The following is a 72,089-nucleotide window of genomic DNA, read 5'->3' on the forward strand; positions in this document are numbered from 1 at the left end:
AGGTGCAGAAGGCTTCCTATTGGAGGATAAGGAGCTCTCAAGAATTTCTAACAAGGAGTCAGCTAGAACCAATGGCTCAGCCTCATCATTAGTTATTGGAGAGGTAGAGGGTATGTCGAAGAGACTAGCTAGTCTTGCTTTGAAGACATCTACTTCGTCCATGGACATGAGGGGTGCAGAAAGAGTAGTGGTAGAAGACACAGAGGACTGCATAGGGATAGGAGAAATGGATGGAACATCTTCGACAGTCTCTATGGTCCTAGCCACCAATATGCCAAGGGAAGAAGGGCTGGAAGTAGATAAAGGTAATAAACCATGGGTTTGAGAGCCACCAGCACCCTCTTTTGGGGAATCAGCTATCATCTGAGATAGAGTAACAGTTGGAATTTCCTTAGGAGGAGGGGAAAGAGCAAGGCTCGGAAAAGAATCGAATAGAGGTAGATCCAAAGATAAGAAAGGGAGATATGGATTCAATCCAAAGGGAAAAGATGCAGGAAAGTTTGGCCTCAAAGGGGGTACATGAAATATAGGCCTAGGAAGTGAGAGTATTATCTGAATGGTCTTCATATTTTGCATCTGATCAACCTCAATTGAAACTGAGGGAGTTCTCATTGGGAGAATAAGCTCAGGAGTTGTTGCTGCAAAAGAAGAGAAGGACAAAGTGATGTCAAGGCTCAATACCCAAAAGATTAACAAGGAAAAATAGTAGAGGCTTTAAAGAAGTTACTTGTTTCAGAAGTAACAGTAGCAGTAGGAGAGATTCGAAGAGAGTAGTGCTCAGCAATATGTTGTCTTCTTGCAGCATCCCTTTGAAGTGCATCAGCAGCAGCAACAACTTCATCTCTTAAGAATTGCTGCTGCCGTCTCTTCTCATCTCTCTCAAAGACGATTATGGCCTTAGAGTGCTCTTGTTCCACTACCTTAGCAGCTGCCTCATATATAAGGTCTTCAACAAAATCAGAAGGAGAGAGAGTCATTTTCCTTCTCTTTTTTCTTTGTACAGGCATTGAATGTTCTTCCTCAATTTCTTTCTCTGCAATTTGGGATTCAGATTCTTCAGAAGTGAGTTCTTCCACTCTGACAATTGTCTCATGTGTAGGATCTTGAGCCAAGTCAGAAGAAGGGATGGTCACTCTTTTCCTTCTTTTTAGGGGAGACTCTTGCTCTTGAGTAAACTCTTCTTCTTCTTCTTCTTCTTCTTCTGCTTGCACCTCAAAAATTTCCTTTTCCGGCTCAAGTAAAAGTCTCATTTTCTTTTGTTGTCGTTTGCTTTTGAGGAGATTTAGAGCTTGAATCTTCTAAGGAGAGTCTTCCTATGAGGCACCTACACCACCTTCACAAAAAGAAAAACTAAAGATAAAACTGAAAGCATTATAAAAAAGGTAAAAAGAGAAGAGATGAGGGTATATACCTTTCTTCGAGGTGGCCCGAGTAACTCTAGGAGGAGTTGAAGCAGCATAAGCAGATTGTGTGGAAGTAGGCATAGGAACTAGGGTGGTCAGAACAGTGGAAGAAGTAGCAACTCCAACTCCTTTGGGCTTGGGCACATCCAACACCGTCAGTAGGTCTTGAGGGGAAATGGCCAGGTGCACTTCCATATTGGTCACCCACCAATTTTGGTATCTCTTCAAAAAGTTACCTTGGGGAAGGAAGAGGATATACTCAAAATCGATCAAGTCCTGTATAAATTTGGAAGTTGCCTCTTCCAGTCTAGACCTTCGAACTTTCACATCCCTAGTGGTAAGACTTAGATTGGTGTTACTAACGAGAGGCATTGGGACCCCCTAAGTAAAGCCAAATTGTCTAGCAAATTGTGCAGGACAATAGAGCTCATCAATGCATTTGTAAGCTCTGGGGTTCATAGTCCCAATGAATAATTCTATGGGGATTAAAATGGAGGCCCATATATCTTTGTGAGTAGGTGAAGCATAGAGCCTATCACTTAGGAAATTCTTCAACCAAAGTGGGCCAATAGTAGTGGGTTCGAAGGGACAAAAGTAGTAAAAAAGAGGAGAAGCTGAAAATTGGTGGAAAAAAGAGAAGTAAAAAGCAAAAGTAGAAAGATAAAGAGAAGCATTGGCTAGCCTCATGCCATGAGTAGGAGGGTCTGGTTCAAAAAATTTAAGGCATTTGGATTATAACTCAGGGAAATAAGAAAAAAGCCAAAGCTGAAGAATCCAAATCGGCCCCCCTTGATTGACATCTAAGGGTTTCTCACAGAAAAGAGAGCATACTCTATATACGTGACCTAGAACGTATGGAGCTAAAGCCACCCTCTTCTGTAAAACAAGGACTTTGGCAAGAGGGGAAAATTCAGGCATAATTCTTTGAGAGGAGGTGCAGAAAAGGAACTTGCAAAGCCAATATAATAAGAAAGAGAAGAATTCCCTATCGGTCACAAGACCTTCCCTTCTATTCTCAGCCTTGACAAAATCACTATAGGATGAGTTAAGAGAGGGGAGAGAAAAAGGGACTGCTAGGTCAGGATAATCTGGTCCAAAGGGAGTTCCAATGGGAGATAATCCTAAAAGATGGCAAGTGTCAAGAACAGTAGGGGCCATCATCCCATATCTGAATTGGAAGAAATTAAAAACAGAATTCCAAAAGCATAGAGCAGCAGGAACTAAAAAGGGGTCCTCTGAAATGGTTAACCTAGATAATCAGAGGGCGTCGAGGAGGCAGAGTTCTTGAAGGTCCAGGGTCCTACTAGGGACAACTCGATCATACCATTCTTGCCACTCCGCTCTCACCATGGGCCAGCATTTGTGGGGGCGGTTCGTCTTCCAATTCCTCTAGTCAAGGCCACCTTCGTAAAGGAGACAATGGTCTTCCAGACGAGGGTATAGAGCTGGAAGCTCAATAGGAATCTCCTTGAATATGGGCCAAGCACATAGTCTTGTTGCACATGACGACGAGGAATGAAGATGCGTCCGTCAATGGCACTTTTCTCCCCAGCTTTGTACTTTTCACATTCTGCATCAATGAGCCTTTTCAGGGCTACAGATGGGCTCACACGCTCTTCAACTAGCACTTTCAATGAGGAGGAAGCCATTGATAGAACGCTTTCTCAAAGGATGAAGTTGGGAAAGGGAGTAGAAAGAAGTGGGAGACGAATAGAGGTAAAGGGTTTGTATGTTGAGCGAGCAAGTGATTTCAGAATGTAGAATAAAAGGGTTTCAAAAGCCTTTGTATCTGAAAGGCACATCGCGTAAATTCGTTAAGTACTAAAAGTACGAATACGAAGAATTTCCTTCAATATTGATACTCTTGGAGGGAAAAACACATCCCAGATGTTGATACCAGCTTCGAAGTAGAATGTTTGGCTTCGAAGCCAGATTTTCGCGCCAAAAGTCAAATAACAACGGCTTCGAAACTAAGAAGCCAGCTTCGAAGCACATTCCATGCTTAAAGATGTAAGAATACTCAAGTATTCATTTACTTCGAAGAGGATTAAAGACCTGTTTTAGGTTTCTCAATGAAAGTGATGTTCTTCGAAGTAAAACTAGGAATCCCTTAGGAATGGAAATTGGCATTCGAAACATCGAAACCAACAGTTGGTTTATATATAGTCAGAAAAGTTGTTTTTTTGAACAAAAACAGTGCAGCCCTCAAAAGGAGCTTCCATATTTTTGAAAGTATGGACTGTTGTTCAAGACAAAAAGATCAATTTAAAACTGATTGATCATACTAAATCATTGACCATATGTTGGTTGTGTTGAAACAAGTTTTGAAGAGTAAGATTGTTAGATTCGAAGCATGGATCCCAAATAGAAAAACAACAAAAAACTATCTACTACATTCCATAAATTGGAAAAGTTCATGGTCGTTTTGTTAATATTCATTTAAAACGATTGAATCTAGGTTCGAAGGAAAAGATTGTTCAGTTCGAAGCTCTGAAATTGTTTTTAAAGACAAATGGAGACAAGATCAAACCATATCAAACAAAGAGAAGTCTTAGTAGTATTAAAGCAAAAGTAGTTACATCGAATGGCCCTACTTGGGTATAAACTCAAGCTCATAAAAATAGGGAATGAAATAAATAACAAGATCATGAAATTTAGTCCAATTATGATCAATGAATTTCTGTTCTTTCTTTATTCTGTCCTCTATTTCTTCTAACATTGGTTGCATGAGTTGATGTGCTCTCACTTTATAAAAGAGCTCTTCAGCCTTTATTTCGAAAGCTGTTTCTCTCAATCCTTGTTCCAATTCGTCCATATCTAAGTCATCCCAGTATGCAGAATCTTTATTCTTGAAATCATCGAATTCTTTAATAAAGTTTTCTGCTTCGTATTGGGCATGAATTCGAAGGGATGAAAGTTGGTCTAAAGATTGTGTGGTGGTCATAGAGGTCCGATGCCAGTGGAGAAGCAATGGAAGTTGGTCCAAAAACATGTGAAGCTTTGTTTGGGTGAGGGGGTTGAGAACGTGACCCCGAGTCAGAATATCACAAGCCTATCGAAGGTTCTTAAGAGGGACTTTGTCCTCAAGAACATTGAAGGGCAAGTGGGAGAAAGTCGCGAGCAAAAGTTGAACTTGCTTTCGCTCAGCCGGAATAGGAGAAGGTAGAGGTTTGTAAGGTGGAAAGACCTTATTTGAGGAGAGGGCAAGCCTCAGTTTCTCTGTCCAGCAAGGACTTGGCGGAAGAGAAGGTGTGGATGTTTCTATCTCAGGAGGTGAAGCAATGGCAGAAAGAACAAAGGCGTTGATATAATCGAGCCAGTCAGAAGAACAAATCTTCGCCTTCTGGGCTAAGAATGATGGATTGTACCCTTGTGCCTCTTCTAGGCATCGGGCGACATGCACTGTCTTTGTAGGCATGGAAGATGTATGCCATGCCACAAGCAAATTCTCCTCCAAACTGCGTCGGTGGTCAATGGGCACGTAAGGATAGACCACCAAGCTTCGCGCATAGAAAGGAAATTCTAAAGGGTCAGTAAACTTAACAAAGAGATGGCTGATTCGCTTCCTTAAATCACAGGCCTCGGGTTTTGACCAGTTTGTCCAGTCAGAAGCCCCAGAAGAGGAAGAAGTTGCAGCCTTATCCCATGCAGAGGGCTGTGAAGGAAAACTTCCCATGTCCATATTTGCAACTTTCTGAATCAAAGGATTGAGAGCAGTTTGTTCGTAGTCTGAGGATGAGTCAGAAAAGGACCTTCCCATGTCCATATTTGTAAGTTTCTGAATCGAAGGATTAAGGGCAATATGTTCGAAGTCTAAGGGTTGGTAATCTGCAAAGGCATCCATGACTTGAATATAGAAGGGTGGGTAAAGGTGGCCAATTAATGCATAAAGGTTCTTTCGAGGAGGAACAACATCATCATATGACTCTTTATGTGCTCGATCAATGAAGGAGGTAATTGATTCGGCCATAAAAAGTGTACCAGTCTGTTCGAATACTAAGGTGGTGGAGGTGTTCAAAAGATTGAAGGGGAGTTTAATACAGATGATAAATGACAGTTGCATTTCTGGAAACCATGCACGTTCTAAGACGTAGGAAAAGACTTTGATCTACTAATATCACCAAGTATTGGGTATATTAGTACGGGGGGTAATGTTGGCTGCATATTTTGTACAAGTCAATTGCAATTCGACGCGTGGCGAAATAAGGGTAATATAGGAAGACTATTCAGGTCCTCGATCTTGATCGTACACGTGGTAGTTAGTATTGGTTATTAAGAGATCTGAGTAGCAGCGGATCAACAAAGAGATACAAAGTGACGTGGCCTCAACGGTTACTTGCATTTCAAATTCAAATTTATGAGGGAAGCTTAATTGCAAGTAATGGCGTAATGGAGCTAATATTAGGGCAAAATGATCGATGATCATGGAGGAGCAGTTCGATTGTTGGAAATGCAATTCGATGGTCATCCTGAAGCAATATAAATAGTAGAGAAGGCCCAAGAAAAAGCCCCCGGACTCAGATCAAAAAAATCAGTTCTTTATACTTATTTTCCTTTCTAGCTTTACATTTACAGGTTTTTTTTTTTTTTTTTTTTTTTTTTTTTTTTTTTTTTTTTTACATTTATAGTTCTTTACATTACTGTACTTTAAAATTCCTACACTACACTTCGTTTCATAGGAGTAGTTCCAAGTAGAATTGCTGTAAACCTTTACGAGGCTGAGTTTGGATCATTATAAGTCTTTTCATCTTAATGAAATACTTCGACTGTTTTTTAATTCATTGTTATCTGTTTAATTCTCCAAAATCAAGCCACCAGTAAAAGTCCTCTTCATTGAGACTGAAAGAACTAAAACACAATCGTCTGATAATTGATTGGTAATTAATTTTCTGTAAGGACTAATTGATCTTTTCTGACATACTCACAATTACAACAATAATCTTCGGAAGCCAAAAAGCCAACAAGCTCTCAACAATCTTAAGATAATTTTTTTTATTAGACCCAGAAATTAGTTCATCTAGATCTGATGTTTATTTAATGATGTCATTCAAATTATGGTTTGTTAATTTTACGTGTTTAGTTTGCTTGTACTCTGATGATGAAACAAACATACGGCAGAGTCAAGAGCCTCTCCTTGCAAGCCCGTGCTTGCGTCCGTCCTTGCAGGCCTTCGGGTCTACTTTTAGGCCCAATTTTGATAATCCGAACCGTTTATATTTTATGATTTATTCAGTATATCATACCTGTAAAAAATCAAGTTGATCGGATATCAGAAAGTATGTGTTTGAAAAATTGAACTAAACACTATTTTTTAAAAAATTTAATAAACAGTTTTCCGAACATATGCTTTCTGATATCCGATCAACTTGATTTTTTACAGGTATGATATACTGAATAAATCATAAAATATGAACGGTTCGGATTATCAAAATTGGGCCTAAAAGTAGACCCGAAGGCCTGCAAGGACGGGCGCAAGCACGGGAGCTACAAGGAGAGGATCCTCACTCACATACGGCAAGGAAGTTATCCGCTGCTTAACAAATTGAGATCATATGAGAACTCAAATAATACGTGGCGAAAGAAGATTGGCCGTCCGTAAAGTCCCACAGTTTACTGTCTAGCCGTCAAGAATTAGGTATTATTTGATATCCCTGCAAAAGTGTATTTTTTAAATTTTTTTTAAATCACGTCATCTCTTTTTTTTATTTCTCATATTTTTCATAAAAAAATAATAATTTAAACACCTTAATCCCCAGAAAATATAATAATACTATGGCTTCGTTTGGGATGTAGGTTAATTTTTTAACTTTTTAGCTATTTTATCCTGGATTAAAAAGTCTCATTTGAGACGGATTTTTTTTTTCTTTTGTGACAGAAAAAATGTAATGATTATAGGTTGAATGTGATGTTATGTCTTATTAGGTTGAAAACCCTATTTGTTTTTTGTGGCTAAAATAACCAAAAAAGCCCATACTTTTTCTTCCCAAACAAGCTCTATATAGTTATGTTTGATTCACAAGACTAATAATGAAGATATTAATAATCTCGTTAAATTAATGTGGTATTCATTAACTAATTGGATTAGTAGAATAAATTATCCTCTCATCCATTATTTGATTTTTATTGAATAAGAAAACATATGAATGTAAGATTATAACTATATTTATCTTCTTTTCCAATCTTATCATCCATCAATGTTTTTTTACAATCTTTACTTTATCAAAATTTCTTCAAAAACATGGTTTTAAAAAAATTATAAATAAATAAATAAAAGCAAAATAAAAATACAAAATACAATGTCATGTTTGGTTTGTTTTTTATTTTTTATTTTTAAATATAAACTAATTTGATAAAATAAATATCAAAAAATATTTTTTTAATTTTAAAAATTATTTTTAGCCTTCTAAAATATAAAATTATATAAAAATAATAAGTATTTTAATTTTTAATCAAGGTAAAAGAGTATTTTTATTTTATTTTTTAACTCAGGATATATATTCTTACTCTTACTCCATTATTAATAATCTTACAAATTTATTAGATTAATTATCTATTAAATTAATAATTCAAAACAAAATTTTAAAATAAACACAAGATTATAAGGTTTATAGATTAATAATTTTAATCTTATTTTTTAATCCAATCAATTAAATATGCCCTAAAAATATAATATTAATAATGGGAATGACTCTGGTTTGTAAGTGTCGGACTAAACGGTGATTGACTTTCGCCGTCACCGTCACTTTTGTTGTTAGTAATACTTTAGAAATAGTTTTTATTATTATTATTATTATTTTTATTAAAAATTAATGTGATAATGGTAATGACATATTGGTATTTTGAAACACGTGAGTAGAGTATTTTCAGTAGGGGTGAGCATGGTCCGGATTGGATCGGATTGGGATAAAATCAGGACCAATTCGTTATCTACGGTTCCTGAAAAATTAGAACCAATCCAATCCATTTAAATCATGGAACCAATCCGAACCAATCCATTTAAATACGGATTGGATCGGTTTAGGACCACGGTTAAATAACAAATATATATATATATATATATATAACACTTTAATTTTATAAAAATATAGACATAGCGCTATATCAGTTCCATAATAGCAACATGTTTTTCTATAATAGTGACATACTATTCTTGAATTTAAACAACCATAAAAAAATACAAACAAAAGTAATAAAATAAGATATTATACGGTTTTAGGTTTGAGTTTAGATTTTATATAGAATAAGAGAAGATACTATGGGGGAGGATGTATAATAAAAATATAGACTATTTGTATACGGTTCGGATCGGTTCCAATCCGAAACCGTGAGGTTCAATCCAGAACCAATCCGTGGACTACGGATTTTTAATTCTTCAATCCGGAACCGAACCGCGGATTCAAAAAACCAATGCAAACATATCGGATTGGACTGGACTAGATCGGATTACGGATTTCACGGATTCCTTGCTCAGCCCTAATTTTCAGCACCAAATTCGATCACGAGTATTTTGATCTGAATGAGTTTTGAAGACGGTACCAGCCTGTCGGTCCCACTCATCACCCAATCAATTTGTCAGACTACCAACAAAAATGTTTCGTACCAAAAATTTAATAGTACTAAACAGATTAATCACGTGATGAGATATGTATCTTATATTAATGTGGTAATTTTTTTTATTTTTTTTTTAAATTGGGCTCACGAGAAGACACTTGATGTTTATTGATGTGTTGTGATATTTTGATTTTGATTTTAATTTTTTATTTTTTCTTGCACAATTACGTAATTAACATTATTCTTAATAATAATGTGGTAGGGGTGTGAATCGAAACTCGACTACCAAACCCATCATAACACGGAAAACTTACGGGATGAGCTTTCCCTCTATTCCATCATTTTTATTTTTTATTTTTTTTTATCTAAACTATTTGGATGAATTATAAATACATTTTAAAAATTTACTTAAAATACAAATTATTTTCTATAATTCAAAAAATAATAAATATTTTTTTTATCAAAATTTTTTATTTAATAGAATTAGTTAAAAAAAATAAAATTTATAATTATTTTCCTATATAATAATAAAATTACTTAAATTATTAATTAAAACATATTTCTAACATCATTAAAAATTGTTAATTGATTTGATAATTTATTAATAAAATAAGCGATTTGTCATGAAATAAGAAACCTCAAGAGTAGAATGTAATTTTCAAAATTACATGAGACGATTCATATTTTAATCAAACTTCAAAAGGTGTATTTGTAATTTACCTAAACTATTTAATTGTTAGGTCTCATAATAAAAAAAATTATAAAAGATTTATTAGAAAATTATGTTTTAAGTACTTGTATTCAATTAATTCATGAAATATTCTTATATTTTGATAAATCATATTATTTGAATATTTAGTTCACTAAATTTTAATTCTTCTATTTAATATATTTTATGAATAATTTTACTCTTATAAATGTATATATTTTTTAAATCTTTCAACTTAGTGTGCACTTATTTAGACTATTTTGTACTTTTTATAAACTTTAAATATTTATAATTTTTATTTTACATATTTTTTATATGAAATATATATTTTTAACGAAATCTATCAAATAAAATTACACTGAATATGTATTTTTATAAAATAAAAATAAATAATTTTGATAGTGTAAATATTTCATGATGTGAACATTCACATTAAATAAATTTGGCAGTGTGAATATTCATATCATAGAACATTCATATTGTCAATGTGAACATTGATGCACATTTTACCCAACTATTATTAAGGTTATTTTAGTAACTATGTCACTTGTAAAATTTATTAGAATATAAGAAAATAATTTGAATTAAGTGGAACATAAGTAGGTGAAGAGATATTTATAAATAAATATCCCAATTATTATTTATGTAAACAATTAAATTTATCAGGTGTTTATAACATATGAACAAATTATATTTTATTTTATAAAATGAACAGTAAATATAATTGTAAACTTAAACTATACAAAAGTTTCGTTTGGCTATCCTAGTTGAAATAAGTCAATAAGACCAAATATCACATTCAAACTACAATCATTTTTTTCTTCTCACAAAAAAAAAAAAATGTCAAATGAACTTTTTAGTCTAAAACTAAAAAAGTCTTAATTTAAAAAAGTCAATTAAAAAAGTTTTTGCCAAACAATGATAAAATACGATTTATTCTTATATTTATAACTATTAGATAAAATTATTTTTTTAAATGGATAATACTTTTTTTACAAGAACCATAAAATAAATAATTTAGATTATTAATACGAATCTCAATATAAAAGGATAAGACATGGAGGAGTGCTCATCTCAAAAATACCCTCCCCATCACTATTACTATTAGAACAAAGTTATATACACCAATTAATATATTAATTAGTGTGTCAATTGATGATGTGATATAATTTAAATGATTTTTTATAATTATAATTTATATAATTAATAAAATTAATAATAATGTCATAACTAATATTAATATACTAGTTAATAAATTAATTATTATATGTAACACCACCGTTATTATTATCCTCCCTAGTTACCAATAACCAAATAATTTTTCCGGACTTTAACTTTGAAGTGTGGAGAGTCCATCTCGTGAAATAGGTGACATAATTAGAGATGATTATTTAGCATTATCGGAATATGGATACGTGATACTTTTTAAAATTTTGATTGATAAAAAGCAATAGAGGTCTACGATTTATATTGAAAATGAGAAAACAATATAAGACTAAATAATTAGTGATTAGTTAGAGTTATAATCACATGATATTCTAAAATTATTGAATAATTTCTTCATAATTAATTAAGTTGTATTATCATAATCAAAATGCCGCCGCCGCCACTACTATTACCTCTCTGTCTATTGCTCTCATTCTTCTCGTGCGTTTCTCTCTCTCTCTCTTTCTCTCTCTCTCTCTCCTTTCACATCCCCTCGCTTCCTCCTCTTTGCCTCTCGAATAGCGTTTATATTCCAGTAAGGATCCTCTAGAGTAACTCTCTAGAGTGATCTCCTTAAGTGGATGGTCGGACGGCTATGCTTAATCCTCATCAAAACGACGTCGTTTTGGTGAGGATTTTCAAAAAAAAAAAAAAAAAAAAACACATTTTTCCGATTTCAAAATTCCCCCCAGGCTGAAGAATATCATTCGAGCGGAAAGAAGCAGACCCGTGAAAGAAGGAGAGAGGGAAGAAGAGTTAGAGAATAGGTCGCCCCGCCGTGCATCCCGTCGCCCCACCGTCGCAGTCGCCCCGTCGCTCCATAGAACAGTGCATCCCGTTGAACTCCATAGAACAGTGCATCCCGTTGAACTCCATAGAACAGAACAGGTACAAAGATCTTCTCTTTCCATAAATGTATGTATGTATATATATATATATATATATGTATATATGTCAACAGTGGTGAATGATGTAGAATGTATCTGAGCTATTTGTGTTGTTATCATCAACTGCAACCTGCAAAACCAGTACAAGATAGTAGGACCCATGTCAAGATTTGTAAAAAAATAGCTTAGATATGTATATATGTCATATATTGTTTTTTCAAATTGTATTTTATGCCCGTATCATTACTATAAGATGTTTGGTCTGCATTGTGGGACTTCAACCTTGCACCTAACAAACTTCCAGATTTGTTTATCTTCTAGATTTCATTTTAGTTTATTTTTAGTTTATCTCATTCCAAAATGTCAAGTGTTTTTTAGTTTATCTGCAGATTTGATTTGATTAATTTTTATTTTTATTTTAATTTTTTGTTTGCAATTACTGGAAGTTTCTTGATCTGTCTAAATTGAAAAGGATTACCCTTAAATTAAAGCTTTGGTGATGTATAGTTGATGAGAAGTAACCTCACAGTTGAAAATCAATTATTAATTTAGGAAGTGTCTATTGTGCTTGTTTTTCCTTTTGTCAATTTGGTTTATAATTAAATGTGAGGAAGAAGAAGAAACTTAAAATGTTTATTATTAGAGTATTTTCTATTTAAGGCCCAAGGAAATACAAATAAAACTAAGCATATGATCAGTCTTTTTAGTTTTGTTGCACTTATTTTCCTTTCAACTCTTAGTTAGCAAACATGGGATTTCAGATTATAGAAAATGACTAGTTAGAAATATGGAAAGGTAGCTGATGCTTTACTAGTGAATTTATCTGCTTCATTTCTTATTTGGCCTGATATGGTCTAGTAATTATTGATCATAAGAGAGTAAAAATTATTAATTAGTAGAATTGTTCCTTGTTTCTTTATATATATTCAGGTGGTACGTTTGTTATTCGCTAATTATCTTATTCAGTTTATATACAGTTTTTATGCTAATATTGAGCACTTCTTTATTTTTTAAGTGACTTGGCACATTGATATGGAACCTAACAATCATGAAAATGACGGAGGTAAGGGTGATTGGAAGCCTAGAGTTCGCATGACATTTGATACAGAACAAGAAGCATATGATTTCTATAATACTTATGGAGGAAGGTTAGGGTTTAGTATTAGAAGGGGTTATGTAAACAAGGGCAAAGATGGGCAAATCACTTCAAGGCAATTTGTTTGTAATAAGGAGGGATTTCGGGTTGTCGACAAGTGAGATCCATTAACAAAAAATCCTAGGCAGGAAGTAAGGACTGGTTGTCAAGCCCGACTTGTCATTAAGTGGGATAGGAATATGCAGAAATTTTTTGTTAGTGATTTTGTTGAACAACATAATAATATCTTTGTACCAACAGAATGTACGCATATGTTACCATCCCAAAGGAAGATATCTGCATCACAGGCAACCGAAATAGATTTAGCTGAAAAATCTGGAATCCGTCTTAATGCTGCATTTGAGCTCATGGGTAATGAAGTTGGTGGAAGGGAGTCACTTGGGTTCACAAAACTGGACCAAAAAAATTATTTGAGAACGAAGAGGCAAAATAGTTTAGCATATGGGGAGGCAGGTAGCATTTTGCAATATTTTCGTGACAAATCATTGGAGAATCCATCTTTTTTTTTACTCGGTCCAATTAGATGACGAGGAGCAGATTACAAACATATTTTGGGCCGATGCTCAGATGATCATGGAGTATGGGCAATTTGGTGATGTTGTGACTTTCGACACTACTTACAAGTTAAATAATGCACATAGACCATTTGCGTCTTTTGTTGGATTTAACCATCATAGGGAAACTGTGATATTCGGTGCAGCTTTGATGTATGATGAGACCGTCGATTCTTTTGTATGGCTTTTTAGAAGATTCTTGGAGGCAATGTCAAGTAAGGCTCCAAAAACAATTTTCACGGATCAGGATGCTGCAATGGCTAAGGCCATACCTATTGTCATGCCTAACACAACCCACCGCCTTTGCACTTGGCATTTGATGCAAAATGCATTAAGGCATGCAAATTCTATCTTCAAGGATAAGGCAGTGAAGGATAAGGGGATGAAGAGTGTTTTATCCACGTTTATGTACAACATTGAGGATGAGGAAGAGTTTACGTTAAAATGGAAGGAAATGCTTGACAAGTATGAAGTAAGAGATAATCATTGGTTGAAGTTAACATTTGGGGTGAAGGAAAAATGGGGTTGGCCATATGTTAGAAATGCATGGGGTGCGGGCATGAGTAGCACCCAACTTAGTGAATCCTTTAATGCTTTCTTGAAGGGTTTCATTCAGTCTGATCATAACTTAATGCAACTTTTCATGCATTTTGATCGAGTTCTGTCTGTGAAGAGGTACAAAGAGTTACAAGCCGAATATGCTCTATGCCAAAAGTTGCCAAGGGTGAATATTAAAGTGAAGATTATGGAGCAAGCTGCAGATGTTTACACAAATAAAATTTTTGAAGAATTTCAGAATGAGTATGTCAAGTCCCTTGAAGTAAACATTGAAGAAATTGAAAATGATGGTGAGAGTACCGTTTATACGGTTCTTGATAGTGATGGTATAAAGGTGAGGAAGGTGAGGCAAGAGTGTGATGATTCAGTAACTTGCAGCTGTAGGAAATTTGAAATGAAGGGCATTTTGTGTAGTCATTGTTTGAAGATCCTTAAAGAAAGACTCAAATTCAAAGAGATTCCTTCACAATATATTCTGAAAAGATGAACTAAAAAAGCAAGATCTGAAAATGTGAAAGATAGGTGTGGGCATGATATTCAGGTTGATGTAAGATTGCATCAAACTTTACGTTATAGAGCTTCTGAAAGTGAGGAAACATATAATTTGACGGTTGAGAAAGCGGATGAATTAATTGCAGACATTGAAACCATGTTAAGCGCAAAATTCAATATGCCTTGTTCAGATACTATTCAAGAAGAAAGCCACCCGAAAGCTTTGAAGTGGATGGTGTAGGGGATAAAAATGTAGTTCAAGCAAAAGGACTCAAGAGAAGAGAGTGCACTAGCAAGGGACGAAGGCGGATAAAAGGTGATTTGGAGCTTGCGTTGGCAAAGAAAAATAAAACAAGTTCACATAATGCTTCTCAAACTTCCATGTCTGTTACTCCTCAAATTCCTCCCTTATTTTCGGCAAGTACTCCTAAAGCACCTCCCTTATTTCCTCAGTCGGCTCCTTTATTTTCAAGTGCTCCTCAACTTCCTCCATTGTCGCCGAGTGTTCCTGAAGTTAGAGCTTCTTCGTCCCAATTTATACACCCCGCCTATGATGTAAGTTAGTTTAATAAGAAGTTTTAGTAGAGATTTGTAGGTGACTATTATCATTTTAAATTGATATGTGTTTGTTATTGTTGCCGCCAAGTTTTCTTCATCACAATATGCATTTTTCCATGCCATCGATGTATTCCGTCCATGGAACCTATCAAGCATTGCTTAACAATGCAAGTAATTATCACTCGCAAGCCTCAAATAGTCCCGCATGTAGTGAAGTAATTTATTTTTCACCTTTCCTCTTTTATTTTGTCATTCATTCATTTAAAGTTCCAATTTATTTTATCATTCCTTTGATGTAATATTATTTTATTTTCTTTGTAGGTACTATATGGTCGTGGTCGTGGGCGTGGGCGTGGGCATATGGATCACACATCAACATCTTAGCGTTATTTTGTTTTGGGAATTTTTCTGAATTTTTTGTTGGATATGTAATATTGAAAACCTTTCATGAAACTGTTGCTGAAATAGAGTTGATGAAATGTTATTGAAATTGTTGCTGAAAATTTGCTGAAATGGAGTTAAAATGTTGCTGAATTTGTTGCTGAAAATTTACTGACATAGAGTTCAAATGTTGCTGAACTAGAGTTAAACTGTTGCAGATTTTTTGCTTGAATAATGCTCAAATGTTGTTGAAATAGAGTTGATGAAATGTTGCTGAAATTGTTGCTGAAAATTTGCTGAAATGGAGTTAAAATGTTGCTGAATTTGTTGCTGAAAATTTGCTGAAATAGAGTTCAAATGTTGCTGAAATAGAGTTAAACTGTTGCAGATTTTTTGCTTCAATAATGCTCAAATGTTGCTGAAATGTTGCTGAAAATTTGCTGAAATGGAGTTAAAATGTTGCTGAATTTGTTGCTCAAAATTTGCTGAAATAGAGTTGAAATGTTGCTGACATAGAGTTAAACTGTTGCAGATTTTTTGCTTGAATAATGCTCAAATGTTGCTTAAATAATGTTTAACATTTCAACATTTCAACATTCAACATTTCAACATTCAATATTATTCAACATTTCAGAAACCTGTTATACAACGTTCAACATTTTCAACATTTCAACATTTCAACATTCAACATTATTCAACATTTCAGAAGCCTGGTATACAACATTCAACATTATTCAACATTTCAAAAACCTGGTATACAACATTTAACATTTTCAAACCATCACATATAATACACATTGTTAAGCAACCAACATAATTCAATAGATTTCACAAACTGTTCATTCAACATTTCATCTCAAACAAAGCTGTTACACACTTGTTTTTGCAAACCTTCAGATTTTTAAGCACCAAAAAAAAATTACAAAACAAATACAAAAGTAGATTACATTCATAGCATGCTCCAAAACCTAAGAACTGAGTCATTTACATGATAAAGTACAAAAATACACAAAATACAATGACATAAGTCATTGCCTTCAATATCTTCTCAATCCTTTGAAGCCTTCTATGATGCTAACCAAGCCTTGTCCTTAGATCATTAATTTCTTCTGTTCTTGAATCTGTCCGACGTCCAGCATTGGCACGGCTTGATGAGGTAATGTCGTCGTCGTCGTCGTCATCAGCTGCGAACCACTTGAAGTAATTGCAGTGGTCGTTCGAAGTTTACAATGGACAAGAATCAATTAATCAATAAAGGACAAATGAAATTTGTAAAAAGTAATAGATTCATTTATATAATAGGTACTTACATATTTTCTTGGGCAAACAAAATAGACATGTCCTTCATTTCCATTCGCAGTGGTTTGTACAATACGCATGGAAGCTATTTTTCCACAATTGCAAAACCTTGGCTTTAATCTTAAGTTCGTATTATCAATAGAAGATGAAACCATTTTTTTTTCTGCATAAAAAACAAGTTATTAACAAGTGTCTTAGGAAAGTCAAGTTATCACAGTACAACAGCTCAATCCTAGTTAAATTAACATAGAAGTGTATACTTTATCATTCCCTATCACTGTCCATGTGGTGAGGAACCAACACAACAACCATAACAAGCAATACCAAAGTGGCCACAATCAACTGCCCACTAACAATGCTGCAGTGCTCATCCCTAACTGTAAACTTGATCGGTTTCAGATTGGATACCCATGCACTAGTAATCAACCTATGCTCTCCCTCTTTCCTAGTTAAATGATGTGGGATACATTAACAAAACCCCACTACTAATAACCACAAGCCTTGTTATTAGCTCCAGATATCTGAGCTGAGCTGGGTTGGGTCCTTATTATTCATTTTTTATTTATTTATTAAAATAAGTTGCATTTTCAAAGACTGGCAACAAGGGAATTATTTCACCTCATAAACTTGGATAAGCAAATGAACTAAAGCACATTTTTAGTATATTGCTTAGTCGGCGTTCAGAAATTGGCCTTAAACTGATGTGGATATGGCTTCTCAGTATACAAATTATACAGTGTGTGGCAAAACTTGTAGGCCAAAACAACAAAAAGAAAAAGAAAAGAAAGTGAGAAGAATTTAATAACAAGACAAGAAAATTTTCGTGCACAAACCACACAAAGCATGCATTACAAATACCTCTGCATGCACAGCTAGTAGAGTATGCAATAACTCTACAGCAGCATCTCCCAAACCATTTCATGAGGTTCTTCATCAAAATAAAAATGCAAAGCAGTGGATGGAATGGAAGAAACCAATAGCAAATAGTAGCAGAATGATCTTTTTGGGGTATTTTAAATTGAATAAGATTTTAAGAATTTTGTAATTTATTGAAAGTATTGGGGAAAAAATTTAACTTCGGTTTGTCAAAGCTAAATAAGAACCCAGACACAAATGGCTATATTTACCAATCTCTTGTTGATTTCTGCTTCCACAAGATGAGCTAAAAGTTTCTATGTCTCAATCTGGAAACGAACACAAAAAGGAGAACAATAACCACAAGCCTGGTAATCAACCAATTTTGAATTCCATTTACAAGATCCAAAAAAAAAAAAAAAAAAAAAGAACCTAAACAGTAGTCCATTTTCAAAAAACAATTTTTAAATCAAAATTTTGAAAATTAACTCAAAAAAATGGAACTAAACACAGTGATCCCAAAGCCTAACAGTGATCCCAAAAATGGAACTCAAAAAAAGGCAAATCCCAAAGCCTAATAGTATCACAAATTAAAGCCAAATCCCAAACCCTAACACAAATAGCAAACAAAATCCAACCCGAAACACTCCCAATCGACTAAGTTCTACCAAAATTGAAGTCGAACATAAACGTAAGCCCTAACTTCACTATGATTCAGGTTTACCTCGATTCGTTGTTGCAGGCTCCCCGTTCGTCCTCCGTCGTGGTTCGTCGTCCTCCGTCCTCCGTCGTGGTTCCGCCGCCGTTCGTCCTTCGAACCCCAAACACTCCTTTGAGCTCCTTCACACTCTCGCCCTCTCGCCGTGTGTATACATATGGGGGGAATTTTGAAATCCCTTTTGAAATTCTGGTTTTTTTTTTTTTTTTGAAAATCCACACCAAAACGACGTCGTTTTGATGAGGATTAAACACAGTCGTCCGATCATCCACTTTAGGAGATCACTCTAGAGGATCCTTATACTTTATATTCAGCTCCATTCAAAGACTTGAAAGTCCCAAAGCATAACAACACCATACACAACAGAACAGAGTTCAAACACCCCCCAAAAAATCGAAAAAACTTGCAATGTCGAGATCGGCCGTAGAGCTCGATTTCTCCCGGATGGAGAAAGAGAACTCCTCCAAGAAGTTCATTGATTGCCGAAGAAGCTTTCGAGGTTTTTTTTTATTTTATTTTAATTGTTTGTTGTTTGGTCTTGAATTTTACATGCGTCGTCCTGTGTATATGTAATGTATCTCATGATTATAGGTATATTCATTCATTTATGCAGATATTCAAAGTGTGATTTCGAAGCTGAATCCCCAGCTCCTGAAGACCGTGATTGCATCTGGCTCTGTCGATCACACCTACAATAATGTTGCCAAATCCTCCGAAAATTGAAACTTGTTCTTGTCCTCCAAGTCTTCGTTTTCGGTTCCCTCCACTCCCCAAAATGAAGACACTCTGGTCTTCTCTCCTGCTTTGCCTCTCTATTCTCCTGCCTTCGGGTACTCCCAACATTTTCAATTACTGCTTCTTCTTGCCTCTCTCTCTCTCTCTCTATATATATATATATATATATGTATATATCTGTGTATGATGATGACATTCATAATATGATCTGGTTTTGTAGGAGCAATGCCTCTGGTTGTGAACCAACTCCTGAAACGACCCCTCTGACGATTTTCTACAACGGTTCCGTTACCGTTTTCGATGTTCCGAGGCACAAGGTTCGTCAATATTCATTCCTTCCTTCCTATACATTAATTCTTTACTCTCTGTTTTCTTCTTTTATTAATTTTGAAGTCGTTTAATTGATTGAAGCGGATAATGATGATTCATTCAGGCAGAGAATATCTTCAAACTTGCTGAGAAACAAGTCTCAAACTGTTGAATCAGCAGCAGACCCCAAACTTGCACTCTCTTCAACCGATAAGACTCAGATACTGGATACCATTAACAGAGGTCAGTTTAATGTCGAATTTAGCCTCTCTTCTTCGTCTTCTTCTTTTTCTTCTTCTTCTTCTTTGTTTTCTTTCTTTTTTTGTGTTAATTTTTCTTCAATATGTAGATATGAATATTAGAAAGTGGCAAATCATGCTTTATAAGTATTAATTTTTTATTTTTTGGGGGTGCAGATCTACCAATCGCCCGTAGAAAGTCGCTGCAGAGGTTTATGGAGAAGCACAAAGAGAGGTATGGCTCCAATCTATCCTTTTGGTTCTTGAAGTTCATAATCTATCTTTTTATTTTCATTATTCCCCCGTTTGTTTTGGGTGTAATAGATGGGAAGAGATTAGCATAGAGATGGGGTTATTTAATGTTGTGTTTGTTTGTAGAGTTAGAAAAGATATTAAGATGGAGGAGGGGATTAAAATGGAGGTTGAAAGGGGGATTGGGATGGAGGAGGTGGATGTGGATGTGGTATTAAAAAAATAGTAAGGGGATTAGAAACTTTTTTATTATTTTTTTATTTTTTACATATTGGGAATTTTTTTGAAAACATTAATGTTTAATTTTTTATATTTTTTATTTGTTTTATTATTTTATATAAAAATAATTTAATAATTCTTATACTAACAACTATTATCAAATCAAACATAATTTTACTTAGTCCTATCACTATCAATCCCCCCCACTAACAATCCCCTTACTATTAATCCCTTCCATTCTACCTCTGAAAACAAACGGGATCTCAGGTTACTAGTTATTATTAGGGAAAAATACAATCAAATGCACTGTCAAAAAAAATAAAAAATTACAAAATTATTAAAAAATTTATGATTTTGATTATTAATATTAATAATTTTTTTTCACTAATCTATAATTATTTAACTTGATATGTAATTTTTCACTAATTATTAGGATCTGACTCCTTTTAAATAAGTCATGCTTTGCACTGTTAGTGTCTGTTAGATAATTTATAAAAAGGCGAGACTATTCAAATTTTTGGCATGACGGCTGTAACAGGAGAACAGGGCTAATGAAGGCACACCACATGCTAGATTAGTGGAATGACGTGTTGAGTAACTGACAAGACTTATTGAAACCGAACAAGTTTTCTAGCTCGACAGAGTCAGATGTTCTTAACTCGGCTGGAGGAAAATAATCCCAATTATGCTACGCAGATGGAATTAAGGGGCAATTGAGAGGGTAATTTGTGAACAAATTGGGCTGAGCTATGACGAGTCTTCTTTGGAAGTTAGGTCGTGCAATGGGCTAAGGAGATATTTTGTATTTCGGCTTTGGACCGAGGTAAGTACCAGAACAGTTGGATGTGTTGTTGGAATTGGGACCTATCTGAGGATAAACCTTGGTTTGACCGAGATGATAACAAGGCGATGGGCCGAATTGGGTGTAGCTCGACAGGAAGCCAATTGGTAGCAAGGTCATCACGGCTTGCCCATGTTGAGCACGGAGCCGAAGTAACTTTGGTAACCGCAGTGTCAGCCGAGGTAAAAGGTTCAGCTATCTCACTTGGCTTGCAATGATGAGGGTGTTTTAAGGATAAGCATTATCCTTGGGCTTGAGACTCCTAGGAGGACTCTGCTAAGGAGAGTAGAGTCCTACTAGAATTGTGCAAGCCTTCTCAATTGGTTGGTAGTGAGTAGAGTGTTATCAAGATAGACATTCTTCATTGGGAGTGTGATTCCCAAGAAGACTCTTATAAGGAGAGTTGGAATCCTATTAGGATTGTACCAAGCAGAATCTATAAAAACTCATGACAGGACCTATGTACATGTATTTCAATTCTTACTCTAGAATACACAAAGCTTATTGTCTATTGTCTATTATCTAGTTGCTGACTTAGGCATTGGAGGAGTTTCCGGCACACACTCGCCGGTTAGCTCACATATGTGTTTTCAAGTGGCAAAGCGAAGATGTTTGAAGGAGTGCAAACTTGATCAATAGAATTATACGAGAAGATTATTTTGTGCTCGTACAATTGGCGCCGTCTGTGGGAAGGAGGATTGGAATGAAGGAAAAAATGCGAGACTATTCAAATTTTTAGCATAACGGCTGTAACAAGAGAACGGGGCTAATGAGGTCTGTAGACACCCCATTTTTGACCGTCCTCAAGACTTGGACGTCACCACTTAAACACTCGGTGATCATCCATGTTTGTGTTCGTTTGGAGTTCCCGAAGGTCTCGGCTCGCGCGCCTTGCCTCAAGATCTCCGAACTCAACCGTTTAGTGTCTGGTTTCACACCAAACACTTGTGTTTTGCCTTGGAGGGGCAGAGAATGCCTTGTAAGGCATCCCCACACATCACCGGCAGTGGCTAGAGGTCACCGGCTGGTTTTTGCTGCCATCAGCACTATTTGTTGCCGGTCGGCACTTTTTGTTGCAGGTCGGCACTATTGATTGCCGGTCGGCACTCTTTTTTGCCAAGATGGCCTTTTTGGCCGGCCGACTACTGTGCATCTGCTTTTGCAGATATTTTAAGACAGCTGTCTTGCTTTTGGCTCCCCTCCATACACGTGTATGGAGGGATCTCCCTCTTTAGAAGCTTGTCTTGTAAGCTTTACAAGACAAAAAGCCTCTATAAAGAGAAGCCTTGTCTCTTGGCTTTAAGGGTAGAGACTTTAGACATTTAGGGAGAGAAAAAAGACAGAGGAGAGCTCTGGTTTTAGGGTTAGGGTTTGATACATATCCTATCTCTCTTTCCCTCTCTTTAGTGGTCTAGGTGTTTTAGTCCATACTATTGCACACAAACACCTAGTGTTTCACCATCCTTTGGCTCTTGAGGTTCTAAGGGGCTGATTTTGGTGTTTTGGTGTTGGATTCAAGCCAAGGAGGGCCATTGGAGCATCATTTGTGAAGGGGTCTTCAAGGGTAAGAAACTAACACCTTTATTCCCCATTTTTGCATTGTATTTTGACCTATCTTAAATTCATTTTTGAGCTTAGTGTATAACATAAAAAAGTTCTGTTTTTTAGCCCTCTTGATTGTTTATTAAGAGTGTTTTGTGGTTTGAGGGTGTTTGGCCCCTCTTAAGCATTGTAAGGCCTCATTTTGTGCTATTTTGTGCAAGTTTCGAGACTTTGGTGTTTGGGCCTCTTCACCACTGAAATCTTGATGGATTTCAGTGGTGGAGATGGTGCCTTGAAGTCTCCAAAAGGGGAGGGCCACCCCCTCTCCTTGTTATCCTTGAAAAGGACCATTTTTGGCCTCTTGAGGGAGCACTTAGCTAAGCTTCATGTTGACCATGCCTTGGCTGTTTTTTGTGCTTAATATGTCATATTATACCTCTGTTTTTTGTTGGTTTTGGTACACAATGCATGCTTAGCATATCTACCATGTAATGCCATGTTATTGCCTCAATGTGCCTTAGGTTGTTAGCCCTTGTTAGAGCATGTTTTAGGCTTAGTATTGTGAAGCTTTTGTGCATATTTTTCCATGTTTTAGGTTTGTCCATAGTTGTTTGGGTCGAATTTGGCATGCTTAGTATAGCTCCTTTGCATTCCGGCTTGTTGGCCTTAAGTGTATGAGTGTATAGCATAACATTTTTGCATTGATTTGGTGATTTGGAATCATCCACCATGTCATTTCAGACCTTATAGTATGCTTGTATGCTTGCTTTAATTACCTCTTTGATGCTTTGAAGGTTTGTGTAACATGTTCCATGTTTTGGCACTTGTGCATGCCTTTGAATTTGAGCCATTTAGATGCCATCTAAGTGGTCTTTTGGGCTTTATTTTATGTGCTAAAATTCTGTTTTTAGTTATTTAGTTCATGCCATGTTTGGTCTTGCTAAGTGTAGTTCAATACTCCATTGGTTTACTTTGAGTACTTGGACCATTTGCATGCTAATGTTTAGCTTATCTTGTTGCTTGGTTTGACATCATCCTAACATGATTTATAATGCTTACCTTGCATGCTATTTGTCCATGATTGCCTCATTCAAATGTGCTTAGAAATAGCCCTTTGATGCTTAAGCATTTGGGCCTTAACATGTGCATGCGTGTATGTGTATTTTTGGTCCCTTATTTTGGTCACTTTGGCCGCTGTTTTGGGCCTCTTTAGAGTTGCCTAAATCGTGCATAAGTCCATCTTTTCATCCATTTGCATCGCCTCATGTTTGCTCGTATGCTTGCATAAGTGCCTTGCCATGCCATGTTGCACCCTTAGCTTGCATGCCTAGGTTGCATTACATCTTGCATGCATGCCTTGTTCCTTGACTTGATGATAGGAATTGGGCCTTGATTTGTTTGTTTGGTTTGCATTTCATTGACATGAAAGTTGCACACTTGGTCACTTGGGCCATCATGCATGGAAATACGTGATTGGTGGTCCGAGAACCAAGAAGTATGTCCCTTTGAGTCATTACCATGATAAGAGACATGATTGGTGCATATATGCCTTGAAATTGTATTGCCATGCAAGTTCTGTCCTCTGCTGCTGTGAGTTGCAGGTTCTGCAGGCACTCTCTGCCGACCGGCAGTGTATATTGCCGACCGGCAATTATTCTTCTGCCGATAGCTTCATCCTGTGCCGGTGACTACATACCACTGCCGGTGGTAATTTTATTCAACCGGTGGTGATTCCCAGTATCCAGAGAGGCATCCTAGGGACTTTGGCTGTTTTCAGAGAGGCGGAGCAGGGAAAACAGAGGCAGATTATGCATGGCGGTGCACTTCCGAGCAAGACCCGAACACGCGTCGCATCTGGCCCTCTTCCCGAGGCGGTTTACTGCTTTTCCTAGTTTAATTAGTTTATTAATTAATTAGGCAATTTGTAATATTTAAATTAGCTTGCATAGCTAATTAATTTGTAATATTTATTCGGTCCCTCCGAGCGAGGGCAAATCTATAATAAGTGTGGGTGAGTGTGTGTATGTCTCTCAATCCCCACTTCTTTCTTCCTTTTTATTTACCTGCTTATGATGGTAGATTAGGGCATGTTTAATTTAGCATACCTTATGCTATGCATGCGTGCATCCATACATTTGTCTTGCATGCACCGGGCTCGGTACATCATGCTAACTGCATTTGTACTTCAATTCAAAAATTGAATACGTGCATCAATCGATCGCATTTCACATGCCATGTTTAGGGTTAGCCGAGCCTGTCTAGATTGCATTTTCGTATGCGATGCATTAGCCATTCTTAACATGAACTAGGACATGCATGTTTGCTAACTAGTTTATTGTTTTGGCACGGAGTACAATGTAAGTATTTTAGCTTTAGCATCCCGCATGCGTGTGAGTGTTGCCATGACAGTATGCTTGCCATGCGGCTAAATGCTTATGTGATAAATTGTTTGAATGCCTGTGGGTGAAGGTTGGATTGCTTGAGTTGGAAAAACTCGTTGAAATCCGTATTTTAGCCTACTTGCGAGTAGCAAATTCCAAAGTACTTTTTTTAAGACAAACGGATATGCAATGTTTGTTTCCAAATTAGGCATTCTAGTCTATACTTGTTTGCTGCGCGCATAACATAGTAATTCTAGGCTAATAAATGGAATAAGAACACATAACGTTTTCAAAATCGGATATCATGGTTAGTAGAGGCCGGTCTTTGAACCGGGCGAAAGGGGGTGCTCATAGCTGATCTTCCCCGATCGTACCCAAGCTCTCGAGCCGAGACAACTCCGGTGATGAAGGACATGTGGCCTTCGACACCAAGTCAGGGTTTCCTAAATTTCCCCATTAAAAAATATTTAGGTGGCGACTCTGCATCTGGCAAAGCAGTCCATGTTTGGCACTTCTTTTCAAAAATCTGTTTCTCAAAACGATTTGCCAGATTTGGACTCTTTGGTTCAAGATTAAGAACCGCGACACAAAATCGAGTCCGAACTGTGGCGAGGGCCCCACGCGGGCGCGTCTACAGTTTCTGGCGACTCTGCTGGGGAGTTTAGAGAGCTTGACTCGAACTCGTGATATCCCATTTTGATTTCAGTTATGTGTCTCTTTGCATTGCATGTACATTGGTGCGCCTAGGAACACAGTGTTTGCCATCTGCCATTCCTGAACAGTTTGCCGGAGGCTTGCCTTGTCAAGGCATGACCATAAGGCTGACCGGTTATGGGCTCTGACAGCATGGGAACACAAACCCCGGTTTTTACCTGGGCACCCTTTTCGACCATTCGACCTAGTGCATATTCGGATCCATAGTGACCATTCCAAATTAAGACAGGTTGCTTACCCGATGTTAGGTTGTTTGAAAACCGCTGCATGCATAGTGAAACCCTAGCTCCTGACAAAATAGGACAGGGAAACCCTACCCCAACATAGGGGTGTTTTGGCTCTCTTTACTTGCTATGTGCTTTTAGAGTATATCTCCACAGGGAAAGTACATATCAGTTTGCAAGTTTGAGTATCGGGCCCGAGGGCACCAGTATCAGTGTCAGTTATGAGAATCAGTTATCTACGGGTATCCGGTTCAGTTTTTGGGGACAGTGACTTCTGGGAACAGTGATCAGCAGTAGAGTACAGTTGTTCAGCTACACCAGTGTTTGATCTGTTTGGGCTGAAATGTTGTTTGTTTCTCCTTTCAGTTCAGAGTGTCCAGAGAATTGATACAAAATAGCTAGTGCTCTCCCTCGCCGAGGCAGGGCTTATGATGACGCAGAATTCAGAAGAGATCGTAGATATGACGGCTGCATTGGAGCAGGGGATCACCCTGCAAAGTGAGGCCAACACTGATGTGTCACATCCACCCAAGTCGCCTGTTATGCACCCGGTTTGGGCCCCCAGCTATACTAGGCTCGCGAGCCTACTACATTTGAACTAATGGGGATGATAGGTGATCTCCAGAGGTCTGTGGCGGATCTCGCCTACGGAATGTCAGCTTCACCTCCAGCCGCACCATATGCCGGGAGTTTTATACCCCAGGAGCCCCCGCTGTTGGGGCGAATTGTGATCGAACTTAGCCAACCGGAGATGGCCTCCAACTATGGTAATGACATATCAACGTCAACTCAAACCCTCGATCAGGCTGGGGCCAGAGGAAAAGACAAAATGAAGGTAGACGCCGATCCCATCGAACAACTGCTGTGGGCAGTCGAGGCTTTGAAAGCCAGGGGGATGAATAAGCAACAGATATCCGCAGCTGTGGCAAAAACTGTGGAGGATGCTCTCCCCACTCCGCCTGAGGGTAGTTCGAGTCAATCAGAAAATCGGGATAGGCCCCGTCATGCCAAGACAGTTCCTCCTATTCCCGCCCCTGCACCCGGGAAAGATCAGAAAGCCAAGGTGGCGCCTGCCGACCCTTTCGCTTGTGCGGCTAGTAAGAGCGCTCAGACTCCGAAGTACCTGCCCCGGGGGCGCAGGACCTTTCATGCTCTCTACATGCCTCTATCCAAGGCACTTCAGATCCTTGCCGAGAGGGGGCACCTTAAACCCTTGGAGCCTCGGCCTCTCCCAAAGAATCTCCCCGCAACGCATGATGCTGCTCAGCACTACGCGTACCACCAACAGACAGGCCACGCAACCGACAATTGTTTCCGCCTCCGTCATGAGGTGCAAGATTTGATTGACAACGAGGTTATCCTCCCGCCCACCTCAGCCAAGTCCGTTACCACTCAGCTATTGGATTTTGAGGACACAGATACTGCAAGCATGTAATCAGAAAGTGAACCACCTGCGGGCGGCGTCCGGTGTATTTTGAATGTGGCGTCTGGCACGCATTTTTGAGTGGCTGTGAACGCTAACTTTGTAAATCCTGGCTTGGGTATCGAGTCAGTCTTTTGTTTTGAGTCTGTCTCTTTGTCTTGAGTCAATCTTTTTGCTTAAGGGTCTATCTTGTTGTAGCGAGTCAGTCCCCTTTGTATAGAATACCAGGTGATTCTGGGATTGTTGCCTCGAACACCGTTTTGTCTTGTAATTACCTGTTTTTGTTTTTGAGTCTGTTTCTGCCGAGGGGCCAGTTGCACCAACAAATCTGAATGAAACAGCTGTTGCTATCTCAACTTCATGCTTACTTTCAGTATAAGTGCCAGAGGATTTGAATAGGCTGACAGTACATCTCGCCTGCTCTCCTGCGCGCCAAGCTCATTGCATTAACCTAAGTTTTTCAAAAACCTCTTTCGAGCACTGCGGTGATGAAAACGAAGAGGAAGGAATTCCTCGGGTTTTGCAAAATTTTGATCATTTTGAGAGAAAAGAGAGGCATGCTAAGCCCTTAATGAATGAAACCATGCTTGTCGGCGTGAATACTGAGAAGGATCCTAGCTTGATCCAGATTGGTTCCACACTATCTTCGGCGCGGGCGATTTGTCGCTTTCTTAAAAACTTTCAAAAACAAATGTTTTACGCGGCCCTGTGAAGACCTGTGTGGAATCGCTCTTGAGATTGTGCAGCCTAGGATCGCTCTCAGCCTCAAGATTCAACCCATTCGTTTTCAAACTTTGAACCCGTTCAGAACGTTCAGAAAGTTCAACGGTCAAACGTCATGCAAGGTCTGTATGGCCAGATCAGGGGCAGCCCACGAGCAAGAGGCACCAAAGCCGAATCTGCATCAAAGGAGTAGATCTCACCAGAAGGAGCTCGTGGAGCAGCCATGATAGATTCTCCTACAAATCGGTGCAACAGCCATTCTCCTAGACACAGAGAGGCTTCAACTTCAAAAAAAAAAAAAATCATTTGGCATGGACTTGTTACACTTTTACCCTTTGAGAGGCTCGCTGGGCCGAGAACCCGGAAGGGCGACCCAGGCAAAAGTTAGAGCAAGAGAAAAATACAAAAAAAAAGAAAAGTAAAAAAATGCAAAAGAAAAGAAAAGAAAAGAAAGAATGTGAAAAAGAAAGAAAAAGAAATGAACAACGGAAAATAAAAGAAGCTCGCAAGGTCGAAAACCCGCATCGGGCGCCTTGGCAAAAGTTAGAGCCTGAAAAGTGAAGGTTAAAATACCCGAGTGTACCTTAACCGAAACTACGTAAGGCTGGATTCCCATGTTTGGGATACGTAGGCAACTTCATCATGAAGTCCAGCCCCCAACGCTTTCATAGCGTCTCAGTCCATACAATGGTTCCAATTTCATCCCAAAGTCTAGTCGCCAACGCTTCCAAGGCGACTGTGTCCATATATTTGTTGTGACCATCTTCGTCATCTCTGTGTCCGAGAGTTCAACCACCACCAATGAAGACTGTTTGTGGACTGCTGCGGCATCATCCAAACAAGGGGCAACTTTCCGTTGCCACCAGTCGTCGCAAGACGCCATTCAAACCAGGGGCAACTTTCCGTTGCCATCCACCCCCTTCAAACCAGGGGCAATTTTCCATTGCCTCCGATCCGAGGTTGCGCATCTCAAAGAGTAAGTTCCATGCCCGTTGAGCATTGACTGTTTGAAAAATAGTTTTTGAAAATTTTTACTGAGGTTGACTATTTTCTCGAAAACTATTTCATTTTCCAAAACTGGACCATTGTCTTGAACCCAAAAAGGAAAATTTTCAGTGCTTACAGCCTGACTTGCATGCTTTTCAAATCAAAAATCGAACAAGTACATTAATCCAACTCTCATTTTGATCAAACTTGTTTTAGTAGAAAACCAAAACAAAAAAGAATGGTTAAAATGATGAACTAGGGGCACAGTTGAGTCAGGCATTTTGTCTTTCCCCCGTCATTGACGTACTTGCCAGAATAGCATTCTACCCGCCAGAAGAAATAGCTGTGAGCTAACGGCATTGGGCATGAACCCGCAACTTCCTATTCATTCATTAAACACCCCGGGAAGGGATAAAAATGAGAGAATGAAGAATAGAGAGGTGTGAGTTGAGAGAAAAGTGAGGAAAAGGGTTTTGAGAGAAAATCCGAGCTTGAGAGTCAAGTGATGTGAGAATCACAAATCAGAAGGGGGTGGGAAACAATACCCAGAGAAACTGGCTCCTCATGATCAGAGATCCCCCGTCTTCATTGACGCGTTTGTATGTCGTGTCTTTTGTTTTGTTTATCTCAACCTTTGTTTTAGGCCTTTTCCGAGCGTGTCTCGTTGTGTTTAGGTCGTGTACCTTTTTGTTCGAGTCCTCCCTGCTGTGTTTAGTTGTAGGCTCGATACCCCAGTTTGAAAAACCCTCATTTAATTTCAGAATTGTTTATACCCAGAATGCTGTGCCATTCTCTACATTGGAGCATGCTTCAACTCCAACCGGTTCCGTCATTGAGCTCCGTCTTGTCAGATTGGGCTATTTTGTTTAAAGTTTGCTGTGTGCAGAATGAACCGAATGCTGTGTTATAGGCTGTATGCAGATTAATCCCCAACAGAGTAAGGGTTGTGTGTCCAGAATCAGGCAGTGGGCTGCTTGGGTTATTTTGCTGTTGGCTGTTTAGTTATCTGATTATTATAGTGCAAGTGTTCAATTTTCAGACAACCAATCAACTTCATTTACATTGAGGTGTAACATGATGGAATGCGATGCAATACATGAGATATGTAAATGTAACACTTTTTAAGCAAAAATCTGTTCATTTCATAATCTTTTTCAAGTACAAAGTTTTAAGGAAAACAAAATCTGCCTGCGGCAGTACAAAGTATCCTGACTATCAAAAAAGAAAAGTACAAGAAAGAAAGAAAAACAACAAAAATCAATGACAAGCGACTCCAAGGGCCATCAGTCTGTCCTAGTCCTCTTCCTGGACGAGGGTCCAGGAGCATCATCAGCATCGTCGTCAGAGCCCGAGCTAGAACCGCCTCCGGTCTCCTCCTCCAATAACTCGGACTCCGCCTCTGCCTCCGCCTCTGACTCCTCGTCATCATCATCATCCGGGACTGGATCTCGTGAGCTACTCCCGACATAAGTGCGCCCCGCCTTGGAGCGGGGGAATACTCTGCCCTCCTCATCTCTCCCTTGGGCAGGGACGGAAGGTCCAGCTGGAGCACCTCCTGCCATAGGAATCTGAAAAGGAGGCTGAAAAAATACATAAAAAGGGAAATGCATCAGTATACTGCGGACAGTTTAACGGTGCAGAATGCAGTGTATGAGTACAGTGTGTGTATGCTGTGGACAGTTTGACAGTGCAGAATGCAGTGTATAAGTACAGTGCGTGTATACTGTGGACAGTTTGACAGTGCAGAATGCAGTGTATGAGTACAGTGTGTGTATACTGTGGACAGTTTAACGGTGCAGAATGCAGTGTATGAGTACAGTGTGTGTATGCCGTGGGCAGTTTAACAGTGCAGAATGCAGTGCAGAGTATAGTGTATGAATACCGTGAGCAGTTTACCAGTACGGAGTACAGTGCAGAATGCAATAAGTACAGTGGGTCAGATGCTGTGAGATCAGTGTGTCAGGTGTGATGTCATGCATCAGATTATGCGAAGTAGTATATGAATGGTTTGAGGCCAGTGTCAGAAGAACATACCGGAATGCTGTAGAGGGCCAGGAGGTCAAAAGTCCGCTGAAGCATCCCCATCATGGAGGCATTCATCTCCAATGACTGCCGGGTGTACGCAGAAGAAGCCTGCAAAAGTATCAGATGCATCAATATTCTGTGGAATATCAAATAAATTGAAATGAAATGACTATACAAAAGTGCAGTAATACATACCGGAGGCAAGTCGGGGACGTCGACGAACTCGTGATCAGCCGGCGGAGGGGCGAAGGGGATCTGATAGGTCGCCCCACCCTGTCCCCGGAAAGTCAGTACAGCAGGCAGGGCGGGCCAACCAGCCCCCCGTCCTCCCTGAGCTCCGCCCCTGCCACGGACTCGGGCCCTCCTCGAAGCCCCTGCTCCAGCTCCCGCTCCTGCCCCAGCCGCTGGCGCCACGGGCCTGGCCCCCTCCGCTCGACGGCCGCCGCTCAGAGGTCGCATCAGGTACGTCTGCACGTACTCTCGGTAGTCGCCGATGCCTCTGAAGCGGGCCTCCTCCCAGCCAATAGTGTAATCGTCCATCTGCTCGGTGGTGAGCCTCTCGGTCTCCCTCATGTCCACAGGAGGGTGAACCGGGACTATCTGCTCAGGTAACCCTAGGGTCTGGCGTAGGAAACGCTCACCCAGGTACCAAGCCCGACAGACCGGGCCCTCCAACAAGATCCGTACACGTGAGGTCTCATCGGCACCGGCAAACCGATCCCGCGTCACAGCTGGCAACGGAGCCCAAGGCTGCCAGGTGATCTAAAAATGCAACACAGTTTGTTATCTACTGTTTTTGAAATATGCAGTGGAAAGGCAAAGCTTAAATGAACTGTAAGTAAAACGTACCTCGGCGGGGGTAATAGTGTCGAAGTATCGGTAGAAAAAGCCGAATGTCTCTCGTGGCCTCCGGGTGCATCTCCCGTCAAAGCGACGTGAAAAGGGGACGACCAGAGGAGTCTCTGTGACTGGTACGGGAGCGAGCCTAGGAAAGTAGGCGTAAACCCACAACTGCAAGGTAAATACCAGTGCATTTATCAGATAAAGCAGAATACAGAATAAAGCAGAAATGACAAAGCCGTGTGTTGTGCAGTGTATTGTGTATAGTGTACAGTGTGAGCAGTGTACAGTCAGTGTAAAGCAGAATGTATGCGTGTGCCGTGTGTACAGTATACGGCAAGTATGAAGCAGACTACAGTGTGTGCAGTGTACAGAGTACAGAAAAAATATAGAACAGAAATGAAAAGTGGAGAAGAAATGTACCTCCCAAGCCCGCCAATAGCCTCCGAGCAACTGGCCGCTGTCGCGGGAAGCTGAGCTCATGTATCCATAGAGGGTGGCCAGAGCGGCGCCACCCCAATCATAATGCAGGATGTCTCGGACGTCCACCAGTGCGCTGAGAAGGCAGAGAGGCACGGTGTTCGCCCGGTCAGCGAAGATGGTCGTCCCGAATAAGAACATGAGGAAGCCGCGAGCGTACCTCTCCACGGCCTCCGGGGTCATCGGATCTGCATCAACGAGAGTGGGCTGGACCCTAAACTGCACCTCAAACCAGGAATACCGGACAAAGCCTGGACGAGCAAGAGGTGGCGCCTCACCCAGCAGATGGACCTGAGCGGCAGTCCACTCATCCATGTCGATATCAAAGGGGATCGGATCACCCCCTACCCCGATGCCTGTGAGCATTGAGAAATCATAAGGGGTCATCGTCATGTCCCCTGCTGAGGAGAAGTGAAATGAATCGGTGGTGTCCCACCACCTCTCCGCCAGAGCGGCGAGGAGAGGTCTGCATGTGGTAAGCCTGGAGAGTCCTCGGCAAAAGGCGCCGAAGCCCGCCTGGTCCACTATGCGACGGACCGCGTCAGGGAGCTCGTCGTACCACTCCCGAGCGCCAGTATTCCCATACCCGCGGATGGTATGGGAATCCTCCTGTAAACAGAAAATAACAATGGCAAGACAACATTCAAAATGCAGTTCTAAGAAGTATACAAGTATAGCATGCGTGCAAGTTTAACAGATTTTGACAAATACCGGGTGCCGGTGTGCTTACAGTGAACTACAGCGTGTGATGCGTCAGCGTGTCCGGATGGTTCAATACAGTATAGCATGTGTGCGTAGTTTGACAGATTCAAGCAGATATCGGGTACCAGTGTATATACAGTGTGTTCGGGTGATTCAGGGCCAGTGCAGTGTGTGTGCATGTGTCAGTTTCAAGCAGATATCAGTTGTGTGTATGTTTACAGTCAACTACGGTATACGGCATATCAACTAAAGCAGTTAAAGAGCATAAATAAGCTACGACAGTTTTTGTGCCCTACATTGCAGAAAGTAAAGTAGAGGAAAGAGAGTTACCTTGGAAGTGCCGAAGGACAGGTGGGAGGTAGGCTCGCGCAGCAATAGCTCGGGTGGCACGTGCCTCTCGAAGCTCCGAAATTGGCAGAGTCCGTCGGGGGGCAGAACATGGATCGCCAGCTAGTAGGTCGCCGGGTCGAACGGGCGCTCACTCAAAGGTAGAAGCTCGACCCCGGGATCCATCTCATGATCCGGGGGAGTCCCGCCGCGTGGAATGTCGTCCGCCATGTCAGGAATGATGAGAAAATAGCCGGAGGAAGGAAAACCGGGCTAGAATACGAAGAGTCAACCGAAAGGTCAACTCCCGAGAAGGTCGAAAATGGCCGGGAAGGCCGGAATGTGAAAAGGCACGGAAATTAAGAGGAAAGCGAGGGGAACAAACCCCGAAAAGGTGGGAACGCCAAACGAGGCACCGAAACAAAGTTTTGTTCGGATGAAAATGTCCAAAACGCGAAGGAAATCGCGAATCCGACGACGAAACGGGCGTAGAACGCGAAGAAACGGGCGAAAAAGGAAGGGAAAACGCTCTAGAGAGAGAGAGTAAGAGTTTTCGGCGCAAGGGAAAGTGAGAAAATAGGGTTTGAAACCCTATTTTAAAACACCCGAAGTGAAATGTCGAATCTGCCCCGACTCAGCAACTTTTTGCCGGTCGGCAATGTGTTGTGCCGGCCGGCAGTATATTGTGCCGATGGAGTTATTCTGCAGCCGATGGACAGCCGGTGGATTCCCCTTCCAGCCGGTGGTGTTCCCACAGCCTTGTTTAGGCCATATGAGTAGTTTCTGGTCTTCATAGCTTAAGAAAGTGCAAGAAAGTGCATCTCCGACGCTCAACCGGCCTCCGTTTTGACCTCGGGTCGTGTCTTCTGTGCGTGGCACTCAAATTCGTGCAAGGTGTATCCTTTTTGTATCCTTTTATCTTTTACGAAATTCAAAAGTTACCCTATGTGCATCGCACCTCCATCGCACTGTTTTGTGCATTGCATTTCAATCACGCTGTTTAGCGCATCGCACTGTTTTGTGCATCGCATTTCAAAATCAATCGCGCTGTTTAGCGCATCGCACTGTTTTGTGCATTGTATTTCAATCGCGCTGTTTAGCGCATTGCACTGTTTTGTGCATTGCATTCAATCGCGCTGTTTAGCGCATCGCACTGTTTTGTGCATTTCAAAATTACTCGCGCTATTTTGCGCACCGCATCGCACTGTTTTGTGCACCTTACTTGCATTTTGCATGCATACTTTCGCGCTATCTTGCGCACCTCACTTGTACTTGTTAGTACATTGCATTGTTTTGAATATAAACCGGCTTCGCGTAGCGTATAAGTCCAATTTTCAAAATTTTGCATTCCGTGTGGCATGCGTGTCACACTCGTATCATTTTGCATCTAATGAGGCATGTGTGTCTCATTTGTTTCATTTTGCATTCTGTGTGGCATGCGTGTCACACTTGTATCATTTTGCATCTTATGAGGCACGCGTGTCTCATTTGTATCATCTTGCATCATGCCTCATTTGCATTGGCACATGTGCCCCATCTTCTTCATCGGCATGCGTGTCTCATTTTCATTGGCATGCGTGTCACATTTTCGTTGGCTTGTGTGTCGACGTTAGCATTAGCATGCGTGCCTCATTCTTGCATTATCATGCATGTTGCTACGTGGTCTGGCGAGACCTTAAACACACACGGTCTAGGAGACCTTAAATCCTTTGGAGGTGCGAAACCTTCGGTGCATTGTCATGCATACATTTTGCATCCCGGTCTAGGAGACCTTAAATCCTTGGAAGGTGCGAAACCTTCGGCGCATTGGTGTGCATAGTTCACTTGCATTGCCATGCATGTCTCAAGCCGCACGTGTTGCGCATTTCAAATTCACCTGCATTGTCATGCATACATTTTGCATCCTGGTCTAGGAGACCCTAAATCCTCTGAAGCTGCAATTCCTTTGGTGTTTGTCGTGCCCGAACGACTTTCGGTGGTCTGGTAAAGCCACCTGCCTATGTTTGCGATGAGTTCCTAGAAGACCAACTGGGACGATGGAAACTAGAGTTCGAACGGCTAATGCCTAGAACGTAAAGGTTCGGGAGTTCCGAGACTAAAGTCTGGTTTAAATACCCAGAGGTGTACCCTCGGCTTGAAATCTGTATGGAAACCCCATAGATTGAGGCGGCATGTTTACGCCTCAGTTCTGGATACTGAACCAACCTAGTATATCGCCCTGTTGGTAAGATAGGGAAAGTTGCAGTCATAGTCATTGCATCATAGTGCATTGTCATGCATTTCCATTGTAGCTTGCATGCATCCATTGTATTTTCCCCAGTAGATCGCATCATACTGCATTGCCATTGCATTTTGTACATATCTATTGCATTGTAGTTTGCATGCATTCATTGCATCACCTTCCATCTATGGCTCGCGCCTTTCCATGATTGAGCTTGGTCTGGTATGTGCCCTTACTTTTCACGTTAAAGCACAGTTCTGCATGTGTACGCACCTATTCCACGCTGGTATGTTGGTTTGAGGGTTGCGGCACCTTTTTTGTGTTAGACATGGCTCGTATGCGTACATGCCCTTCCTAGGTAAGATTTGGTTTGGCCCGCGTGCCATATCTATTGCATCGTAGTTTGCATGCATCGATTACACCACCCTCCATCTATGGCTTGCGCCTTTCCATGTTGAGCTTGGTCTGGTATGTGCCCTTACTTTTCACGTTAAAGCACAGTTCTGCATGTGTACGCGCCTATTCCACGCTGGTATGTTGGTTTGAGGGTTGCGGCACCTTTTCTGTGTTAGACATGGCTCGTATGCGTACATGCCTTACCTAGGCAAGATTTGGTTTGGCCCGCGTGCCATTTCCATTGCATCATAGATCGCATGCATTCATAGCATCACCTTCCATCTATGGCTCGCGCCTTTCCGTGTTGAGCTTGGTCTGGTATGTGCCCATACTTCTCGTGTCGAAGCATAGTTCAGTAGACCGTTCTATGTTAGATGTGGCTTGTATGTGTACATGCCCTTCCTAGGCAAGATTTGGTTTGGCCCGCGTGCCATATCCATTGCCACCTCCCCAGCATTTCCATATATATATATATATTATACATTGTAGTGTAATTTTCGCATCCGGCATTAGGATCATTGTCCTTTCTCCAGCGGGTCGTTTCCCCACTTATGTCAATTCCACCCCAATACTTGTTCTTGTGTCTGTCTACAATGCTCATAGTTCAGTTGACTGTTCTATGGTAGACAGACTTGTTACCTCCATCAATCTATTTGACATAGGTGTGGTTTCGAACCACTCGTGATTGGATCGTGATTCAATTGCTTTGCATATAGTTTGCATTGTTTCAATTACATTGCATCTTCATTTGCATTATTTATACATTGTTTTGTATATACTGCATATCATTTTGCATCCATTTCTGCATTGTTATGCATGTTGCTAACAATATTGTACCTGTTAAGTTTGTTTTCTTTTCAGGCACGATATTGTATGTACGGTTCATTTGAGGCTGGTGCAACCAGACGAGCCGCACAGGTATTGTATCCTCCGAGTGAGACGTATTGAGAATTGCATAATTCTCTTACATCCTTTCTGCATTGTAGTGTAGTTTGGTGTATGCCAGCTTAAAACTGTTGCATGTTTGCTTCATTACAGATTTCTTTGCATGATTATAAGTTATGCTCGGCTCTGTGCATTGTCTTGCATTTTGCCCCTGCCTTCGGGCGCATATCTTGTCTGTTTTGCATGTTTGTCTGAGTCTTCGGCCTTGTCAAAAATGGGTCGTCTCTGGGCTTTGACATTCACTCCCGTCATTGTTATGACTTTTGAGTTCTGTCAAAGAGGGGCAACTGTAGACACCCCATTTTTGACCGTCCTCAAGACTTGGACGTCACCGCTTGAACACTCGGTGATCATCCATGTTTGTGTTCGTTTGGAGTTCCCGAAGGTCTCAGCTCGCGCGCCTTGCCTCAAGATCTCCGAACTCAACCGTTTAGTGTCTGGTTTCACACCAAACACTTGTGTTTTGCCTTGGAGGGGCAGAGAATGCCTTGTGAGGCATCCCCACACATCACCGGCAGTGGCTAGAGGTCACCGGCTGGTTTTTGCTGCCATCGGCACTATTTGTTGCCGGTCGGCACTTTTTGTTGCAGGTCAGCACTATTGATTGCCGGTCGGCACTCTTTTTTGCCAAGATGGCCTTTTTGGCCGGCCGACTACTGTGCATCTGCTTTTGTAGATATTTTAAGACAGCTGTCTCTTGGCTTTAAGGGTAGAGACTTTAGACATTTAGGGAGAGAAAAAAGACAGAGGAGAGCTCTGGTTTTAGGGTTAGGGTTTGATACATATCCTATCTCTCTTTCCCTCTCTTTAGTGGTCTAGGTGTTTTAGTCTATACTATTGCACACAAACACCTAGTGTTTCACCTTCCTTTGGCTCTTGAGGTTCTAAGGGGCTGATTTTGGTGTTTTGGTGTTGGATTCAAGCCAAGGAGGGCCATTGGAGCATCACTTGTGAAGGGGTCTTCAAGGGTAAGAAACTAACACCTTTATTCCCCATTTTTGCATTGTATTTTGACCTATCTTACATTCGTTTTTGAGCTTAGTGTATAACATAAAAAAGTTCTGTTTTTTAGCCCTCTTGATTGTTTATTAAGAGTATTTTGTGGTTTGAGGGTGTTTGGCCCCTCTTAAGCCTTGTAAGGCCTCATTTTGTGCTATTTTGTGCAAGTTTCGAGACTTTGGTGTTTGGGCCTCTTCACCACTGAAATCTTGAGGGATTTCAGTGGTGGAGATGGTGCCTTGAAGTCTCCAAAAGGGGAGGGCCACCCCCTCTCCTTGTTATCCTTGAAAAGGACCATTTTTGGCCTCTTGAGGGAGCACTTAGCTAAGCTTCATGTTGACCATGCCTTGGCTATTTTTTGTGCTTAATATGTCATATTATACCTCTGTTTTTTGTTGGTTTTGGTACACAATGCATGCTTAGCATATCTACCATGTAATGCCATGTTATTGCCTCAATGTGCCTTAGGTTGTTAGCCCTTGTTAGAGCATGTTTTAGGCTTAGTCTTGTGAAGCTTTTGCGCATATTTTGCCATGTTTTAGGTCTATCCATAGTTGTTTGGGTCGAATTTGGCATGCTTAGTATAGCTCCTTTGCATTCCAGCTTGTTGGCCTTAAGTGTATGAGTGTATAGCATGACATTTTTGCATTGATTTGGTGATTTGGAATCATCCACCATGTCATTTCAGACCTTATAGTATGCTTGTATGCTTGCTTTAATTACCTCTTTGATGCTTTGAAGGTTTGTGTAACATGTTCCATGTTTTGGCACTTGTGCATGCCTTTGAATTTGAGCCATTTAGATGCCATCTAAGTGGTCTTTTGGGCTTTATTTTATGTGCTAAAATTTTGTTTTTAGTTATTTAGTTCATGCCATGTTTGGTCTTGCTAAGTGTAGTTCAATACTCCATTGGTTTACTTTGAGTACTTGGACCATTTGCATGCTAATGTTTAGCTTATCTTGTTGCTTGGTTTGACATCATCCTAACATGATTTATAATGCTTACCTTGCATGCTATTTGTCCATGATTGCCTCATTCAAATGTGCTTAGAAATAGCCCTTTGATGCTTAAGCATTTGGGCCTTAACATGTGCATGCGTGTATGTGTATTTTGGTCCCTTATTTTGGTCACTTTGGCCGCTGTTTTGGGCCTCTTTAGAGTTGCCTAAATCGTGCATAAGTCCATCTTTTCATCCATTTGCATCGCCTCATGTTTGCTCGTATGCTTGCATAAGTGCCTTTCCATGCCATGTTGCACCCTTAGCTTGCATGCCTAGGTTGCATTACATCTTGCATGCATGCCTTGTTCCTTGACTTGATGATAGGAATTGGGCCTTGATTTGTTTGTTTGGTTTGCATTTCATTTGACATGAAAGCTGCACACTTGGTCACTTGGGCCATCATGTATGGAAATACGTGATTGGTGGTTCGAGAACCGAGAAGTATGTCCCTTTTTAGTCATTACCATGATAAGAGACATGATTGGTGCATATATGCCTTGAAATTGTATTGCCATGCAAGTTCTGTTCTCTGCTGCTGTGAGTTGCAGGTTCTACAGGCACTCTCTGCCGACCGGCAGTGTATATTGCCGACCGGCAATTATTCTTCTGCCGATAGCTTCATCCTGTGCCGGTAACTACATACCACTGCCGGTGGTAATTTTATTCAGCCGGTGGTGATTCCCAGTATCCAGAGAGGCATCCCTGGGACTTTGGCAATTTTCAGAGAGGCAGAGCAGGGAAAACAGAGGCAGACTATGCATGGCGGTGCACTTCCGAGCAAGACCCGAACACGCGTCGCATCTGGCCCTCTTCCCGAGGCGGTTTACTGCTTTTCCTAGTTTAATTAGTTTATTAATTAATTAGGCAATTTGTAATATTTAAATTAGCTTGCGTAGCTAATTAATTTGTAATATTTATTCGGTCCCTTCGAGCGAGGGCAAATCTGTAATAAGTGTGGGTGAGTGTGTGTATGTCTCCCAATCCCCACTTCTTTCTTCCCTTTTATTTACCTGCTTATGATGGTAGATTAGGGCATGTTTAATTTAGCATACCTTATGCTATGCATGCGTGCATCCATACATTTGTCTTGCATGCACCGGGCTCGGTACATCATGCTAACTGCATTTGTACTTCAATTCAAAAATTGAATACGTGCATCAATCGATCGCATTTCACATGCCATGTTTAGGGTTAGCCGAGCCTGTCTAGATTGCATTTTCGTATGCGATGCATTAGCCATTCTTAACATGAACTAGGACATGCATGTTTGCTAACTAGTTTATTGTTTTGGCACGGAGTACAATGTAAGTATTTTAGCTTTAGCATCCCGCATGCGTGTGAGTGTTGCCATGACAGTATGCTTGCCATGCGGCTAAATGCCTATGTGATAAATTGTTTGAATGCCTGTGGGTGAAGGTTGGATTGCTTGAGTTGGAAAAACTCGTTGAAATCCGTATTTTAGCCTACTTGCGAGTAGCAAATTCCAAAGTACTTTTTTTTAAGACAAACGGATATGCAATGTTTGTTTCCAAATTAGGCATTCTAGTCTATACTTGTTTGCTGCGCGCATAACATAGTAATTCTAGGCTAATAAATGGAATAAGAACACATAACGTTTTCAAAATCGGATATCATGGTTAGTAGAGGCCGGTCTTTGAACCGGGCGAAAGGGGGTGCTCATAGCTGACCTTCCCCGATCGTACCCAAGCTCCCGAGCCAAGACAACTCCGGTGATGACGGACATGTGGCCATCGGCACCGAGTCAGGGTTTCCTAAATTTTCCCATTAAAAAATATTTAGGTGGCGACTCTGTATCTGGCAAAGCAGTCCATGTTTGGCACTTCTTTTCAAAAATCTGTTTCTCAAAACGATTTGCCGGATTTGGACTCTTTGGTTCAAGATTAAGAGCCGCGACACAAAATCGAGTCCGAACTGTGGCGAGGGCCCCACGCGGGCGCGTCTACAAGGGCACACCACATGCTAGATTAGTAGAAGGACGTGCTGAGCAACTGACAAGACTTATTGAAACCGAACAAGTTTTCTAGCTCGGCAGAGTCGAGTGTTCTTAGCTCAGTTGGAGGAAAATAATTTCAATCATGCTACGCAGATGGAATTAAGGGGCAATTAAGAGGGTAATTTGTGAACAAATTGGGCTGAGTTAGGACGAGTCTTCTTTGGAAGTTAGGCCGTGCAATGGGCTAATAAGATATTTTGTATTTCAGCTTTGGGCCGAGGTAGGTACTAGGACGGTTGGATGTGTTGTTGGAATTGGGACCTATCTGGGGACAAACCTTGGTCTGACCGAGATGATAACAGGGCGATGGGCCGAACTGGGTGTAGCTCGGCAGGATGCGAACTGGTGGCAAGGTCATCACGGCTCGCCCATGTTGAGCACGGATCCGAAGTAACTTTGTTAACCGCAGTGTCAGCCGAGATAAAGGGTTCAGCCATCTCACTTGGCTTGCAGTGATGAGGGTGTTTTAAGGATAAGCATTATCCTTGGGCTTGAGACTCATAGGAGGACTCTGCAAAGGAGAGTAAAGTCCTACTAGGATTGTGCAAGTCATCTCACTTGGTTGGTAGTGAGTAGAGTGTTATCAGGATAGACACTCTTCATTGGGAGTGTGATTCCTAGGAGTACTCTTATAAGGAGAGTTGGAATCTTATGAGGATTGTGCCAGGAAAAATCTATAAAAGCTCATGACAGAACCTATGTACATGTATTTCAATTCTTACTCTAGAATACACAGAGTTTATTGTCTATTGTCTAGTTACTGACTTAGGCATCGGAGGAGTTTCCGGCACACACTCGCCTGTTAACTCACATTAGCGGAAGCATCACATAGAGAATGAAAGAGATGGATTACGAAATCAAAAGGATATAATTTTGAAAAAGATTAAAAACATTTAATACATTTAATAACATTTAAATTAAACATTTAAATTAACTTACAATTACAATAGCAGTAGGTTACAGCACAAGGTGTTGGTTTTCACTCAGAGCTCTTGGATTTTTTCAGAATATTGGTTTCTAAGAATTTCCAAGTCTGCCGAATGAGTTCAACTTGATTACAATATATATAAAAATAAAGAAAAGAAAAGCAGCAATTGACTGATGAAAGCAGCTGGCAGCGCATGGGGTAAAGCAGATGTTGTCGGTTGCTTTCGGTTGATTGATTGAATAGTTGAGCAACTTTAAGCAAAAGTTGATTGGGTGAATAGTGACAGTGAACAGTAAAGTGAACAGTAACTTTTACTATTCATCACTTTCGGTGGAACATGTGAATAATGGAATCAATATAAATACAAATTGGCAGCTTTTCTCAAAAGAGTATTGACTGAAGCTAATTTGTATCTATATGGAATCCAATGTTGATTATGCAAACGGATCCTGAGCATCTTGAAACTCGGGTCCTGAACATTGATTAGTTGATTCTTCAGAGGAGTGGGCATGTTCTGATTCTTCTTCTGAACTGTCTGAATCGGTGGATTGGGTTTTAGCTTGATTCAAAAGTTGGTGAGCTAACTAGATCATATCTTCTTTGGATGACTTGGATTTATTCTTGGACTTGACTTTGGGCTAAGCAGGAGGTGAAATGGGCTTTGCTTTTACCTTGGACTTTGATTTGGGCTTTGATTGGGCAGCAACAGCTTTGGACTTTGATTTGAATGATTTGGGCTTGGAACCACTGGATGAGGGGCTTCCAAGGTTGACTGGAGGAAGACTGGGCTGACTTCCTTGAGTAATTGCAGCAGTTGGGTTCTACTGGGCTTTAGCAAGAGCAGGAGTTGGAGCACACTGATCAGGTGGGAATTCTTTTTGAACAATCTCAAGAATTCTGGGCACATTGAACTTTACCCACCATTTGACTGTGTGTTGGCGAATGATGATGTTATCATCAATTCCATATTGCCATTTAAATATCCATGAAATTTTGTATTTGGATATAAAAATTAGTAATAAGGGAAATTGTCATTGATGAGCAGTAAATGGATAAACAGTGGCAAAATAATTAATTATTTCTCGGAGATCATCAGGGAGGATATCGGAAATGGTGCCATAGAGAGTCCACCATCTCAGAAACCAAGTAGGTATTTCAGATTTGAATTTTTGATCAAATGAGATGAACCAGGAATGACTAAACGTTTCATTTTGGTACAAGAAAATCTTGAACCAAGCATCAACGTAATCATGGTAATTATATTGAATGGAATGGCCAGGTAAATCACGAAACTGGTTAGGGTTTCCCCATTCAGCCATGGAAACAATGTTGTGAATATAAATTGAATGATATAGGATCTTGTAAGCATAGGTTCGATCGTGGATTGGTTTGATCAAAATTGAATGGTGATGGAGTAGAATGTCTTTGTAATAGGAGAGGGTTTTCTCTGGATGTGAAAGGGTGAAATGGCATCCAGAGCCAAAATGGAATTTAGCAATTTCATTGATGGTTTGGTTTTTTGGGTGACTGGGTTCTTTGTAGAACAAGTTAGTAACATGTGAATTGGTGTACTCAGATCGGGATGGTTTAATGGGGTTAACTGGGAATGGAGTAACTGAGACTGAATGGCTGGATGCAAAGGGATCGGCAGCCAATGCAGATGAGTAATCAGGATGATAGATGTTACCAAGAGTTTGGTAACGGTTAACTGTTTCAAGTGAATGAGATTGGGTGACTGTCTCTAAAGGAGGAGGGACAATAAGTTGATTAGGTTTACTGGAGGATGAGACCAAAGCCTTGGAGGGAGGCCTTGGACGAGACATCTGTTGAGCAAGAAACAATGGTTAGCAGCCAGAAAGAAGATCTAAATAATCTTGATGGCGATGTAAACAGTTGTAGTTGTGAGCAAGTAAATTGCGACGGGCTTGAATCTGATGGTAAATGATATATTGGGCTCTTTTGGTAGTTGGTCTGACTAATTTGAGACGGTGAATACGATGGGTAAGTTGTTTAATTTGGGTTTTGAAATAGGTAATTCGGGATTTATGGTAAGAAGTAAATGGTGCAGTCATCCTTTACCCCCTGTAAAAATTCCCGGGTAAGAAAATCAGGCAGGGAATTTTGACAACCAGGGATATATGTAATATCAAAATAAAAAATGCTTAAAATGGATTGCCAACGGGCAAAAATTTGTTTATTAGCAAGATTTTGAACATCTTTTTCCAAAATATATTTAGCAGATTTGCAATCAACACGAAATAAAATTTTTGATTTAAAATATCATCTTGAAATTTTTGAATACATAAGACAGTAGATAAAATTTCTTTTTTAATAGTACTATAGTTTAATTGTGCTTTATTCCAGACACCAGAATGATAACGAACAATTTGTTCAGATGATTGAGGAGTGACTTTCTGAAGAAGAATGCCACCATAACCTATATCGGAAGCATCGGTTTGAATAATTTTGAATGAATTTTTAGTAGGAATACCAAGACAAGGAAGAGACTTAACATATTGTTTGACTTGTTGAACAATAGAAGTATGAACAGAAGACCAAGGAGGAGGATTATCCTTTAACCTATCAAACAAGGGTTGACAAGTTTTTCTAAGGTCTTTGTAAAATTCAGCAATATAGTTGAGGGAACCTAAAAACCTTTGTAATTGGGTTTTATCCAAAATTTCATCAGGGAATTTGGACGCAAATTCAATGGATCTACTAATGGGTAAAATAGTATTATGATGAATATCATAGCCCAAGAATCTGACTTTAGTTTGAAATAATTTAATTTTAGGAGCAGAGATGACAAGACCATGACTTTTAATTGTGTAAAAGAATGCAGTTAAATGTTTCCAATGTTCACTGATTGATTTGGAAAAAATTAATATGTCATCAATATAAACAATAGAAAAATGACTAAATGGGTTGAATATGTCATTCATGATATTTTGAAATTCACTAGGAGCATTTTTTAAGCCAAATGGCATGACATTCCATTCATATTGGCCAAAGGGTGTGTTGAATGCAGTTTTATATCTATCTCTAGGATGAATTTGTATTTGCCAAAAATCACTTTTTAAATCGAATTTACTGAAAATAACAGCTTGGCTAAGTCGTTTAATTAAATCTTTTTTATTAGGAATAGGATGTCGAATCCATTCTAAAACAGCATTTAATGGTTTGTAATTAATGACCAAGCGAGGGACACCTCGTTCTAATTCAGCATTTTTATTAATATAAAAAGCAGGGTAAGACCATGGTGATTTACTTGGACTAATTATTCGATTTTTTAATAATTCATTAATTTCTTTTTTACATATTTCAAGTAATTCATGATTCATTTGAATTGGTCTAGACTTAGTAGAAATTTGTCGTTCATCAAAATTCTTAATATATGGTAAAGTAACCACATGCTTTTTCCTATGCCAAAATGCAGTAGGTAAAGTAGAACAAACAGTTGATTCAAGTTTTAATTTGAAATCATTAATTTGGGAAATAATAACTGGATCAGTTAATTGTTGGTCAATGCGTTTATAATTAATTTCTTCTTTAAGAAAATTTAAATGTCGAGTTAAACGACTAATTGTATGAGAAATAGAACAATCTTTTAATTGATTTAATGCTAACATTTCAGGAGGAGATAAAAATTTAAATGTAACAGGTTGATCTAAAACATGTGTAGTTATTCCTGTACTAGAGGTAGTAAATGGATATAATAAATATATAAATGGGGAACCTAAAATAATTTTATCAGTCATATTTGTAACTAAAACAAAAGAGGTTTTAAAACATACATTATCTTGGCAAATATGAACTTTAGGTAATTTATATTTGATATGCATTTTACTACCATTAGCAGAGGTTAATTTCTCTTGACATTTTTCATAATATGTAGTAGGAAGTAAACCTTCTTGTATATAATTTAAATCAGCACCAGTATCAATTAAAGCAATTAGTTCTAATTCAAAGTCATTGACAATTATTTTGATTTTAGAATACCATTTTTGAATATAAAGTTTATTAATTAGACTTAACCGTTTTTCTTCAGAATTGTTGGATTGAGATTGATGTGATCGATTATCAAATAACAAATTATCAGGATTAGTGGGATCAGAATCATGTTCAGATTCATGTGGAGATTCTTGATCATTATTTTGGAAATTATCTAGACTTTTATTAAGTTTTAATGTAATAATTTCGTCTTCTAATTTTTTATCTTTATGTTGTAAATCTTTGATTGTGTGTTTAATCTGATTGATTTCTTGTTGTAGATCTTGCAATGTAACCTCTCTTTTTTTTATTTTTAAATTTTTCTAAAGTTTTGGATAAGCTAATTATTGGTTTATCAAACTTTGGTTTAGTATCTGAATGGATCAATAAAGATTTTAGTTTATCAATATGTTTTTGTTTTAATTTGGGATCATCTAATTTACTAATTAGGTCAATAAGAGCAGATTCTTCTTGAGTGTTTTTGGTAAGAACAGTAATTTGTTTAACTGGTTTACAACAAACATCATTACATCCTATATTAATATTGTTATCAGAATCATCACTAGGTGATTGGTAATCAGACGAAGTATCGGGATGATTAGAAGAAGAGGAACTACTAATAGATTGATTTAATTGAAAGATTTCATATAATTGATTTTTGGAGTTATCATCAATTTGAAGTTGATTAACTTTATCTTTGAGTTTTTGTTTTTCCTTATATTTATTTGAATAATGACCTTTTTGACCACAGTTATAACAAGTAATATCTTTGGTATATTTAGATTTCGGATGTGATTTGGATTTATAATATTTTTTTAAGGTTTAGTATAGAATTTATCATTGGATTTGGAAGGGGAATAATTCTTTTTATGTTTACTAGAATATTTGTATGATGATTTATGTTTATGTTTATGTTTGGAGTATTTGTGTGATTTCCTACGAGAGGGTGCAACAGAAGGTAAACCATATTGTTCACAGAAATTGCCTTATTCATATTTAGCTTTATGTTTATCTTTATTAGCTTTTTGAGTAAGTTTAAGATCAATACACATTTTTAAACCTTCTTTTTGAATAGTGCTAATTATATCACCATATGTTAAATTATCGTATTCAATAACACCAGTGGGTTGACTAAGAACATCTCTAATTTTGTGAGCAAATAAGCTAGGTAATCCATTAATAAATTTTTCTTTCCAAAATGATTTAGTACAGTCTTCTCTTAACATGACTCGAGAAGTAAATACATCCTTATACCATCTAAAATCACTTAAGGTTGAACAAGTAAGATTACTTAGTTGATCATGGATACGAGAATATATATTTGTAGGTGTACCAATAAAATGTCGGACTATGGTATAGATTAATTGATTAATTCCGTCTGGGTGACAACATCCTATAGATTCATCAAAGATAGGTAGACAATTTTCATCAGTTTGATTAGCATATATGATTGAGTCACGTTGTTCTTCAGTAAGATATTTTTCCCACCAGGATTTGAGCATGCTAGTGAAACCAGAGGTAATTAAGGAAATAATTTCAGGTTGAGAATATTGGGGATAATTGCTAAGATAACTATTTGCAACCATAGATAAATGATTTAATTTCTGAAGGATCTGATCTTCGCTAAGACCATCAATATTCCATTCATATAATTTTTTAGCAGAAACAGAAAATTGATTATTAAGATTAGTTTCTTCAAATTGGAGATCAGGTAGAGTAGGTCGAGAATACCAATTTTTGGTAGTTTGAGGATTAACTTTGGGATAATGAATTTTATTAAGATTAGAAGAGTGAAATTGTTGGGCTAATTGATTTATTTCATTATCAGTAGTGTCAGTTTTAGATTGATCGAAAACAGTATTGGTATGAGGTTGTTGATTTAAAACAGTAAGACCTTTATCTCTGGATGTAGAAGTATCATTGGGAGTTAACTTAGTAAATAAGTGTTCAATGGCTTTGACAGTAGATTGATCATTAGTAATTAGGCTTGTTCGTTTAGAACGATGACTAGGGAGGTTAAGTAAAGGTTGATCTAAGGGTTTAGTAGATTTTGTAGATTGTTCATCTAAATTAGTTTCTAGTTTATCTAATTGTTTACCAATGGTTTTTAGACATTGATTAGTATAATTATTTTGTTCAATAATTTTTTTAATTTCAGGGTCAGTGCCAGGCAATTTAAAAGGAGAGACTGGGACTTCAGAACCTTGATGATCAATAATTATATTTTCTAATGGAGGATGATTAGAACTAACAGAAGTATTAGGAGAAGTCTTCCATTTATGTTTTGTGATTGTGTTGATCTTTTTGTAATATTGATCCATATAGTCAAAGAAAGATAATTCAAAACCATATTGAACCATAAAATCATACCATTTTCTAGTTATTTTGGATTGTTGAGTAGAATCATATTGAGCACGATAAGCATGTCTTTTAGTTCTATTTTCTTTGGATCTAAAGTCAATAAATAATTTATCTAAATCAGGAGTAAAATCCTTTTTGATTGTCATGAGTTGAGGATTTACCGGAGGTATAAATTCTTCGAAATTAGTTTGAGTTGAAGAAGTATTTGAAGCAATGTCTTTTTCTGGTAAATGTGTGGGAGTAGTATAAACAGGTTTACTAATATGAGAAGTGGTAGAATTATCAATTCCTTTTAGTTTATTTTGGGAAGTTTGGTTGGTTTGACCAAGATGTATTTGACTATTTTTCGAAATAAAGGAGTATTAAATATTTCATCTTCAGTTGTAATTTCAGTAGGGACACTAGATGTACTATGCCTAGAGGATTGACTTCGATTAAATTTAATTCGGACAGAACCATCATTGTATTGTTGGATATCTTGAATATCTTGAATTGAGGATTGTTGTTGATTGTGTTTGTAATTTTCATTGACAGTAACCCATTGATCAGGTAAATCTATATTCTTCCATTCAATCATTTGAGGAATATTAATGTTGGATTCACTACTACTACTGCTTTGAATTAATAAAGTTTTATCTTTAGGGCTTTTATGCAAAGCATGAACATTTAAATTAGTTTGCATGCATTTATAATGAACACGGTAAATTAAAGCAATATTATGAACTTTTTCTAACATTTCAGTGAATGAACCATGTAATTGAATGTTTAATGTTAATGCTGCGAGAATATGTGGATCGCGTAAACTAAGTGTAAAATCAGGAAAACAATTAAAATGTACTGGACCTTTATGAAGACCAGTTTCCATCATACCCATTAAACTATCATTATAATTAAGAAAGCGAGCATCTCTTAAACATAATAAAACATAAGTGTTTTTTCCTACCATTGTCAATGGATTTACACCTACTTGAATTAAGCCAATATGCATAAAATTATAACCATTATTTAAATGTCTTTTGATTAAATTTTTATCAAATAATTGACAGGTTTCTCTAGGTTTTTCTAAAGCATAAACTTGTTCAATAGTTTTAACATGGAAAGCAACTTTAAAAACATTCTGTAAAAAAGTAGTTTTATAAATTTCTTTAATTGGCAGTTTGGGTATATTCCATCCAGCATCAAATTTATCATTTTGTATCTCAACATCTTCTTCATTAATGACTAATCCTTGATTAGGTATTGAGGGCAAAGCTGTTGACCTAGAACTTACTGATGAGTTACTTCTAAATAATCGACTCATTGTTCTGTTTAATTAATCAGTTTTACAGATATCTTAATACATACCCTATTCTTGTCAGTTTTACCTCATACCTAGTATACATACATACCCTATTCGGAAGACCCCTGAGTCTAACACGGCCTAACACTAAGGACTTACTTAGGACAGGGACGAAAGTGGGTGACTTAAACTAGGTGGATAGAATAGACTGATCTTGTGGGTGATTAAGATGAACGGAAAACAAGATTAATCAAATAAACAATAAGGAAGATTGAGTAGAAGCAGCAAAACAATTAGAAACAGGATACAACATCACTTGGCTCTGATACCAAAAGGCGGAAGCAGCACATAGAGAATGACGGAGATAGATTACGAAATCAAAAGGATATAAATTTGAAAAAGATTAAAAACATTTAATAACATTTAAATTAAACATTTAAATTAACCTACTGCTATTGTAATTGTAAGTTAATTTAAATGTTTAATTTAAATGTTATTAAATGTTTTTAATCTTTTTCAAATTTATATCCTTTTGATTTCGTAATCCATCTCCTTCATTCTCTATGTGCTGCTTCCGCCTTTTGTCACATTTTGTTTTTAGGTGGCAAAGCAATGATATTTGGGGGAGTGCAAACTTGATCAACAGGATTATACGAGAAGATTATTTCGTGCTTGTACAAATCCCCTCACTATTAATCCCTTCCATTCTACCTCTGAAAACAAACGGAGCCTCAGGTTACTAGTTATTATTAGGGAAAAATACAATCCAATACACTGTCAAAAAAAATAAAAAATTACAAAATTATTAAAAAAATTATGATTTTGATTATTAATATTTATATTTTTTTTCACTAATCTATAATTATGTAATCTGATATGTAATTTTCTCTTATTATTGGGATCTGACTTCTTTTAAATAAGCCATGCTCTGCACTGTTAGCATCTGTTAGATAAAATCATAAAATTGATCCCCACAATGATAAAGGTTAAAGTTTTGAGTGTACATGACATAGATTAGTTGGATGAAGTTTTATGTGAAAAGGTTTCCCACCCTGGTGTTTGGTTTATGGATTTGATGTGAGATGAAAAGTGAAAGAGAAAGTAAAGGTAAAATGTGAATAAAATATAATTAAATTTCATATTCATTTCATACACCCTTTCTTTATTTTTTTTCAAATTATTTTCTAAATCCATGAACCAAACACAGCGTATATGTTCTTCCCTTAAGAGTTCAATTAATATAAGATCTCACAAATTTGTGTCACTGTTTTCTTGAGAAAGCAACTCCTTTCGAGACTCATTTTTATATCCCTCAAGATTTTACTGCAAGTTCCATAGAATTCACGATGGTGATCCGTACCACTCAAATTTTGTTGGAAGGGCAGGGTGTTGGAAATGGTAGAAAAATTCTGGGTAAAACCAGAATTTTTTCTCAAGTTTGGTCTATTTTTTAGGTGGGCCCCGAGCATCGATTTACTCGGGTCAAAGTGGTAACGCGTTCTATGCCGCGTTGTGATTCACATGGTATATTTGGTTGCTCAAAACCATTACCGAGTGAATGGGAAATTGAAGCCAAAGTGTGTTCCATGGAAATGGAGTTATGGTGGAAATTCCTTAAAGTTGTAAATTGGCTTGTCCCACATTGATTTGGTGGGAAGTTTTGAAAGGGTTTATAAGGCTTAGGGTGACATACTTGGGGTGTGCCCCAAGGGGTACCCAAGTGTTTTAGAGGGAGAGGTTATGGGCAAAATGGGCTAGACCCATTGGACCCAAAAATCACCACACGCACGCGCCGCCGCCGGCCGTCCGGTCGGGCGGGCTGGGTGCGTGGTGTGTGGTTGGGCTTCTAATCTTTTTGGGCCAAAAATATTTGAATTTAATTTTATTAAAATAAAATCCAGAATTCAAATTAAACTGATTTGGATTTTCTGTACATCCAAACAGGGCCCTTCCCGTTTTCAAACAGAATTAAACTGGTTTGGATTTATTGCTCATCCAAACAGAGCCCTTCCCGTTTTTTATCTGTTTGATTTATTAACCCAACAGATTCAAATCTGTTTAAATTTGAAACTAACAGGTTTCATACCTGTTCAATTCAAATCCAAGAGCTACCTTTACATCTATAAATAGACTAGCCTCCCATTTGGATTTCTCTCCAATTTTTCGTACTCCATTCTCTGCTTTAAACTTCTTCATCTTGCTGCATTTTATTTCTGAAAGAAAGAGTGTAAACACTTAGTGTGTTCGTAAGGCAAACAATTTGTAGTGCTGCTATTGTTTGTGGTAAGGTCATTTCATCCTGGGAGATAGACGTCCAAATTCTGAAAGCACCGTGGAGAGGACGAATCTGTCTTAAGGACACAGTGTCAAACACTGGACTTGATTAGAAAATAATTCGAACAAATTAAATCAAGTAAGTTATTTAATTTATTTTCAGTGTTGTTTTTATTTATTAAAATCAGATTAAAATTTTATTTTTGTAACAAAATAAAATCTGTTTTTATTTATTATTTTTATTTCGAGTTTGATTTTTGTAATCAAACAAATTCTCTCATTTTCTTTATTTCTTTAAATTCTAATTGTTATTGTGTACACAATAGAATTAAATTTTTTAAATACAGTGAAGATTGTCCAACACAGGGCACTACGGATCTTCCCGTCATTCTTAACTTTAGGATTATCAAGAAAAAAAAATCAAAAAAAAAAAATCATATATATATATATATGGACTGTGATCGTCTCACTCATCACTCTACCACCATCTCTCTCTCTATTTGACTGTCTATCTATCTTTGTCTCTTTCTCTCCGTCTATCTCCTTTTATTCTGCCCTTTTAAGCCCTTTCCTGCTGAGATTCTCTGTCAGGCAACTAAAAAGAAAGCTTCCTTTCTTCTCTCTCTCTCTAAATTCAGAAATAGAATCTTTTAGGACGAAATAGGCTGAGACTTGAGAGGAGAGACAGAATTACAACGACAGGGGGCACCATTTGGTCGCAAGGTGTTTAGGCCAGCTTCCATGATAATGATCTCCCCTTTTCATTGCCACCTTTAGTTAGCGTTTGGTTCGTATTTAGAGTTATAATTTGACTGTGGTGTTGTATTTTGAGTTCGTTTAGTTTGTGTTTAGAGTTATAATTTGAGTGTAGAGTTGTATTTTGAATTTGTGAGTTTTGAAATTATGATTTGAAGAGAGAGAATTTATTTGGTTATAATTTAAAAACTTATAACTCACAATCAAGCACGACTTAAAACTCTATTGAAAATTCTATTCGAAAAAATAATTATTAACAAAAAAAAAATTATTTAAAAAATTTTAAAAATTCCAAAAATATTTTTATTTTTAAAAAAATTATCGTGACAAATTAATTTTTATTTCAATTTTTTTTTTGGTTAATTTTAGATAAACATCCAAATAATGTCATTTTGGTGTCAAAAAAATATTTTCTATGTTTAAAAAATATCAATATATATATATATATATATATCAGATAACAGATGCCAATTGATTTTTTTTTAAAAATATATTGTTCCGGTCAACTGGCCAGTCGACTAGCCGGACGTCCGGAGGGACGACTGGGTAGACTCAAAAATTTAAAAGCTGTCTAGGCGGTTGTTCGGGCGAACAACCGAGTAGACCAAAAATTTAAAAACTCTCTGGTTTACCAAACATATTTTCAAAATGTGTTTTGCAATTGATTTGGAATCTTAATTTGAAAACTATAAGCAAAAATAGAAGTGTTTTGAAAAATTGGTTAAAAACCGACTTTTTAACTTTTTTTGACATTTTTGTTTTTTTATAAGTAAAAAATATAAGAGGTAATATGACTAAAAATGGGTTAAAAACCAAAAATTGGCATTGAACCAACTTGCCAAACAAGCCCAGAAGGTTGATAACAGGTATGGAATCATGGTTTTAATTTCTTCCTATCTTTGTCCCTACCATTTCCACCTGTTGCCTTGGGACTCAAATTTGCTTCTTTAATTCACGGTAAATTTCTCTTTTAATTTAATTTTACTTTTATCTCTGTTATTTTAAATCAAACAGTTGGATTTTTACACTTTAATTTTTTTTTAATTTGATTATTCTGTTCAAATTGTACACAAAGAAAAAATAATTAACAAAATTTTAAACTAAATGATTAAATTGAAATTAAATTTAAAGTGTAAGAATTAAATTATTCAAATTAAAAGAATAGAGACCAATGTAAAATTTGAGTTAAATTTTAAAGGTGAAAAGTGTAATTTACCTTTAATTAATACTATATTTATATACCAAAAATAAAATTATTTTCGAACAAAATTTATATGTCTGGATGATGTAGTAGTGATAAATTTGCTATTATAATATAAAGTTACAATAATGAGTGTTTTGACTTAAAATAAAATGATCAAAAAAAATTAAATAGATACAATAATCGTAACTTTTGTTTGACAGTAAAAATAAAATGATATAATTTTTGGGCAAATTACATATACACCCCTCGAGGTTTGGTTAAATTACAGATACCCCCTGAGGTTTCAGAAATTACATCCCGCCCCCTGAGGTTTGTATTTTCATAACAATTTGCCCCCTGAGGTTTATATTTCATAACAAATTACCCCCTAATTTCTTATGCAAATATAGCATTCAGGGGGGAATTCGTAATTTCTCAAACCTGAGGGGGGCATCTGTAATTTAGCCAAACCTCGAGGGGTGTATATGTAATTTGCCCAAAAAAAATATTAGGATTATTAGATTGACTTAATTTTTTTATAAATGATATAGAATGAAAATTCTATAAAATGAATAGTTCAGATTATTAAACGGGAATCATGATAGACTGCATGGGCCACTCATTTTTTTTTTAAATTTAAATTTAAATTTGAGGAAAGTTCAACAAAAAAAATAATAATTATCACTTTAAAAAAAGTATATTAAAAAAATTAATATTTTTAACTATTTAGATTAAGGGGTTGTTTAGAATGACCTAAATAAGTGCACTTTTTGTCTTTTTACGAAAAGGTGTGCAGAAAAGTAGAGAGATGATGCGATGGAAAAAAGATAAAAAATATAAAAAGTATGTACTTATTTAGGATAACCAAACTTGCCCTAAATAACTATTTTTGAACATCACTCACACCTTATTAAATTTAAATCCAATATATATTTAAATTTTGACATCTATTCTGTTATTTTTCTAAGCATATAATATTTTTTTGAAAAATAAAACAATAATATTTCAGTGGCCCACACAAGGTCAAAAACAGTGGTGGGGGAAGTGGGAACACTTTGAAAATAATAATAACTCATAGAAGGGTGAGCAGAGAGGCAGTGACCTTTCCCCTGTAATTGTGTCCTTTTCCCAACAAAATAAAGCTGATCAAAATATTCTCTTTTATATTCCACTGTTCTGTATTATGTTTCTTTTCTTTTCGGCCTTGTTTTGTTTTCACTGTTTATTGGGATAAATGGTAAACAAGAACTGCATGTTCATGGTGGCTAATTTGGGTAGTAGAAATATAAATATGTGCATAGAATTTGGAGAAAATTAGTGAAACATTTCTTTTTAATTTGTGTAATAAGAGAGATTCAAGATATTTTTTTTTATTAGGTAAGGTTTTCCAAAATTTTCACAGAAAAATTTTTTAACTCAGAGAAATTTCGCTTGACTCAAAGAAATTTCAGTCCCGGCCTAGAGAAATTGAGAAATTTTAAAATTTCTCTAGTATGATCATAGAGAAAAATTGAAATTTCTCTTAGTCGGACCAAATTTCTTTGAATCGGACAAATTTCTCTATGAAAATATTAAGGACCTTAACTACTATAAAGATATTATATGTCTTTTATCTTGTAAAATCTTGATATCATGGACTTTAAAAAAAAATCTCCTAGAATTTATTTATTAAATAAATTTTACACAAATTTTATTTTAATTCTTTAAATTTTAATTTTCACTCAAATTTTAAACAATAGGGTGACAAGAAAATCACCTTGAAATATGGGTTAAAGTTGGAAAATTTAATTGTTATAACTGGAAAATAAGGAATCAAAATAAAATTTAAATGAAAGTTCAAAGCTAGAAAGTATAATTTACCCAAGTAATTATTTCTTTTCTATTATAAACTTTTTTTTTTTTAAAGTTGTTTATTTAAGCATTTAATATGGATGTGGTTGTTGGTGGTATGTGTTGTTAAAAAATTTTAAAAAAAATAATTATTCAATTCATTGTGCTTTTAATAATATTTATAAATAATTTCTTACTCATTGACCCCTCCAAAAAAATAAGAAAAATGATATCTATGTCCACATTTTAGACTTACTTTACAGATCCAATGATATGTCAAAAAGATAATTAATTAATAATTAAATAATTTTTAATTATCAACTAATCATTTTGTTAACATATGATTAGATCTATAAAGTGAGTCTAAATTTTAGGTGTGAGTAACTATATTAAAAAAATAATGGGCGGAGAGGTGTGCACCAAAATTGAGTAGCCCATACTTTGGTATTGACTTCTTCCCTCAATAAATTAAAGAAGTGTTGTACACAAGCTTTTTTTATAAAGAGGGACTTTTCTTAAGTGTACAACTTACACCTTACACTTACGCCTTTCTGTTTGCTGTCTTGTTTTATGTTTACACCTTCCACTTACACCCTTTGTGTTGGTTGCATATAGTGTGCAACCTTAAGGGGTTGCACACCATAACAGCACCCAATAAAGAGAAGCAAAAATCATAGAAAATGTCATAGAATGTGAATGATTAATTAGCTGGAACTTAATGGAAACATACGGACAAACATATGTCATTAATTAAATTAAAAGAGACGGTCCAACCAAAAGAAGAGTCACAAGTTGACACGCACCCAATTGATTTTGAATAAAAGAGCTATCTCCATTTCAATATTCCCAATTGATTTTGAATGAAAGAGCTATCTTCATTTCAATATTGTTTTGATATTGCCCACCTCAAGTTTAGCCAGATCTTCCTTTCTTAAACCAGGCTTAGTGGTCAAAGGTGAGTTATTAATTGACTCTTTTATGAAATATCAAATTGTATTTAATAATAAAAAGAGTGTTGATATATATCACCACATAAATTTTTTTTTTTACAAATAGAAATTTTCTTATTACAAATTATTAATCTAAAAAGGTCCATTCACTACAACAAAAAGCAGATTTGGCGACTAAAACTGGATTTTTCGTTGCTGAAAGTAGTAGAATTGGCGACTAAAATAGAATTAGTCGCCAAAATTGGTCACTTTTGCCGACTAAAAGACGTTAGTCGCCAAATATAAGGGTTTCAGCGACTAAAAGTCAGTTTAGTCACCGAATATAGGGGTTTTAGCGACTAAAAAATTTTTAGTAGCCAAAGGTTAAGGTTTTTGGCGACTAAAAACATTTAGTAGCCAAAAGTATAGCTTTTGGCGACTAAAAAATAGGGTGGTGGCCAATTCTATGTGTTTTGCCGACTAAAAACAGTTTGGTCGCTGAAAGTCAAGCTTTTTGGCTACTAAAATAAAATTAGTAGCTAAAAACTATCAATTGGCGACTAAAATTCACTTTAGTAGTCAAAAGGGGACGTTTTTGGCGACTAAAAACAAGTTTAGTCGCTGAAAGGGGTAGTTTTTAGGCAGAACATATTTCTTTAGCGACGGAAAATTAATTAGTAGCCCAAAATTATAGAATTGGTGGCTAAATAATGAATTTAGTCGCCAAAAGTGATCTAAATTTTTTTTTACTAAATAAATTATTTTTTACATAAATTATATTGAATATATATAATTATATTTATATATATAGTTTTGTATTAATACCAGTCAAAGTAATATATAAATAATATATGTTGCAATTACATTCATGTGATGGTTTAGTGGCATAGTGGGGGGGAGTGTGTTGTAAAGCTTTGGAACCTGGAGGTCTCAGGCACAGAAGGTAATTTTTTTTTTTTTTCAAATATGCTTTTGGCGACTGAACTCTGTGGTCGCCAACAGATTGACTATTGGAGACGAAAAAAATAGTCGGCAAATGTATAAATATAAAAAAAGTTTCACTATTGGCAACTAAAACTTTAGTCGCTAAATGTATAATTTCCAAAAATGGAATTGACTGTTGGCGACAAATTTTTTGGTCGCTGAAGACATGTATATTGCCGACTAAAACTTTTTTAGTCGCCAAAGGTATTGGCGACCGTGTATTCGCCACAAAACCGGCGACAAAAATATTTAGTCAGGGAAAGTGAAAATTCGACTTTTGGCGACTAAAAAAGGACTTTTGGTGACTAAAAATTTAGTCGCCAAAGGTGTATTTTCTTGTAGTGATTGACTTTAATGGTGACACTAGTTTCATTTGGTGTAACTTATTTTGATTGTTTTAACTTTTTCTTTCTTAAATTTGGCGTAACTTGAGAAAAGAAAGCTGAAGGAGGTGCTTGAAGTTAGCATATGTTCCATAGTTAAAGAATCATCAATATTTTTGACATGCATTCCATTTCTTCATCCTTTTCTTCTTTGTTGAGGGCTATGAAGCACGGATACTTCAAAAAAGGTGACGTATCCGTATCGGATACTTATCAGATACCGATACTCCTCGGATACTCGCGGAAACGTATCGGATACTTCTTAAAAGTAGCGGATACTTCTTAATTAATTTTTTATTAATTTTGAAGTATCGGATACTTAATTTTGAAGTATTGGATATTCGAAGTTACATATTACTTATAATATTTTGTTTAGTTCTTTGATAAAAGGAATATAGTGAGAGTTAAAGTAATAGAATTTGTCAAATTGATGTATCCTTGTTGTCTCTCTCACTTCTCTCTCGCTTTCTCACTCTTTCACGTTTCTTCTCTCTGCTCTCATTATTTTTTTGATGTTGGCATATAAGGATGATGTTTAATTTGCATTTGCTTTTGCTTTTAATTTTGGATGTTTTATGAATGTTTGAAATTATAAATTATAAATTTTTTTAAAATTACAAATTTTTTTTTTTACGAATGTATCCCCGCTGTACCCATATCATACTTTTTCAAGTTTTGACGTATCGCCATATCCACATCCCATATCACCATATCCGTATCCGTGCTTCCTAGGCTATCATTGATGACTTAAAAAAGTATATTTGCTGAAATTTTTATTTAAGAATGGTTTTTTGGTTTTAGCTAAGGTCTTGTGATATTCACTGATGAAAGGGAACAAGTTGAAGCTATTGACCTTGAAGACTCTTAGTGTTATAGGAATCTTTCTTCTTTATCAAGTTATCTTTTGCTTTAGGTTTTATTTTTATGCATACTGCATTACTAAAAATTGTTAAAATAATATTTTTTACGAACGTATCCCGACCGTACCCGTATCCTAATTTTTCAAATTTTGTCGTATCGCCGTATCCGTATCGTATCGTATCTGTATCTCGTATCTGTATCCGTGCTTCCTAGGTTGAGGGTGGTGTTCTTGGGCTGCTTCTTCTTCTTCTTCCTTTCTTTTTATTTTTTTAATTTTTTAATTTCTTAACTATGAAACCATGAAACTTGAAAATCCTTTGTTGGTAGGGATGTTGAATGCCCTAAACTTGTAACCTCTTAGATTTATTTTATAAAGTTTTCTATTTAAAAATAAAAAGGGCTGTGATTCCTACACCCAGTGGGGCGACCTCCACTGACGACCCCCAGTGAGGTGTCGCCTCCACATTGGCCGAAAACAAAAAAAAAAATAAATAAATGACAGTTTTTTTTTTTCACCAATCACATGCGACCCCCAGTACCCCCATTGGGGGTCGGAGGCATTTTCCAAATAAAAATATAAAAACTTTAAAGTCATGTGTTTGGTGTTTCAATATCTCTGTGTTTTGGAGTACAATTTCTATTTTTTTATTATTAATTTTCAACTTGTTACAAGTTATAAACAGACTTTTTGTACTTGTGTTCGGATCAATATAAAGCTGGGGGTGTGTCATATTCTAGGCATATGGCTCAATTACTACAACAATATTAACTTTCCCTTTATTGAAGTTAAAAAATAACTCGCCTCTATTTAAAAATTGAACTTGCCTAGGGTATGGCAAGAGGACTAGGTGTGAATTTTTCTTCTCTTCTTCTTCTTTTTTTTTTTTTTTTAAATTTTTAAAAAAGGGTAAAAAAGCAGGCTACGTATAGTGAAAGTTTTATTTTGAAATGAAAAGAAAACAAAATTCATATTATTCTACATAAGAATATTATTTGTATAACAATACTTAGTAATTTATTTTAGCAATAAAAAATTGATATATATACAGATTCACACATTATCAGTGGCATTATTTTAGAAGATTATACTCCAAACATTGTCAGACCCTCAGAGAAGCATAAAATGGAATTTGCAAGAATTTTTTTTTTTCTTTGGTATCGGATGGAATTAAATCTTGATAAAGAAAGAAATAAATAATGAATAGATAGGTAATAAAGACAAAGAAAAAATTAGATGAGATGAGATAGATCTCATAAATTGAAATTAATTATGGACACCCATGAGAAATTATTGGGTACGGATATTATTGGTACCCAATATTTTTTCTATTTTCAAGAGAAATTATTAGGTACAGATAGGGTACCACATGACAATACCACTTGGTGACTTTCTTTATTCTCATTAGTTTAGATACATAATTTATAATTAGTTAAAAGGTACCAAATTGCATGCCACTGGATCAAAATGGAGCAGTTGACCACAACATTTGGGGCAAACAGCTCCGACCTATTCGGGAACCATGAAATACATTAGACAGCTCTTGCAACCCGCAACTACAAGTACATGGTCTTCTTTCTCACCATCCTCACTATCGTAAGAGCTATCTTCTTCTTCTTCTAAATAAAGTTACCCCAGTACTCCGTCGCCATCATTGCTGCTGTCCTCGGATCCTCTTTCTCTTTCATCCCTGTCCTCCAGTTTATGTAATACATCTCCCTAGTCTGCAACAACAATAACAAATTGTAATCATCAATGGTGTTGAACTACAAAACCAACATACTAGCTATGAAGGAAAGATTAAAAACCGGTATTCTAACAACACACATAGAAACCGATTACAGAACCCAATACAATCAATCTATGGATCAACATATTAGAACAACATATATATATATATATATATTCGAGAGAAGTGTACCTTTAGATCAAGACATTATTCCCAATGGTAAGGCAGAGAGAGGTGAGAATTGAGGTCCAAGATGGCATCATGGAAGTTAGAGAGATGATTTTCAAGCGAATTTGAGGATGATGATGAGAACCCAACACCACCACCTGTGTCTGTGTCGTCGGCGATGTTGCTGTTTTGGTATAGAGAACATTTTTACAGAGATCTCTCTAACGATGCTGTGATCGTCGCCATGTTTGGAGCTGTCATTATCACTATTAAAAAGTTCTGTAATTTTCTCATTAACAATGTGAAGTATAAATAGAGATTTATGGTTGGATCTCTATCTATGGAAGAAGGATCTCTTTCTATGGAATAGCAATAAAATAATTCCTAATTATCTGTTATCTATTCACAAGAAAATATTCATCAAATATAAAAATTCCATATATGTTAGAGGATCCGCAATAACTACTGCTACTATCTTCCTTATCCAAACCCGAAATATATACTCAAATCCAAATTCAAACCTAAACCTCACCTCTATATAAGGAAATTGAGAGAGAGAGAAAAAAAGAAAAGAAAAGGGAGAGAGAGATCATTAAAATGAGGGTTTTTATTTTATTATGAACTTGGCCCAGATTAAAGGATTATTTGTGCTTTTGAGGATAAGAGAAAAAACGACAATTCCACGCTCCTTTTTAGTGCCTTTGGGGATATTTTTATTTAGAGGAATCCTATACCAACAAAATATTTATTTATATATAAAATGATTGTGTTTTTATGATTTATTTTTTCAAATAAAACATACATAGTATTCTCCTTATAATTTTATAAATGTTATTGGCACATAATTGTAAATGAATTTTATATCTAAATTTTATGTTTCGTTTTGGAACAAGTTATTTTAGTAATTTCCTTTGAGTCACCAGAAGATGCTAGTCACGCAGTAAAATGTCAATAGGTTAGTACTAATGAATTATTATAACAAAGAGGCCAATCGAAGTTAAGACCTCGTTTGGAAATATGATATTTTAGTTTAAAAGTTAAATAATCATTAAAAAAAAGTTAAAAATTCAACAAATTATACAAAAAAAAAATATAAAATCTCTTTTCTCTTTATTTTTTTCATATTTTTTTTATAAAAAATAAAAAAGTCATTCCAAATATAATAATTTTTTTACTCATATTTTTGCTATTTCATTTAATAAAGCAAACACTTTTGTTATTTATTTATTTATTTATTGATATATAATATTACAATTCATAATATGAATATCAAATAAAAGGAGAATTCTAAAATACACCCCTTTTAATGCGAATCAAGATCTCCTATTCCCTTCTATACTCCATTCTCTACCCCATTATATTTGATTGGTTTATGAAATTGTCCATATTGAATCAAGATTTCCTATTCCCTTCTATACTTCATTCTCTACCCCATTATATTTTATTGGTTTATGAAATTGTCCATATCAACAAAGATAACATGAAATAAATATGCAATCAGTTTTTACATATGAAAATAACTATTGGTTGCACAATACAAATAAACATGGGAAATGATGTAACTGCGAGCTCCAGAGGGAACAAGCCGGTCGATCCACGCTTCTTAAACTGTTGCCCAATTGATGACGCCCACAGAGAAACTTGCAAAAGAGTTCAACAGGGAACGTGGAGTCCCCCAGTGAACCCTCCGACGAGCAAGTTAGAGAGGTGAGAGTGGTGAAGATGTAGAGAGATGATGGAGATAGAAAACTTAACATTCTCTTCGTCTAAGAAGCCTGCTTAAATCCTTCGTTCATCATTTCCTTGTCCACTCAGAGCTGTCATGTTGGCCGAAAGTCTATGTTCTAGCTTGCCTTGTTCATGGTGAGGCTGTTTTGTTCCTACGTGAAGGGTTATCGTAATAAATGCTGCAGGGGAACTCATTAATGGCTGATGTGTGGTGCAATAACTCTGCAGGATCTTTGTCTGCTGATGTGGCTGGTTCTTCATTTGCCAAGTGTTTAGATGTCATTGGTGCTTGGTGTAACGTTAGGCTTCAAGAATGTTGGGTTTTAGTTTTTGAATCATGGTCTGGGCCTTAAGTGGTGGGCCATGTCCTTTATGGACCCACCTATGTCAGTAGTCCCCCATTCCCAAGTGTAGCTTCAAACCAACGAAGGGATTAAGAAAGAAGACGGGGGTTGTGAGAGGTCGATCGAGAGACCGAGTAGAGGGCCATGAAGGGTGACCGAGTGGAGGGCCAACCGCGAAGGGGGGCCGAGTAGATGGTCCAACCGAGAGGAGGGCTGACCGTAAAGGGTAGCCGAGTGGACGGACCGATCGTGAGGAGGGCCAGCCGCAAAGGGTGGCCAAGTAGACAGACCGACCGTAAGGAGAGTCGATCGCAAAGGGGTGGCCGAGTGGACAGACCGATCATGAGGAGAGCCGATCGCAAAGGGTGACTGAATGAGAAGGGAAAGTGGCGGTGCGCGGGGCACATGGTGAAGTGAAGTGGAATAGACAAGGAAGGGGAACAGAGTAATGGATCGTGGCCGTACGCGTGGCAAAATTCTTTAATGGGAGAGGTGACACGTTAATAAGAAGTGAAGGTATAGGGTGATATAGGGCAGTGAAAAGACAAGGGCGGAGTTTTTCAAAAATTTTCAAACTGGCGGAATTGAATCTTGACCCTTGGAATATAGGAAAACCGTGGGCCTTTGGGGTTATTCGCTTTACCTACTTTATCGTAAAAAAACATATCCCTGAAGTGAACTCATTTGTTTCGTGTGATACGCCTTTACGATACTTTGCAAATTTTCTTGTGCCAGCGTCGGAAGCTATACGCAGACACGTAGAAGGAATGGCGCGAGATGAGGTACCAACCATGAGACTAGAACCTCTAGAGGAAGACGACGCAGTAGGGTTGGCGGAACAATATCAGGTGGAGCGGAAGGAGGAGATGGGAGCCGTATAAGGGACGCGGGCTTGTCCGACTACGATGATCGCTGTCGCTAGGCCGGTTAGCCAATTAGAGCCGGATCAGTGGCACATGAAGGCAGATAGATCTACATTTACAGCGGAGGAGTTGGAGGAGGTGTGGAGGAAGTACCAGATTCCTAAGGAAATAGAGTTGAGGGTGCCCACATCGAAGGAGAGGTTATCGAATGTACAGCCAGAAGAGTTCACCCTCTACGAGGAAACACTGTGGGGAGGTCTAAGGCTGCCGCTCCCCTAAATTGTGGTGGAGGTACTTAACAAGTTGGAGGTGGCGCCAGGGTAGTTGATGCCAAATGCCTGGAAGATACTGATGGCCTGCGCGAGCATCTGGCCGCAAGCTACTGGAGGGACGAAAATGATGGTGGAGGAGTTCTTTTCCTACTACAAGGCCTCCGGTCAGTAGGAGACGTGGGTGACTCTGTAGGCAGTGGCGGACTGAGGTCTGGTGGCGGGCCTGTCATCTTCGGTGAAGGGGTAGAGACCGAGATGGTTCTTCATGTCAGCGAACAGAGGGGCAGGAGTTCGCACATCATGGAAGGTTCCCACAAAATCGGTAGAGCCAAAGCTAGGCGTGGAGGCCGAAGATAGGGTGAAGAAGGTGAAGGAGTGGAGGGAAGAGAAGGGGGTGAAGTGGGATGAGCTAATCCTTCCTTCAACCTTATTTTCTTTGAGATTGAGACCGCAACCGACAGAAGCGGATCCGACGAGGGAAGAGCTGGAGGCGCGGAGGAGGCGGAAGAAAGGAGAGTGTTCGCCAAGGCAGACAAATATAAGGTGGCAAAGTTGGGACTGGTCCCAAAACTTGTGATTAGGGGGCGGGTCCGACCGCGTCCCAAGCCGTTGGGGGATAAAAACTTGACTGACTTTGCCTCGTTGCCACCATCTATGGACCCACTGAAGGAGAGGGGAAAACAAGAGGTGGAGGCAGTACTAAAGAGAACGAAGAGAAAGAGAGTGATCGTTGAGGGGAGTAAGGACGCCCCTGTTGGGAAAAAGTTGAAGGAGAGAAGGGTGGAGGAGGCTCTAGGAAAGGAGGAGTTGAAGGAGGGAAAGATGAAGGAGGGCACAGAAAAACAATCCGCCCAAGTGGCTAAGGAAGGCCTGGGCCTAAGTGTCTTTATGGTGCCAATGGTGGCAGCTGCACCAGAAATAACCTCAAGCCCTAGTGAGGAGAAGACAGGGATCAACAAGCCAGCGATGAGTGCCGCGCTAGTTGTACCGCGTGCGCGCTGGCGGGTCGCTCGGCGGAAGGGGAGGAAGCCAGGGTCGCAGTTGACCACTTTGTTAGAGTAGTGGAAAATGCGGCGATGCGCTCGATGGCGCGTTTGTCATAGGCCGATCTGCTGAGAGGATTTTACTCAGTCTAGATGGAGGCAGCGACACTGGCGACCGCCTTGATGAATAAGGCGGCGCGTGCTAGGGTGGAAGTAGAGTCGCTTAGGGCCCAATTGGAAGGGGCGAGATCGGAGCTCCAAAATCTAAGGGTGGAGACAGTGGGGTGGAAGAGGACCAGCGGGAGTGCGTGCGCCAAGGGCTTGGAGTATGCGCAGAAGACGAAGGTCATGGAGGTGTTGGCGGTAGTGCAGAGCAATTCGGCGGGGTGAGCTAGTGCCGAGCTCTCGCAACCAAGTCTAAGCTGGAAGCGGAGCACCACAAGGTGATATCGCTTGAGTTCCAGTTGGCGAGTGAGCAGAAGAAACTAGAGGAAGTCCAGAAAGCCTGCACCACCACCAACGAAAGGTGAGAGGAGGCCATGACCAACAACGAGGATCTACGGGACTAGGCGATCAAGGACAAGGAAGAAGCAGATCAACAGATCGCTGAGTTGGAGAGGGCCTTGGCGAAGGAAATGACCCAATTGGCGTCGGAGAGAGCGGCGTATCCGGACCTGTGCAAGGTGGCGGTGGAGCAATTCAAGGAGTCCGCCGAATTCCAGATAGCCATCGATGCCGCCGTCATTAGGAGCTTGGCGAGAGAGGGTGATGGGGGGGCTGGGCCATATGGAGCGGCCGCTGGAAGTAGGAGTGAAGAAGAAGTGATCCAGAACTTCCAGCGGTCGGATTTTTATGAGCATGAAATGGCTGAGTTCTGGGACAGCGGCTGGAAGACCTTCAAACATAAAGCAGAAGAGCTGTTTCCAGACATGGACTTTAGCCGCATGGAGATAGGCGAAGATGACGTTGCCCAGACCCCCCTGGACGAGGGGGTTGAGGAGGAAGATTTGGCCTCTACTGAGGAAGAGTGATCTTTGTAAAGATTTCGTGTTTGTGTGTGTGTGTGTGTGTGTGTTTTTTTTTTTTTTGACATGTAATTTGGTGCAATTCTAGCAGCGAAGTGTATGAAATCGTAAGTGTGTAAATAAAACAACGAATTTTGGGTATAATTGTTGTCGCTATTTCTTGTGAGTTGTAAACTTAGAAATAATGAAAATAGCAGAGCAAAATTAAATGAAAAAGGGTTAAACAGAATTCAATGAAAAATGGGCAGCCAGCCTAACTTGTGAGAAAACTGTGATGCAAAAAATCGTTAAAAATCGACATGTATGAAAATGTTAAAAGTGTTAGAAATGAAAGATTGGCTTGGAGGACTATGGACCTAGATTTTAAATGAATTAAAAATGTGAAGTTAAAACTGTAAAGAATGTTGAAATGTAACACGAAATTATGAAAATAGACCGGTCGAACTTTTGATTCCCACAGACGGCGCCAACTAATGTAACTGCGAGCTCTAGAGAGAACAAGCCGGGTCGATCCACGCTTCTCAAACCGTTGCCCAATTGATGACGCCCACAGAGAAACCTGCAAAAGAGTTTAACGGAGAACGGGGAGTCCCCCAGCGAACCCTCCGACGAGCAAGTTAGAATGGTGAGAGTGGTGAAGATGTAGAGAGAGGATGGAGATAGAAAACTTAACCTTCTCTTCGTCTTAGAAGCTTGCTTATATCCTTCACTCATCATTTCCTTGTCCACTCGGAGCTATTATGTTGGCCGAAAGTCTATGTTTTAGCTTGCCTTGTTCATGGTGAGACAGTTCTGTTCCGACGTGAAGGGTTATCGTAATAAATGCTGCAGGGGAACTCATTAATGGCTGATGTGTGGTGCAATAACTCTGTAGGATCTTTGTCTGCTGATGTGGTTGGTTCTTCACTTGCCAAGTGTTTAGATGTCATTGGTGCTTGGTGTAACGTTGGGCTTCAAGAATGTTGGGTTTTAGTATTTGAATCATGGTCTGGGCCTTAAATGGTGGGCCATGTCTTTTATGGGCACACCCATGTCAGGAAATATTAAATATTAGAGATAAATTTTCAAGAAAAAACAGTTGAGAGATTAGAGAGGGATTTTCTTAAAGAAACATAAACTTATATTTGAGAATATTTGAAGGGAGGATTTGGTCAAAACCCACTCATAATAAAATTTTAATACAGTAAGGACAAGCATGAAAAAAATTTCTTGAAAAATCCAACATATACCACTATTATCAAAATATTAAATTTTAAAATAATATAACTTTTGATGTAGATGTCAATTTTTAACAAAATTAGTATTTTTAGAATCATTTTATCAAGATCTATCAAATAAGATTCATGGTGACTATGAAATTCTTTAAAAAAAAAAAGTTATTATCATGAAAATTGATATAAACAGTAATATGTTACTCTATTTGATAGTAACATGTAATATATTACTTTATTTAACAATAACATGTTGCTCTGACTTATAGTAATATGTTACTCTGGTAACATTGTTCAAGAAAAAAAAAAGAAAAAATATTAATTTGTCCTTGCTCAAATATGTATTTTCTCTTTAGGGAATTTATAAAGTAAAATAAATTGGACTGTCATTTTTACTAAATAATGGTCTAATGAAGAGATTTTGGCTAAATTTCCTATTTTAATTAAAACCTTTTCAAAATATTGACGCATTTGAAGCCATTAAATAGTAAGAAAAAACATTTATGAAAATTTGTGAATTGATTTTTGAAACTGATTAGTTAATTTTTATTTTAAAATTTCTAAATTTAAATAACTTTCTTTTTCAATTCGTAATTCATGCCTGAGAATTTTCTTCGCAATAACATTTAGGAAGATTAGTGAGACTAGGAAAGTTTTTTTTTTTTTTTCACTTTATTTATCTTTCCTTTTTGAATTCATAAATTATGGAATTATTTATATTTTAAAATTTGTTAATATAATGGGTTTGTTAATAGCATTTTTAAAATTTATTTTTAATTATAAAAAATTTGAAAATATGCTGTGAAGAATTAGAGCTCTTAGGCTCTTAGTTAGAGACCCCCCCCCCCTTTTTTTTTTTTTTTAGTATATAGTATAGACAATAATGATTATTATTTATTATTTTATTTTATGGGAGATGGTGAATAGGGTTCTCCAATTTTTATGCTTTTTTATAGTAAGGCCTCGTTTGGTAAGTATTTGTTTTAACTTAAAAGTTAAAAAATTACTAAAAAAATCAAAAAGCCTATAACCTATATAAAAAAGTCAAAGATTCTATTTTCTTTTTATTTTTTATACATTTTTTCGTAAAAAATCAAAACGTCATTCCAAACATACTTATTTTCATAACTTATACTTTAGTCAAAAAATCAAAAAATTATCAACATAATTGGTTCTCAAACAAGGCCTAAGTATTAGTCGGACTTTCCGAGAGTTGGCTTTTTGGAGGCAACATGTGGGCTTCACCTTCATAATGAGTGCCGTGTTGGATCTCATTCATGCAGATAGCCACGCTAGTGGGGTATTCTATTTACATCAAAAAAAAATCATTAAAGTACTCTTAATTTTTAAGTATACCCTCTTTAATTATATAAAATTTTATTTTACTCTCATTATATCTTATTATTTTTTTTAAATTACCTTCAAGATAAACTCAAATAATAAATAATAAACAAACTAAAAAAACTAAATTATATTTGGAATGATTTTTTAATTTTTTATGAAAAAATATGCAAAAAGTAAATAGAAAAGGGAATTTTTTTAACTTTTTTTGTATAATTTGTCAAATTTTTAACTTTTTTTTAAAGATTTTTTAACTTTTAAACTACAATGTGATATTTATAAACGAGGTCTTAAGTTCAAATCGCCACTTTGTTATAATAATTAATTAGTACTAACCTATTAACATTTTACTGTGTGACTATACTACAACAAAAGTTGTAGAATTGGCGACCAAAATTTTTTTTGTCGGCAAAAGTACAATATTTAGCTACTAATTTTTTTTAGTTGCCGTATATTAATTATTGGTGACTAAAAAAAAAATTAGGTATTAAAAATAAAAGAATTAGCAACAAAAAAAATATTTTAATCGCCGTATATTGAGTTTTGGCTATTAAAACAATTTAGTCGTCAAATGTAAAATAAAAAATTATTTTTTTTATCTTTAGTGACCAAAAGTTTGGTCGCCAAAAATATATTTTAGCGACAAAAAAAATATGTTAGTCGCCGTTTATTGAGTTTTGGCTACTAAAGTTTGGTCATCAAAAACTTATTTTCAACGACAAAAAAATATTTTAGCTGCCAAAAAACTAAAATATTTGAAGGGAGACCTTTCAAATTTTGGAGGGATTTATAAAATTAATTGGCGACTAAAAAAATTTAGTCGCTAATGGTGTGTAATATATATATACTAGCGTATGCCCGTGCCTGAAGGCACGGTGTAAATAATGTTAGGATTATAATATAATTGTAATCGCAACACTATTTAAATTTAAGATAAAAATACAATTATAAAAATATATTTAATAGACTACACTCTACAATTCAAAACAAATCAAATATAAAAAAATAATAATAATAAATATCTAATAATGCACACAAACCAGTACTCTGTAATTTAAAAGAAATTAAAATTAAAATACACACCAGTTAGTATTACTGCTGCCAATCAAATTCTAACTATATAAGAGAAACAAACATACGAGTCTTTATAAACAACAAAGACCAAAGCTTGGATCTAATACTTAATGCACCCCTCAAATTAGATTTACTGACAATTTTTCTACTTTAAAAATGTTGTCACTAATAAATTTTTATTTATTGACAGATTACAAAAATATGTTTTATAAAGATGCTTTGAGATATTACTTATCATCTCAAAACATATGTTATAAACAGATGCTCATTATAAAGATGCTTTAAACATACTTTTATAAACAGCTGTAATTTTGAACAGAAGTAATTTTTACTTCTTATAAAAACATGTTTTATAAAAATGGATATTACATGGAGTGCAGTAATTTTTGATCAGATGTTTTAAAAATGAGCAAATGTTTTGTAAAAATTCAAAATTCCCAAAGTAATATTACTTCAAAATTTTGAATTAATGGATTCTGAATTTTTATAAAACAGATGTTTTGAATTCAAAAATTAAAATTTTGAAATCAAAAATTAATGAGATGGAGTGCAGTAATTTTACAAAAACAACATCACGTGTAGTAATTACATCTGCTCCATTTTTGTTCAAAATTACTCCATTTTCAAAATTACTCCATTTTTGTTCAAAACATCTGCTCAAAATTACATCTGTAAAATCAAAATTACAGATGTTTTTATAAAAAATTTTGAATTCAAAATTACTGCACTCCATTTTTATAAAAACATCTTCAAAACATCTGCTCATTATAAAAATTCAAAATTCCCAAAGCATGTTTTACTTCTTAAAAATGGATTCTGCAATGTCTTGATTTTCATTGATAGACAATCAGCTTGTTGATAGACAATGTCTTGATTTTCATTGAAACAGACCCATGCTATTCCTGCCTCTCCATTTTTGCACTTCCATGCTCCATCTACCACACATGTATATAACTGGAAAACAGAATTTAAAGATAGGTTATTAGCAAGAAGACCACAATTCTCTATATTTCCATCTTTTTCCAAAGATATCAGTAAGACATTCTAAGATATTATCATTGGAAAACATGAATGCACAGTTAGTCCAATGTTGATGAATCTCATTAGCAATTGAAATAGTTCTGCTCTATTGTCATCTTTTCATTATGGAAGACCACACTATTTCGCTGCCTCCAAATTGCCCATAGCAAGGCAATAGATTGAACAATCATGTCCTCTTCTTTAATCATTGTAACCCAATTGATCCACCATGTTTAAAGCAAACTGGGTGGCCACAGGTAAAGTCCAAGCCCCTAGAAGTACCTCTCCAAATTCTTTGTGATACATGACATTGAAAAAAGAGATGTTCAATGGTTTCGGCCGCATTCGCAAATCAATCACACTGGATTGGGAATATCTCTTATCTTTAACTATCATCTCACAGATACTATATTATGAAGACACTTCCACACGAATACTGCCCATTTAGAGGGAATTCAAGATTCCCAGAGTTTTTTCCAAACACAAAAAACAGTTGCATTCACACCACGTAAATCTTATAATCCTTATTTATCTCCGTACCTCAGAACTCAGAAAAAATACTTTCCATATACAAAATAAAAATAGAGCAGATTGTTTGAATACAAAAATAAAGCATATTGTAAAAATAAGGCAGATTGTTTGAATACAAAATAAAAAAATCAAACTTTGAATATTTTCATAATATTCCTTTAAACCATGGTTGCTATATCCACCAAAACTATTCCTTTAACATAACCTATGACCACCAAAACATTCAATTAAGATTCTAATAATAGATTCACCCATAGATTTGTATCAATATAAGCATGAATTGCAAATCGAATCATGACCTGAATCGCAAACCGCAAGATTCTAATAATAGAGCAAGCATCTAATACAAAAGTCAAACTTTTGAACAACAAAAAACATGAGTTGGACAAAAAAAATGCAAATAAATAAAGTGGCTTACATAAAGGACAATTGACAAAAAATTAAAATTTACAAAATATTATCTAACTGGATCCAAAGTATCAATTCCAACAGATGTTGGACTCGAATGAGAAAGGATTAAGAGGATCATGGAATTGATGTGAGGGGTCAGGTATGGATATATTTCTAGGAGATCCAAAGGAGTCTTCCAATGTATAGTTATGGATCCAATAGAATTCATAGGTACTGGGGAAAAAACCCCTATCAAAAGATCACTTCAAGACCACCACACTAAACACATCTAAATTCAAATAAAAATTAGGAAAAGGCAATACTTACACGTTCTATGGCTTCACGCTCCTCAGGTGTAACTGTTACAGACTGGCATTGCTGCAGCAAGCTGTCCCAGTACGTTACTGATAACATATTAACAGCAAATTAGGACCGTGAACATTCATAACTATCATTTAAATGAATATAACCAACCAGAGAACATACCCCTCTCCACCTTCAACAGGTTCATTGATCAGGCGAACAAAATCAGCCTGGTGCTCCTGAATAAGCCTCATCAGGTGAGGGTTTTGCTTCCCTAGCTCCTGAAGCATGGGCTGTCAATAAGAAGAGTAACTGAGGCTGTTTAGGCTGGGTTTTTTTCTTCTTTTTTTTTTCAGAAGAAAAATGAAAAATAAAATGTTCACATTTTTAAATGTTAGATGGACAAACAAAAAGATTGGCTGCAGAGTGGCGGATAAGAACCTGCAAAATTTGTGGATTGGCCTGCACCATAGCTCGCAAAGCTT

At 37.3% G+C, this 72,089-nt stretch overlaps 1 protein-coding gene, 1 long non-coding RNA gene and 2 pseudogenes across 4 annotated transcripts in view; 2 read left to right on the top strand and 2 right to left on the bottom strand.

Annotated features, from left to right (window-relative positions):
• Positions 1-13,163: 13,163 nt before the first annotated feature.
• LOC114322606 (protein FAR1-RELATED SEQUENCE 5-like) lies at positions 13,164-15,458 on the top strand. The gene is made up of 4 exons (XM_082872590.1): positions 13,164-13,365; positions 13,436-14,367; positions 14,566-14,751; positions 15,396-15,458. The coding sequence occupies exons 1-4, from the start codon at positions 13,164-13,166 to the stop codon at positions 15,456-15,458; spliced, it is 1,383 nt and encodes a 460-aa protein (XP_082728716.1).
• Positions 15,459-18,477: 3,019 nt separating this feature from the next.
• Positions 18,478-43,462, top strand: LOC114275120 (protein TIFY 9-like; annotated as a pseudogene). Its single transcript, XR_003633610.2, has 7 exons — positions 18,478-18,826; positions 18,941-19,157; positions 19,283-19,379; positions 19,496-19,614; positions 19,788-19,914; positions 19,989-20,073; positions 43,337-43,462. The product of XR_003633610.2 is annotated as a protein TIFY 9-like (transcript).
• A 16,443-nt stretch (positions 43,463-59,905) lies between these two features.
• On the bottom strand, positions 59,906-60,964 carry LOC114275119 (protein CURLY FLAG LEAF 1-like; annotated as a pseudogene). Its single transcript, XR_014329043.1, has 2 exons — positions 60,544-60,964; positions 59,906-60,346 (listed from the first exon to the last, which is right to left on the bottom strand). The product of XR_014329043.1 is annotated as a protein CURLY FLAG LEAF 1-like (transcript).
• Positions 60,965-69,947: 8,983 nt separating this feature from the next.
• The window catches only part of LOC114274812 (uncharacterized), a 3,348-nt gene continuing 1,206 nt past the window's right edge, over positions 69,948-72,089 (bottom strand). Inside the window, exons 2-5 of the long non-coding RNA XR_014329044.1 lie at positions 72,046-72,089; positions 71,788-71,897; positions 71,629-71,705; positions 69,948-70,314 (exon numbers count right to left, since the gene is read on the bottom strand). The exon at positions 72,046-72,089 is cut by the window's right edge and continues 4 nt beyond it. This is a non-coding gene — a long non-coding RNA (uncharacterized LOC114274812). The remainder of the gene's footprint in view (positions 70,315-71,628; positions 71,706-71,787; positions 71,898-72,045) is intronic.

The sequence above is a fragment of the Camellia sinensis genome, chromosome 5, assembly GCF_055761805.1.
Source record: "Camellia sinensis isolate YWXY chromosome 5, ASM5576180v1, whole genome shotgun sequence".
Lineage (NCBI taxonomy): Eukaryota > Viridiplantae > Streptophyta > Magnoliopsida > Ericales > Theaceae > Camellia > Camellia sinensis.

What these genes read in the sequence shown, in the direction of transcription:
- LOC114322606 (XM_082872590.1), top strand. Translation starts at nt 13,164, where the DNA reads ATGTTACCATCCCAAAGGAAGATATCTGCATCACAGGCAACCGAAATA. An exon ending in ATGGTATAAAGGTGAGGAAG is followed by an intron (nt 14,368 to 14,565) that starts GTGAGGCAAGAG and finishes CATGATATTCAG; the next exon opens with GTTGATGTAAGATTGCATCA. An exon ending in CGAAAGCTTTGAAGTGGATG is followed by an intron (nt 14,752 to 15,395) that starts GTGTAGGGGATA and finishes TTTTCTTTGTAG; the next exon opens with GTACTATATGGTCGTGGTCG.